We start from the raw sequence: 65,149 nt of genomic DNA, 5'->3' as shown, positions 1-65,149 counted from the left end.
AGGACCCTGAAAGATCAGTCAAACTTTGGTTTACAAATGGTTCCAGCAATGTCTCTTAGTCTGGATTTTGCAACCGTTAAGGTAGTAAGCCATGCTATTCTGCCCAACAGATGAGAGGCAACCCACGGTATTCTCAATTTTTCACATTCAAATGCATATGCCACACATCCATTCATTTTAAATCTTAGTACTATATTCATTTCATCTTTACTTGATTTCAGGTGCATGATATTCATAATGTTTTATCATATATCGTGATAATGTTTATTGAGCTTCACCTGTCTCAGTGTAAATCTTTTGTATTTGTTGTCATTCCAGCGATTATAGAATTTCCCACTCTCAAAAAAAAAAAGAGAGAGAGAGAAAACAGTCCATCTCTATCCTCGTGAATGTTCATAGCATATCAACTTTTGGGGAATAGTAATTTTCAGAGAATATTTTTAGAACAATGAAGCGATGAATACCAATCCATTGCTGAACATTTTGATATCATCCATAAGAGGGGCAATGCATGGGATACTAAACAATTTGGTGGAGGGTGTAAGCTCTCCTGATTATATCTGTCCATTCTATGCGAGTTTTGTTCCTGGCCCATTCACCAAATTTAAAGCTTAAGGCCTGAGTGGTTATCTGAGCAAACACATGCTCACGACTGCTCTGTTGCATCTGTGAAATCCCCAAGCACTAAGTGTTACAGCTAATCTCAAGGAGGTCTTACTGTGTGAATGGTTTCAATAAGCCCTGTGCATGGCTTACCAATCTGTTGTTTCCTTACCTGTAGTCCATTTGACTATTGGATGGGGGTGTCATGTGAGAGTCATATCCTGTTCATCACTTGCTGCTCTACGCGGCACATATCCTGAATTTTCTGCATTATCATACAGCCTCCACCAGCATCCATCACAGCTGCATGTTCACCTGTATGCTCACCCGTGACATCACCAGCCGAAGCCTAGCATAACGCCTTCATTTGCCATACTTCACTATACCATCTCTCACAGTACAATAGTCACTTCATTTAAACACCACTCCCTGTTTGCATGTCATTTACAAACTTTCATTTAGGCTAATTTTGAGTGGATATATATATACACTCAAGTGTGAATTGGTGGATGTTCTTCACCAACTGGTCCTCTAGGGAAGCTTACTATGCCCTTATCATGTGATCCTGGGCCTTTTGAGTAGTGGTTGTTCAAATACTTTTCAAGATAACTCAGATGTATTAGTGATGTTTAGTGCACGTCTGGGTCCTGCTAAACCAGTGACCATATTTTCAATCCCTCTGCTCATTGGTTGATGTTGAATGATGGCTCTGCTGTCATAAACAGAATATATTGCAGGCTTTGTGAAAGTCTCAGAATCTGATAAGGCGACCTCAATGCAAATTGTTGAACTTAACAAATCAAAAACCCAATTGAATACAGCAATCTTGTTGTGACATTCCTTTTCTTTCACATCAATCTTTGTATTCATACCTGTACATTCTTTGCAAATTTTTTTTTTTTTTTTTACTGTCACCTGAGCACTCTAATCATCCCACCTTCACAACATTTCACTGTGGAACTTCCACATTATATGCACATCCTGTATACCTGCTACAAGCCTTCATGTCAATGTCACCTTCACAATTATCCAAGTTTGCCTCATCCTAACCTTGCATTTACATAGTACAAGCACGGGTTGCCTATCCTCCCTTCATTGTCTTTCACAACAACCTCCCCTGTATACTCACATACCCCTGCTGAGCTGTTATATACAGCACCTTAGGAATCCTCCGCATTATCTCTCTACCATTTCCTAGTTACCTAATTATACCATGTATATAATCAGCATATCTCACTTGCATTGTATAAATGCCATATACATATATTATATATATGCATATATATATACATATATGTATACACGTATATGCATGTATGTACATATAGGTATATAAGCATATATCATTTTTCAGTTGTTTACATTATAAGCCATAAACTCATGACATATAAGCATCTCATTTTGTATCTTTTAAAATCAAGGTGATACTCTCTTCTACTTTTATACTAACTAAAGTGTTTTTGCAGGAAATATGTGGAAAATGCCATTATTTGGGATTTATATTTTCAATCTTAAGCGTTGTAATAGCTAGATTCAAATGAGAATTTACATTTGCTGCTTTAGGTAGAATGGATGAGCATTGTAAATATCATTGAATTACTTGTTGTTCTTGCATTTTTTTTTCTTTTTCTTTATTTCTCAAATTCTCACAATGGTGAAACACGAATGGCACGTGCACCATTTCATAAAAGGTAAGTCAATTCTAAGTTGATGATTTACACCAACGGCCATAGTCGGGGTGTAAACAAGACTTAGTATTCTTATCTTTTATGAAATAACACTGGATCCACACTGGACCCTCTTTCAAAAATCATCATATTCTTCAAATATTTCACCTTTTATCAGAGTTTAACTTAGAAATAATTCAATATATATACCAATGGCCATAGTCAGGGTATGTTGAGAGTTAATTCCATTTTAAACTCTATAAAAGCACAAAAATATGTTTCATTCTTCACCTGAGCTTTAATATAGATTATTATATAATACATTCAATGACCATAGTCAAGGATGTATTATATCTTCAATCTTATTTCAATTCATGTAAAGAATGAAATACAATTTTCAAAATCTAATTTCAAAATTTAAATTCATTCATCATTTAGGGTAGAATTGCATCATATTTTCAAAAATTTCCTTTTCGAAATTCCAAGTGATTATCCCTCTTCATTTCTCAGATCAAATCTTATTCAAATCCAATTCTATTTTATTTCAATACTCAAAAATTCAATTTCAAAGCCCAATTCGACTTTGAAATTCCAAAATCATTTTATATTCAAAACTTCAAATCAAAATTCAAAGTTCAATTTAACTTTGAAGTTATCTTCTGATTTCAAAATCAAATTCATTCCCCTTATCTTCAACCAAGATTTGAGTTTGAATCTCGAGTTTAAATTTGGGTTTCTAAAAAAACCCAGATCCACCTTTAAAGGACCTATTTGGACTTCTCAAAACCCAAATCCAAAAACAAATCCTAATCTCAACTTGGATCCAGATTTCCAAGTATAAATTCCATTCCACTTTGGATCTCCCATCACGGATCCAAATTCCATTTAGGATCCAAAACTTTATTCCACTTTTGGATCTCCAATCACAAATCCAAAAATTCATTTAGGATCCAAATCCTCATTCTACCATTGGATCTCAGATTCGGATCCAAATTCCAATTCTTAGGATCCAGAATCGAACCCTACTTTGGGTCTCAGATTCAGATCCAAATTCCAAATTCTTAGGATCCAGAACCCAATTATACATTGGATCTCAGACTTCAGATCCAAATCCATTCTAGGATCCAGAATCCAATTCTACTTTGGACCTCAGATCCAATTCTGTCTTAGGATCCAGAGTTCAGCTCTATCTTGGATCTCAGATTTTAGATTCAAATACCATCTTGGATTCCAAATCTTGAGTCCAATTCCATTTAAAATTCTGAATCCAAATCCCACTGTAATTCCAATTCTTAACCAATTCCATTTCATTCCAGATTTCAAATCAAATTCCCACTTCAGATCCTAAAGCCTTTGAACTCTATTCAGAATCCCGATCTTGGATTCAGATTTCATCTTGAAATCCAACTTTCAAATCAAATTCCATCTCTTAATGTTATTCAGATTTCCCAAATTCCATCTTTTCTTCTGATTCAATTCCATGTCTATTTTTTTATTCAAAGTCCATGACTTTGAAAATTTCATTTCTTCTCTTTTTATCTCAAAACTTCAAAATCACTTTCCAAAATCCAGATTTATTTTCCCGAGCTCTTGATTATTCTAAAAACTTAGAACTTTAATCTTAAGCTCTAAGTTAGAGAACATTTCTTCACTTTATCTGATTCACTTGGAAATTCTTCAAAATATTGTCAAAAAGAGCATATATCTTTGCATTTTGCACAAAGCATGATTCATTGTGCATTTTAGACTTAGGATAAATACTTAGATAATTTCTTAGCAAAGCAAAAGGCATTAATTCGACCCTTAGTTCGATTACCCCTGGTAAAGGCGCCAGGAACGGTCGAACCTCGTACCGACGAGCGGATCCCGTCTCCCAGTTTTCCCGCAAATATTTCAAAAATGGAGGCGAGTTATTTCAAATATTTTTAAATTAAGGTCAAGTGAGACCCGCAAAAGAGCTCCTCTTCTCTTCCCTTCTTTCTTTTCTCTTTCTCTCTCTTTCTTTCCGTTCTCTTATCTTTTCTCCCTTCAAAAAGGAGGAAAATAAGAGGTTGGAAAGGAAAAGAGAAGGAAGAGAGAGAATATCATGAGAGGAAAAATTTTGCAATGATCACAACAATGTTCATGAATTAGGCAATTTCAAGAATTGTGACATGAGATTGTCTATATAATATGTTTTGACCTGCATATCAGTGAGAGTATGGCTCCAAAATCATATTTAATATGCTGCAACAGTGCAAAATCCTAGGTGTGGCTGCAACATTTTCTCAAATCAGAAATGGGGAAGATAAGAGGAGAAGACGTTGTTGATGGTTCTCAAACCCAAAAACACCTCAGAGGGAGAGGGGCTCCGGTGAGGGTGGCACCGACGGGTGTCATTGGGGTGTCCTCGAACTAGCGAAAAGAAGCAAATGTCGATGAGCTTATTGCTCGCCGGTGGGTCTCGGTGGTGGCTTGAAAAGAAACTAGAGGGGAGGAACGAGATATTGATCATGCTTCAGGTTGATGGTCTATGCATTAGCGAAACAAACAACATTGTTGGGTGGAGGCTCTGGTGGCCTAACGTCCGGTTGGGGCAGTGTCGTCCTCGTGAAGGAGGCAAAGCCAAAGTGTGTGAAGAGAAGAGGAATAGGGTTGTTCATGATTTTGGGGATATTTGGTTTGAAATGAAAAGAAAAGGGAAAATGAGAGCATCTTGCTGGGGTTTGAGAAGAAAAGGAGAAGAGGGTAGAGGGGGTCGGGGGGCTAGTGGGCCCCACCCAACTCAACCTTCACAAAGCCTTGTGTGCAAAACATCTTGAGTCCGGATTGGTGTGTTTCCCACTCAAAACCGCATAACACAAGACACCCACAACAAAAAAACACAAAACAATAATTATTACAAAAACAAGAAATTTAGTTTTTGAAATAATAACAAGAATAAAATAAGTATTCAAATAAATATTGAAATCATAAGAAACAATTGTCATTATTATTAAATTGGGTCAACCCATTTGGGTACGAACCCACTTGAATCTCATGTCCATATTAAAAATCCATTTGCATTTAAAATCTTTGAAATATGTTTAGATCCTCTAAAATACCTATTAAATTATTTATTTTGACAATATTTAAAATAACCAATATATATATATATATATCAAAATTAAATGGTCGATTAACTATTATGTGACCAAAATACACTTCTTTAGAATTTCTTCCAAAACACCAGCAAAATGCATCTAGTTAAATTCCAAAACACTTAGATGAGTTTGTGACTTACTAAAACAAATGATTTTCATGATAATTTAAATATTTTAATCATATTTTGTCTAAAATAGTTTTAAAAATACCAATTTTACCCTTGTTAGCTAGAAATGAGTAATTGAACATTTAAAATACTCATGATTGACATTTAAAAGATAGAAACATATTTCTAACTCGAAGATAAAACTAATTTTTTATTTATTTATAATATTAAAAAATGTATAGGTTTTATATTATCCCTCTTGGGAGTCTCTTTTAAGTAGCTTCCTTTAGGTGGGGTTGTAACAAATGCCCTTAAATGGTTATTTTGTATAGGAAATAAATTGGAATACTATATACAAATGACCAACAAAGAATTTTCATGCAACTTCACCTTCATTTATCTAAGATTTTGAGCCGATTATAATGTCATTTGTATGCGGTTTATTTTACCATATGATTGAACATCCTTGGAAAGTAAGTCATTAGAATCGAAGCTTCATGTCATACTCATCTTAACCTGTAACTCCCCAAATTATTTACTCTAAAATTTTTGGTAATTTTTGTTTTGAAACATAGCGAAATATTTTATTAACCCTTTGGTCAAACTGTTTGGGGGCGAGTTACAACTGATAACAAAGAATTCTATGCCATTTCAACACCATTCAATATTAATCAATTAAAATAAGGATCTAGCATGGTTACATAAATAGTAAATTAAATTATATGCTACAAGTTTATCAAAGATCCACATAACAACAAAAATGTTTGATCTCATCGCTCTGCTCACAACGATGACCATACACTCTGTCAATCACTTGCATCCAAAGAAAAATAGAAAAGTAAAAGTGTCAGACTACAACAAGTCTGAGTAAGCAACACACAATAATAGGAATATACATCATGTTACGTGTAATTGACATAATCATTGCTCAGATTTGAAGTAAACGGCATAAAAATTCATGACATATAAAATTTTTATATAAATTAAGAATTACTCTAATAGGCATACTAGAAGAAGCATTCTTTCTGTTAGCTAGCCATTTCTCATATTTATATTTCTGAATTAAATGACAACACTCAAGATATATAATTTTACCATACGGATGCGATCTAGATCCATGGTTTTATAGAAATAGACTCTTGGATCATCCGATTACGATGTGTAAGAAGGATCTTTTAAGGCTTAAAAACCAATGGCTCGGAATTTTTGTAAATATGGAAGCATAAAAATCATATTTTTTTATCCGATTATGAAGATCCAATATTTGATTGCAAGCAAATCGATCATGCTGAATGCATCTATGGGGTTAGATTTGCAAAAAAACCTATAAAAAACATGGTTCATACTAGTTTACATATTTCAACTTTCTTTGATCCAGGGTAACTAAAATATATAAACCATTCAAATATGTAAACAAGAATGCACCACAATTTTCATAGGCTTTTTCTTCTAAAATTTTATACTTCTGCAATCTAGATGCATGGTTTTATTGAAACACTCTTGGATTATCCGATTATGATGTATAAGATGATTCTTTTAAGGCTTAAAAGTTAATGGCTCAAAATTTCCATAAATATGCAAGCATAAAGAATCACATTTCTTGATCCGATTACGATGATATAGTATTCTATTATAAGAAAATGGACCACACCGAATGCATATGCAAGGTTAGATTTGCAAAAAAAATCCATGAAAATCTTGGTTCATACCAGTTTACACATTCCAAATTCCTTTGAATCGGGATAACTAAAATATGTAAATTGGTCAAATATGTAAACTGGCACGCATCGAGATTTTCATAGATCTTTTTTTTCTAAAATTTAATTGTACAGATGCGATCTAGATGCACGGTTTTATAGAAGCAAACTCTTGGGTTATCCGATTATGATGTATAAGAAGGATCTTTTAAGGCTTGAAAATCAATGGTTAAGAAATAATCAACATATTGACAATGATAATTATTGTCATTAATAGATTATAGATAATCAATATTTTGATGTCATAAATAATGAGCTTATTAATGATGAATGTTTGCAAAAATTGTTAAATGTCGCATGAGTTGATGCAAAATTCATTTTCTTCATGAGAATTCCACAAGCATTAAGTGTGTTGTTTCCTTTCTTAAAGCATTTTCTACAAAATTTGTTAAGATTTTTGCATGTTGTTGACTTATAGCGATTCATAATTCTGTTATAGCATGCAAAATTCTCTTTTAGTATATATATAAGTGAACTGCGCAAACCAGTGGTCCCCAAACCATATTTGTTCAGAGAGAAGTTTTATGTTGCAGGACTATTTTCCTTTCTATTTTTTCATAGAGAAGTTTTCAACTGCTTCAACAATCGAAGATACTTGTAGGATTTGAAGAAGTTACTTCATTAGCCAACCCTATAATATGTGAATTACAAAAATTTCCTAGGAGAGTAAAGATATTAATTAATCAGTTACAACACCAAGAGGTATGCTTTTATTAAGTGCATAGTTTGTTTAGTTTATTTATAACTTCTTTGACATTGTTTGGTGCAAGAACTAGAATTGTATCGGCATCAAAGATACTCGAGGTACATGTCTTATTTAAGTATTGTTTGTCATCTTTTGTGTTTGACTTTCCAATTTTCTTAAACTTGCTAGCGATCAGTTAAATTCATCTTCCTCTTCCATCTTTTTGTTAAACTTGTAATTTTTATGAGTCAAATATTAAATAAAATATAGGTTTACATAAATAAAACATCCGTAATAGGAAAACATACATAATACATCCACAACAACAACCAAATAAAAACACTATAAAACCATTAATTGCTCATATCTACAAAAAAAAGGTTTAGAAACAAGGAGAATTGTAGGAATGGACTGAAAAAACTAACAAAAAAAGTTAATCAACATCGTTATGGAGCAAAAAAACTAATCGAGAAAGTCGATCAGCAATGGAATGGAGTGAAAAAACTTTCACAGGAATCGCAGCAAGGGTACATTAAAAAGGGTTTGAATTCTAGAGGGAAAGGGTTATCGTTATTTCCACATACAAATGAAAAAATAAAAAAAAATGAACGCAAACCCTATATATATATATATATATATATATATATATATATAGGTAAATTCACATGCTAAAATGGAATCTTGTATCTCTTAAAGTCAGCTGCATGCGAAAGTCCATCAATTCTGCAAACTTTTTATGATTTTTGTATTGAAAGTATACTTTTGCAACTACTAACATGAAACTCCTGAAAAAAATTTGCATGTAAGGGATTTTCGCAAGGATTGTCGTGATTTTAGTACTATATATGTGAAAATCGTGAGGGATTTTCGCAAGGATTGTCAAAAGTTTTGCATAAGATATCTTGCAAAATTAGTAAGTTCCATAGAAACATTGTATGAATTTTATTTTTACTAATATTTGTTGTACAGTATGGTCATTTTCTATTTAAAATCATTCTTAGTTACTCAATAAAATAAATTATGCTAATTATTTATAATTTATGGATGACTATGTAAGGACCCACAAATTTTTAGGTATTTTTAATATTTTTCTTCATATGAAAATGTTGATTCTACCTGTTGCTTGTATATCTAGAGTATAGGATACTAAGTTAGTAGGACCAATTAAATTTGATTAGTCATTTTAGAATTTTGAAAAAATATAACCTTGAAATAGAATTTTGATATTAAAATGGATTTAAAGAAATTCGGTTGATTGTAATTCAATAAAAATAGACATTTAGAAATTGGGATTCATTCAAGATCTAAAGAAAATCGGATGATTTTTCAATAACAAATAGATTTTCCAAATTTGGATTCACTCTAAGATGTGAAGCAATTCAAATGATTTTGATTTAATAACAATTAGATTTTTGAAATTTGGATTCACTCTAAGATTTGAAGCAATACGGATGATTGTGATTTAATAAAAATAGTTTTGGATTCACTCAATGATAATAGATTTGAAAATTTTGGATGAACTATGATTCTTTCAAGATAGAATAAACCTTGAAAAATTGATGAATATAGAAGAGTAATTTCTTAGAAAATAACTACTCAAATTCCAAGCTCCCTCAATAAAAAGAAACTAAGAATTAGATCTTGAGGAAATGTTAAAAATATTCTACCAAAGGATTTCTTTTCAAAGCTTGGGTCTTATGCAATTTTTAAAAATAGTTCAATGTAAAACCTATACACTTTATGAGTAAGTTGTTCAAAGGGGTGATACTATAAAAAAGTTTACATCCGATATCCAATTTAAAATGATTCCAATCATTATGTGATTCACGAATATCGTTGCCTTAGGAAGGGCTAGATAGCCAAACATGACTTGAAAATAATTCACAAGAATATACATATAAAAGGGGCAACCAAAACTCTATGAAGCTCACGACAAGGGCTAGGCGACAATACAATAAAATTACGTATGAGAATCATGTACATGTACTCGTAAATGTGTCAAATGTGCATTGACTTAGACTAACAAACTTATGCTTGAAGTACAATACATACTTGTTTACGCATAGGCCAAATGTCATATTGATGTATACAACACTCATGTGATAGTGTGTCATATTGCATACAAAATGAAAGGTTAGACAAAAAAAGTACATATGAAAAATACATGCATAAGTCGCATATGTTGCATATAGGTCAGTGACATTGAGACTTTCATATATAATGTCTTTGTAAAATAAAATATTGTTGCACCCAACTTAGCATGTTAATTAAGGCATGATGAACATTTCATGTGTGTGGAATGAACTGACTGCAAAAAGGCATTAACTGCTTTGTTGAGTGTTGGGTGGCTACACTCCGTGAGAAGAAGTCTCACTACTTTACTAACTCCTACATATTTAAATATGATATTTACGTCATCACTAGCAAGGTGTTTTTCAAAGGGGCACGTAATTTGGGGTGGGCATAGACCTTGTCATGACATACTGCCCTACGGGAAGTATGGGGCTATTGAACCTTAACACCTCATATGACATAAGAGTATGACTACTAAAATTACCCATAATGAAGATGGAGTTGCTCACGTCACCCAATCACATACTAGTTCACCTAAGAGAGGGTAAATGGTACAACCTCAAGTGACATAGTTAGTTTGATTTATTTGAGACTATGAGCATGTTATTCTTAGTATTATTTTTGAGATTATGATCATATGATTCTTATTGTTATTTCATTATTATAAACGTACTATTGAGTTTGCTATCAAGCTTATGAACATGTCATTTCATATTTTTACCATGCTAGTCTCATCGATATCACATATCAGAGAACATGATAGATATTTCATTTCTTATCATAATGCATAATGCTTAAGTTTGCTTACCAGCTCAAAAGAGTTTGACCCCGTTGTGTTTGACCCCGTTGTTATGGGGTGCAGGTGACAAACAATGATGCGGTGCGAGAGCTTGATGCGCGGCGGGACCCTAATCCAAACCTTCGTAACCACGTTCCTGTTCTTGGAACTAGCTATCAGATGTCTCATTTTAATAGGATATTTTATTAAACCTTTGGGATTGTATAAACTTTGATTTATTTATAATGCATAGAATTGTCTTTACTCTTTATGGTTTGTGATGAAATTATATTTCGAACATATCTCTTATCTCTGTAACCCGCCAGAATTGTCCAACTTTTCAAAACCCAAACTATTTCTATTGTGCTATTTCAAAAAAAAAAATGGGGTTAAAATTCTATATTTTAAGTTCAAAACTTTGGGGCGTTACAGACTATGTTAGTTTAAAATCAATAATTTTTATTGTCTGCTATATCGATTTTTTTTTTAATTTTAAAATTAACATAGTTGATGATTGATTATCGTCGGTATATGCAATATAGTTGACAATAAAAATCTTTGGCTATATCTAATTTTTGTTTTTTTATTTTGAAACTAACATAGTCGACAATAAAAATCATTGGCTATTTTTCTTATATCGATGATAATTTATCATTGGCTATGTTAGTTTAAAAAAAAAATGATATAACCAACAAAAAAATTTGCCAGCTATTTATCTTATAGCAATGATAATTTATTGTCGGCTATTTTAGTTTCAAAATTAAAGAAATGGACAGCCAATAATAGAAATTATCAGCTATATTACTAATATTGACGATAAAGTATCATTATCTATGTTAGTTTAAAACCAATGATAAATATCATCGGCTATATAATTTTACACTGATGATAATTGTCGTCTGCTATTGATTAAAATCGCTGATAATTATTGTTGGTTATTGATTAAAATCGACAATAATTATCGTCATCTTGTAATTGGTGATGATTAATTGGCATCATAATTATAAAAGATTTTTGGCAAAGATTAATTATCATCGTAATTTAAAATCGACAATAATATGGTCGACAATATCTCTTCCAGACCAACTTCTGCATCTTTCTATTCATATTATCGATGGGGTAAGAGTGGCGATAAAATATCGTCGACAATAGATGTTTTCACTACGACATTATATATCGTCGAGATTAAATTACTATTGACAATAATAATTTATCATTGTCTTTTTAGTCGGTAATGACCTGCTTTCTTGTAGTGATAGAACTAGGTTGGTTGTGAAGTCTCCATCATTTTAGTGCATCCACCATAGTCTGTCCTCCTGCTCGAGAGTTGTACCCCTGCCAACAAACTCAATATATAGACCCTCTTGTTGATGGCTGGTGCACGCATTGTGACCCCAGGCAATAGTGATTTGTCATTGGAGTGAAGTTGACCAAAAACTCCCAACCACGCCCCCATTTCCCCTGCTAATCATGAATAAATTAGGGAACCCCTCCATGAGAGACACCTCCTAAACCCACACGTCCCTCCAAAAACTAGTCTCTTGCACCTATCACCTACTTCCACTCTTGTACTAAAAAACAATCTGAAACACTTTTAACAATCCTTTCCAGAAGCCGGAACCAGGCCTCCGCAACCCTAAATATCAGGCCAGTACATTACCGTATAACAAGGGAAGTGCGAGAACTAATGACAATGATGAGTGAGAATGTCGTTGGGGGTGGGCTGTTGCATTTGCAGGCACAGATTTTGTGTTTTATGGATGACTTTGAATGTTGTATTATCTGCAATTGCAAACGGAAAGTATATAAATATAATTAATATGCATTTTGCCTTTCTTCTAAAAAAAGGACCTCGTAGATGGATTGGAATCACCTTTTGATCATGTTTTTCCTTACAAAAATCATGATTTTTTTTTAAATAAAAGGATTTGACAATTTTACCAAATACAGGATCCGCTCTCGTGAAGAGGCGTAAAACGTAAGCCAATTTGGTCAAGTTCCGATTAAAAAGGAGCGCCGGAGGAGGGAGGAAAAACCAGTGGTCTTTATCAAACACGGACGCACAGCACCCTTTTCAATAAGAGACAGAGAGAGACGTATGAAGCTTGGAGCAATATGGTCAGCTACCAAATACAGGACGGCCAGCTCGTCAGAAAATTCAGCGGTGGGATCAACCGTACGGAAAATATAGTCTAACATTCAAACAAGGAATAAACCTTACGAAAGGTAAGGATGACTATCAAGCCAAATCTATAAATACCCACTACCAATGGCTTGATATAAGTGTAAGTGAACATCTTCAAACAAAGAGAGAGAGAGAGATGGCAGACATTTGCGAAGGTAAGACTTGATCAAGACCATATATTATTCATGTCACATAGTTGTATAAAGGGGCTGATCATGAGAAGTTGAGGCCTTAGGCGAAGCCTTCAAATGAGGCCCTAATTTTTCTTTTATTATACATAAAAATTCTATTATTAAAGGGGTTGCACCTTTAATTTTTTTTTCTTAAATTCATGATAGTTTTCATATTTACTAATTGGGTTTATATATATTCATCATGCTACACCAACAAAAAACATAAAATACTGAATTCTCTTCCAGGTTAATAGTCTTCACCCCCATAAACAAAAGCCAACAATCTTCCTATCACAAATAAAAGATTAAAGAATAGTCTTGTATTGCATCAAAATGCAAAGGTTAGGTCTGCAAATTGTACGTTACTCATATCATGGAGGTGACATGGTGATCTTCATTTTGTTCTTGGTTCGGGAATTCGGTAATGATGCGTATCAGGGCAACTATATATGGCTACCCTTTTCTAGCTGGTGTAAACCTCTCCATTACCGGACCAAATACTTTGCTAAGTACTTGGCCCCCTGTATCAGGCCTCTCACCCCCTTGTCCCAAGCAATGTGGCTGAATCAAACTTGAACATGGACCTGAATCAAAATGTGTTGAGTCTGGATCTAATTCTTACACCCGATTAAAGAACCTGTCTATTGAAAACCCGACCTGATTCAACTCTACTCGATGCATACCCAAACTCGTTAACTTATACGGATCTACAATTTCCAGTCATACCCAAATCCAAATTATATTGGGTTGGGTTTGGTCAAAGTTTTGACTTGACCCAAACCAGACCCTGAGTCACACACTAATCGGATTGAACATGCAAGGCATGTAATAAGACTTGGTTGAGGTTGACCAATGCGTAGATTAGCTGCAAGACCTTCACCAATTTCTGCCACAACTTAGGTGAATGTGGACATGGATCAAATTGAACACTGGATTCTGATCTTACTATAAAAATATATTTCACGGCACGCACGAATATGATATAAATGCTTGGTTTTATAGAAACATACTCTTAGATCTGATTACTATGTATAAGAAGGATCTTTTAAGGCTTGAAAATCAATGGCTCAGAATTTTCATAAATATTAAAAAACAGCACATTAGTTGTGGTTGCTACAGTCGCTAATACTCTGATTTGGCAAAAAAAAAAAATTCTGCCGCTGATTTGCTGGTATGAACTAGGCATTTTTGTGCTTTTTTTGCAAATCTAATCATTTAATTCATTAGGCGTGGTTTATTTGCTAAGAATCGATTGTTTGATCATCATAATCAGATCAAGATATGTGATTTTTTATGCTTGAATATTTACGAAAATTCTAAGCCATTGATTTTTAAGCCTTAAATGATCCTTCTTATGCATCGTAATCAGGTGATCCAAGACTCTTTCTATAAAACCAAGCATCTAGATCACATCCTTATGGTAAAATTTTAGAAAATTATAAAAAAAAAACTACGAAAATCTGGGTTCATAAAAGCAAACATGTTTTTGCTGTTAAATATATTCTAGTTACCCATATATATATATATATATATATATATATATATATATATATATATATATATATATATATATATATATATATATATATATATATATATATATATATATATATACACACACACACACTTGCTTTACATATAGATCTAAGCTCCAAACATAAAATCTAGCTGATGAATCTTGTTTAGTATATTTTATTTATTATTTTGTTGTATTAAAGTTGACTCAAATATCATGGTTTATACCATTTTTAAAACACCCTTATTTTCATGAATTGTGAGCTGTTGATTTTCACTGTCTCAGAAATGAAACCTTAAGGTGTATTAAACATGATAAAAAAAAATTTATACTAAATAAATCAAATGAACACATATGTATGATTAGATTTACCATTTGGTGGTTAGATCTATACAAACAAAAGGGTGTACTACCCTATAGTATCATGGTATATATATATATATATATATATATATATATATATATATATATCAATTAGAGGCAGTTGCCTACTCCCATCTGTGTCTATCTCCAGCTTTATTAAACTTCTGATAGGCTTTTTGATGTTTTTCTCAATTCTAACTGTGTAGCTGTGTACTACATACTTGATATTATAGGAATGGACTCTTAGATTGACTGACTCCAACATGTGGAAAGAATTTGATAAGGTTTGAAAATCAAGGGTCTGCAATTTTGATAAATATTTAAGCTGAAAAATTTACATTTTTCCATCAAAAAAACATTATGCAAGTCTCATTTTTTACCAAACCGTCCATGCTGAGCACATTTTCAGGGTTAAATGTGAAAACACCTCGAAAACCCCCATTCCTTCGCAATAGTGTCCTAATTTTGCTAAGCACCTACTGTTGTCATGGGTGGCCAAGAGTGTATATATATATATACACACATCGTGGGTTAAACAAGGCTTTAGCAATGCTTCAAACTCGCTGCTAAATCTTTTTTTTTTTTGAGCTTGAGACGTGTGCATAAGTCCATTTCTGTGTACCTGAAAAGTAGGTAGGCAAAGCTAACACCTCTCTCTCTCTCTCTCTCTCTCTCTCTATATATATATATATATATATATATATAGGGGTCCAATATTGGTGCTATTAAAGTCACGGTACTATAAAGTATAAATCACCTTCTCCTCATATTTTATATCTTATTTTGTTTTATTTATTTATTTATTTTAAATTGAACCTTATAATTGTGATCTACATGATATTTTAACTATAAAATGAGTTTTAGATCATGTGATTGTGATGTAGAAACAAGTCTTTCAAGGGCTTCAAAAATCTACACCTCACATTGCGTTAAAATTTGATGACTCAAAAAATCATATGTTAAACCAAAATCGCATAATCCAAGGTTTGATTCTTAGAAAACAAACCATGCCATACACATCCATGTAGTCAGATTGAGTCAATTAAGCTTCAATCTATAATTTGCAGCTCATTAATTTTATGACTTTAATAGCACCAAATATTAACTTATGAGTTAATCTACCATTAAACTATTTAGGTTTCACATTAGATAGATTTAACCTTATGAAAATGATTAAAACATCCTTAAAGTAATGGCATTTTTAAAAAAAATGCAAGGTTATTTTGTTTAGCATTATAAGTCTTTTGAACTTTGAGAGAATTCAAAAGTCAAACACCTTTTTCGAAAAAATAATTTTATGAAGTTATCAAAGCTACCATTTTAACCTCAAAAAAAACATTTTCAAAATTATTATTTTTAGTGTGTTTTAGTTATTTTCAAAAGGTTGAATCCATCTAATGTTAAACCTAACTTATTTAATGATAGATTAACTTTTTATTTATATATTAACTTTGTTTATTTGTTATTTGATACTAATGAAGATATAAAACTATTGAGCTAAAAATCATTGCCCACAACAACAGAATATGAACTCTACTCAAAGTGATGACATGTCTTCTTTTGGTGATGAGGAACCCTCACAGAGAACGGGTCACTTAAAGGGTTTGCCCATTACAAGGTAAACCCTGAGTGGGGTACAAACACCCAAAGTCCTCGTGGAACCAACCAATTCTGTAAAGAGGCCAATGAGGCTTGGGCCTCAGGGCCCATGGGCTCAAAAAAATTTTAGGGGCCCATTGTTTAGGTAGTTTATATAAATATTTTATACATTTTTATTTAATATAATATAAATATTTAGAATATTATATTTGTTTAATGTTAATGCAAATTTTATTGTTATTTTGATTCTTAAAACAAAAATCAGAGGCGCTACCCCGGACTATTAATAGGGGGCTATTTTTTTCCTCCGCCTCCGGCCCCATAAAACACAGGTACGGCTCTGCTAAGGATGATGGGTTCATCATTTTCTTTCGGGCTGAGTGGCACCCAGGCGGGTGTAAAGTGCTGCCATATTGTCATGACAGACAACACATAACTTAGAGGTTAGAGCAGGTGACCTTCGTAACCATCATTCATTGTTTAAACAGTGATGTCCACCAAAAGGTGTTGATACGATCATAAATCAAAGATGAAGGCCACGGACGGTGGAGATTTTACAAGACAAAAAAAAAATTATGTTTTGATATACCAAATCTGACATAAGTAACTTAGGTAGGGGTGTCAACAGGTCGGGTTTGGTTGGGACCCAGGACGAACCAGATTTTCTGATATGGTATCGGGTTCAGACCCGGGTCTAATCAGGTCTACTATAAGAGATACCATACTCAAACCCGATAAGAACTACATGAATCAGATCCGGTAAAATAATATCTTTTATTATTTTTTCATTAAAAAATTCAGGGTCTTAATCAAAACTCGGGTTGGGCTGGGGTATGGTATAAAATTTTACAAATTATACCCGGATCCATGTATTAATCGGAATTTTGGGTCCAGACCTGGGTTTTAATCGGATCTTCTTATTTGTCACCATACCTGGATTTTATAGGGTTTGGTCCAGGTAAACCCGACCCGTTGACACCCCTAAACTTAAGAGATGAGTGGATTGGGAGAGAAAAAGAGAATAGATTTTCAACCTTTGTACCATCCCATCTTTTGACACCTGACGTGATTGCCTCTTAATCCAAATCAGATATGCCAGAACCAATGCCCAAGTCCAAGATATTGGATCTATATCATGGTCTTTTCTTAGGATATAGAGGCAGCCTAACTGTGCCTACATCTGCATTTCTTTTTTTTTTTTATTGAAAGCGGGAGAGTCGAAATGTTTCGATAAAAACAAAAACAGCGTGCATAAACACTAAAACAGACCAAAAAGCAAGATGACAAAAGTAGGTGAGCTGTTATATATCTTAATTATAACGCAATGTCATAAGTGTCACCCCCTACGTAAGCTGACGCTTGGCGATTCCCTGTGAGGTCGAGGGGTAATCCCTTGGAGTTTTATGCTAACATGGACAGAGACCCTAAGGCTAAGTCTCTACAGCTGGAGAGGTTTAAAAAATTAAAAAAAAAATGTTATTCTAGAAGCCTACAAGCAGGGGTGGCAAAATCTGACCCGACCTGCCAACCGGCTTCTTAGCTGGGTTAAGGTTTGGCTTAAACGGGTTCTTGTTGTAAATGGGTTGACCCGCCTAACCCGTTTATTAAACAGGTTGTGTTTGTGTTAGCGGTATGCCAACCTGTTTGACCTGTTTAATAAACGGGTTAGGCGAGCGGGTCAACCCGTTTACACTAACCCGTCAATCCGCAACCCGTATCTAACCCTAACTCCTGTTTGACCAATAGTCCAAACCAAACCAAATCGTAAATAAAAATGTCTATGTTATCGAGTCAACCTATTTAATAAACGTGTAATCGTGTCGTGTCGACCCGACTCGTTTATTAAACGGGTTAATCCTGTCGTGTCGGGTTACCCGTTTAATAAATGAGTCATGTTTGTGTTTGCCACATCCGACCCTTTTAATAAACGGGTCGTGTTCGTGTTGAGGTATTCTAACCCGCCAACCTGCCGACCCTACCCAATTGCCACCCCTACCCACAAGGGCTTCATCTGGTAGAGGAAACTTGTAAATATACGTGAAAAGTTTCAATCCCATGGGTGGCGTCACTTGCTGCGTTTCTTCGAGTAAAAACAAAAAAAAAAAAGTATCACTCTAGAAAACACAAGAGGACCAAGTACAGGCAAAGATGGCATTTAGTTCCATCCTTGAAATTGCAGAGCAAGTTTGGAAAGCCTGCAATTATGGAGTTAGTACGATGCTGTTGAATCCAATGGGTATGCTACCATGCTGAATCAAAAGCCTCAAACTCATGTCCTTTCAAAGACGAACCACCTAAGTGAAAGTCATAAAAGCAGGTCGGCCAGGTTGACTAAAATCTGACCCCGTATATTTTCTTAGAAATTAATGGCACGTTTAATAAAGATCAACTCTTGGACCGTATCTTTTTCAAGGTAAAATCCACTACGTTTTGAAGTGTGAAATTTTGGTATATTATATTGGCTGTTGATTGTTCAACCTCTATATTGAGAAAACATGATCAGATCGTTTCAATCAATAAAAGAATTAAAATAAAATAAAATGGTGTTTTCACTCATGGGTTAATTTTAGATATATCATTTGCTACTTTCATAAGTAAGGAACCCTAGTTGGAACTCATAGAGGGAGACTGTTTTGACCAAATCTGACTTAACATGGTAAAAATAGGAAGAATAGAGACTTGGATTATAGTTTTTAGATGTAAAAAATATGTATTTTTGGGGTTTGAAAAGTTGGTACATTCAGGGCCATTGATTTTTCAACCCTCATAAAATCTAACAAAACATTATTCAAAGTTTGATATATATAGATTACATATGGAGTGTCAGTTATGAAAAAAATTGAAAAACAATAAAAGTATTACATTTTTTCACCAATACCAATATATATATATATATATATATATATATATGTATATATATATATATATCCCCTAACAGTAGACGAACATTTAGTCCACTGTTGGGTCACGTGTTAAATGAAAAAAGTATTTTTAGCGGTAATCACAACTACCGCTAAAAACACTTTTTGCCTAGGGACCATCGCTAATTCTCCTTTTTTGCTCAAAATCATCTTGCAGGGGTGCGTCCAATGTCGTTCAACGATAACCCATCAAGTGTTACGGGTTATATATATAAAATGTAACATTGAACTCTATATAAGTAACGACCAAAATCCGGACCTATTGAGTTTGGGTTCTAAAAAGAAATTACCAAAACAACCTCAAAACTAAGCCATAAGTTTTTTTTTTTACATGTTATAACAAAGTCTAAATAACTGTCAAGTCCATTCATCTAACATTAATACTAACCATTCATGTTCATCAAAACTAAAGTGTTCATATTACATGTCCAAAATAAAAAATGCAGAAATAAAGACAAAGTACTCTCAAGTACTTCAAGATCACTAATAGCATAGTCTTTCACTAGTAGCAGAGTCCACAAACCACATTCTATTGTTTGCAGTGCTTCTGGATCCTATAATTGTAACAAAGCGGGGGTGAGTCTAAAACTCAGTAACGTTCTATTTATAAATATAAAACACATGACCATTACAAATATAGTAAGCTCTAAGCTCTATGCGTCTTGATTCCAATGCACTAAACCTCACCTGATTCTGAGTTCAGAGGTGAAGAGTTATGCCCATTTTACTAAAGTAGGCAAAAACTAAGGAAAATGGTTATTTTACCTCTCAAACGGGTCTGGATCCAGATAACAAGATTGGAAAGGATCCAATTGGACCTCCACATTTGATTCTCAATTTTGGATCAGATCTGACCTGGATCGATCTGCATCCTACAAATAAAATCCAAAACAGGTATATGTATAATTTTTTGTTATTCTTGACAACCTAAACTATGTTCTAATGGTTAGGGGTACTTCCTTGTGAGTGAGAGGTTGGGAGTTCAAATCCTAACCCCATCCTCTCATACCCTTTTTCTCTTTTTGGATTCACTGAACCTAACCTAGACCAAGCTTGGTTTGGGTTCAATCAAAACTAAACCTAATTGGATTCAATCCCTGATTTTCTCTCTAATTAAATAGACTGGATCCAGATTCAGTATGGTCTAGTTTGGATCCAAATTGTATCTGAGATAGAGATCCACTTTTTACCTGTTTAATTAAACTTGATCTAGATGCAGTTTGGAACCAATTGAATCAGACCCAACTCAATTTGGGTTTGGTACCAAATGGACCTCAACCCTAATCTAGTCTAGGTTTGGTCCAAACTAGATCCATACTTAATTCAGTGTAGGTTTGGTCCCAACTAGACCCAAACCTAGATCCTGTCTATTTGGACCGATTTGTGAGAGGAAACTGAGACAATCATTGTCTTAGTTTTCCATATATGTTTGTATATATATATGTATATATATATATATATTATATATTTTATTTATTTATTTTACCAGACTTGGTTTGGTTTCACACAGACCGAGTCAGTTTGTTCAAAGATGATGGACTGAGATAGAAAGTGTATGTTCTCTATCTTACCCTATCTTGGCAAAACTTGGTCTGGTTTCACCCAGACTAAGTCGGTCTGGTTTCACCCAGACCAAGTTGGTCTGTTTGCGGATCGAAACAGAGATCCACTACTCTGTGTCTTGTCTGAATTTTGACCAGACTCGGTCTGGTGTTTGTCGATCGAGACAGAGAGCATACTCAGTCTGGTTTTTCCCAAACCGAGTCAATCTGTCTACTAACCGTGAGATAGAGAGCAACCGCTCTTTGTCTCGCTCTACACTTAACCAGACTCGGTCTGGGTGGACCCAAACCGAGTTGATCTGTTTGTGGGCTAAGATAGACTACGAGTGGTATCTGTCTTTCCCCATGCTTGTCCAAACTCAGTTTGGTTTCATCCATATCGAGTCTGTCTATATATAGACCGAGACTTTAATGTCTCTAAAAAATCTAACATTTTTAAAACTTTTCACAAAACTCAAAATTTTGAAAAAATTTAAAAATTTTAAATTGTTACAAAGTTTTACATGACTCTCAAGGGTAATTTGTGAACGAGTTTATCTATGGCCACATTCCAACAATTCCAGACACTGGATGACCCTTCTAAATGCAAGCTCGAGTGTATATTAGCATCTTAGTATCAAATACAATACATAATCAACCTTAGACACAACCTGATTGAAATTATTACTCTAGAGACAATCTCATATAAAAAAATGAAAGATGAAATGTATTTAAGGTATAAGACAATTGAAGAGTTATGTAAAAATTAGATATTTGAAATCATACGCGCAATTGTTGTATAAAAGAAAAGACAACATTCATAAGGATTCTCATTTCAAAATATTTACAAGTTCTTAAAAGCATAGATACAGAATCACAAGGTTTAATTATTTACAAGTTTATCAAAATCAAAATGTCTAGATCCCTCAAGGATTGTAGTAGGTAAGAGTGGTGCCTCCAAGTGTGCAGCAATCCGTCCTTCGCTCAATCCTCCAAGATAATATCTGAAATATTGTAGGGTATTAACCATATGCCCATAGGAAACCCAAACAAAATTTGAAGAATACAAATAAAGTTTGTAATGGTACAACAAAAGTGTGATTATCATTATTTATAAAATGAGGTTCGAGGAAATTCACAACAATAATCATTTACATAACATTCAATCATACATTTCCATGAGATTTATCCATTCATTCATTCACATCCCTGACATTCATCAATTCATATAAATGAATAATACGTAAACAGTTCATGCATAATTTTATAATAGAATTTAGTCAATATCCCATTTGACCATGTCTAGTGTGAAACACCACACTTATTTTTTTGAACAAGTCAGGACATCAGAGTCATCCACAAACATAACATATGCTTCTAAAGAGTTGCATATGTCACATAGGTCGAAGTCTCATTCAATCATTTTAGCGTATCAGTATATATGTGCTTTTCAAGTGAATAAGACATAGCAGTCTATAAAAATATAAGCATTCACCTTCATTTCTCAAAAAGAGTATACATAAGTCCAACTCATGACTATAATATGCATTCTTACATTTATCAAATCATCATGTTCATTCTTAGGATATTTAATGCATTCTTGCATTTAGATCACATATAGAGAATAGGCCCTAACTTGACCTTTCTCATGTGTCTCACACACACAAGCACCTCTTGTGCAAACTATCAAAACGGTGACTTAAAACAACAGGTCAACTACATGACCTTAAACATGTCTTTTATATTTACATATAAATTCATATGCAACGACATATGTAAACACTAACGAACTCTATATATCTACATCTATATGTTTAGGCACAGAATTGCAGTGATTCTAAAAATTTAATGTATTGTTTCTTTTTATCATTAAGACTCATCTAGTATAAAAGCGGGTATAGTCACCCAAAAACAACTATAGAAGTATTTATTATTCTATCTATTTTATTTTTTCTCTTATGACTTAATTGGGTCTATCTCAAGTTGTCAATCCTATAATGCAGTGATTGAAAGATAGACACAGAGTCCTTCTACCGACCTATTTTTGCATATGTCGCTCAAGCTAGAATAAAATGAAACATATTTTCTTACTCTGTAGAGTTTTTGGCCCTATCCTATGGATCCCTCGAGTAGGCCTGTCTTGTATACTTCTGTGGGGCAAGAGATGAGGCACACGTAGTCCTCCAACTCTCAAATTACACCATGGATTCCAAAGCTAAAATTGCACAAATCCCAATAAAATCCTAATTTTAAAAAAATGACTAACGAAAAAAAATCCAAAAAAAAAGAGGAAGAGGGGAAGAAGAAGGAAATACACTAGAAGAACTCACCTACGCATAAATGAGGTGGAGAGAAAAGCAAATCCCAAGGCTGCTGGCATGAATCCCAAGGTGGGAGTTGGCTATGGAGAAGAGATGGGGTTTCATAAAAACCCAAAATGAAAAAAGAAGAACATAGAGTGTCTTCTTTGGGGAGAAAAGAAAAAGGTTATGGGGATTGGGGTGCCCTAGTGGGCTCCACCCAGTCCCCATAATGCGCTAAACCCAAAGGGATCCATATTGGATCCGGTTTGGACCCAAAACAGAAGAAAACCCAAGAAAAAATTGATTTCAAAAATAAAAACTAAAGTTACAATAACTAGCAACTAATATATTTATACAAATATTGCTTTAAAGTTCCAATTAGAATTAAATATAATTTTATTTAGTTATTTAAAACCCATAAAATCTCAATTTGGGTCGATCCGTTTGGATTTGAACCCACTTGTAAAACAAGTTCCAATGAAAATCTTAATTTTGTTTTAAAGCTTCAAAATATATTTAGGGCTTATAAAATCCTTCAAATATATTTAATTTAACAATAATTTGTTAAGTATTTTGATGAAATAAAAAAAAGCTATTTGGGTAAAATAACCAAAATACCCCTTCATTAAAAATTAAGATTTTAATTGAATAAATTTCTATAGTTAGCTCAAAACACTTTGAAAACACCTTGATAAGTCATAACTCACTAAAATATATAGTTTTAGCTATCAGTTTAATATTTTAAATATGTAATTGTTTGAAATAATTTAAAAAGCTGTAATATTTTTATTTTATTTTTTAAATTTTTTATGTCAGATTTTACTAGGGCTGAAAAACCAATGGCCTACAATTTACTAAGTTTTTAAACCTCAAAAATATATATTTTTACATAAAAAACAAGCGTACAAAAGTCGATTCCTACTGTTTGACCATGCTGAATACATCTTCGAGCTCAAATTTGGTCAGAATAATCACGAGTTGAGATCAAAGGAGCTAAGTGTGATATAACCAATCACATGACAGCATTTCATGTGTGTCCCATAGCCGCTCCCTTCACAACTCGCTCCCCATGGGTTCCAAATAGGGAAGGGGTCCTTACCACGACCCGAGGATAGCAAATGCTATTCTCATAGTGAGCTAGCAATGAATACCGGACAAGCTTGGGACAAAGCAAGTTATATGTCCCCCCCCCCCCCCCGAACAGGGCCGGTACTGAGATCTCATGTTCGGGGGTTCCAAATAGCGCCACGTATAAGATCCAGACCGGCATGGATCCCGATGTCTGTCTGCATCATACTGCATCGTAATTTGGTGTCGCAACAAAGACTTAAGTACCCTTTACCACCATTTGCTTCCTCTTCCTCGAACAGACATAAATGCCCTCCTTCTACAAAACTGAATCGTCGGTTCGTGAAAAGGACAAAACTGCCCTCCATCGTTATCGCGCCAAAACGTTCCGCAGAGTTTGCGTATGTAGCAAGCGTTATGTTGTAGGATTCAAATAGTTCAAAACAAGGCGGAAAGTTCTAAGCACTCTACCGGAGATTCTTTGCTTTCATCTGGAGTCGTCGGAGCATCCTTTCCCTTTGTTCCAGAGCATCTGTTTCCGTCTTACGTGCAACCGCAACATAATAACCACCTTCAGTTGCGTATTAGTTGTTACCATTGCTTACTTTACAGTTGGAATATCCAAATTCCCATCGTTTCGGTGAGTTTCGTGTAAGGTTTCTTTCTTCAATCTGAAGATTGCTTCTTATACAACGATTTGTTTCTTATGAACCCAAATATTCCGACGATTTCTAATCATGATGATCGTGTAATGTGTTATGCAGGTTAGCAATGTTTGCGCCTCATCAGATTAGAGATACCCCGTCGTTCTATGGGTTGTCTATTAGAGAAGTGATCCGCCAGTCTCATCTATCTAAGGTTTTTGAAAGATACCAAAATATACTTAAGATTGAGAACGATGAAGACAGGGAAAAAGCCTTGGAATCGTATTATGCAGAGGATTATTCATCAGATATCGAGGCTGCGGACCAAATGAAGAACTCTGAATTACGAAAGATGCAGAACAAGGATTACGAATTGAAGGCAAAGGCAAAAAATATTGATGATAATATAAATAGAAGGAAGAGGATTAACGCACGGGAGAGGGAAAAGAGGAAGAAGAATGTGGAGGAGTTTCAAAGTTATGTCAGCTATTTAGTGGATGAAACTGCTGCACAATGTAAGAGGAGAGACTTGGAGCGCAGTGCAATGCTTAACAAGGCATGACTACTGAAGAAGGAGGAGTTGAGGCAAAGGCAAATGAATAAGGAGGAAGAGAAGGAACAGAATATTCCTCAGTATGAGGAAGAAAAGGAAAGGCGAATGAGGGAGAAGGAGTTTGAGGAAGCTAAAGAAATGCAAAGGCAGGAGAAGGAGAATGAGGAAAAGAAGGAAAGGCAACGGAAGGAGAAGGAGAAGGAAGAAGAAAAGGAAAGAGAAAGGAAGAAGCAGGAGGAAGAATTCCAGGATAGAAGGAAACAAGAACTGGAAGAGAAAGAAAGGCGGCGGAAGGAGAAGGAGGAGGAAGAAAAGGAAAGGGAAAGGAAGAAGCAGGAGGAGGAAGTGCAAGAAAGGTTAAGGAAGAAGCAGGAGGAAGAAGCGAAAATGGAGAGAGAAAGGAAGCAGAAGGATGAGGAGAAAAAGCAGAGAGAAAGGAAGGAGAAGGAGGAGGAGGCGAAAAAAGAGAGAGAAAGGATGCAGAAGGAAAAGAGAGAGAGAGAAATGAAGCAGAAGGAGGAGGAGAAAAGGGAGAGAGAAAGGAAGGAGAAGGAGGAGGAGAATAGGGAGAGAGAAAAAAAGCAGGAGGAGGATAATAGGGAGAGAGAAAGGAAGCAGAGGAAGGAAGAGGAGAAAAGGGAGAGAGAAAGGAAGGAGAAGAAGGAGGAGGAGAATAGGGAGAGAAAAAGGAAGCAGAAAAAGGAGGAGAAAAGCGAGAGAGAAATGAAGGAGAAGGAGGATGAGAAAAGGAAGGATAGAGAAAGGATGGAGAAGGAGGGCGAGAAAAGGAAGGCGAGAGAAAGGCATGCGATGGTGGAGCCGGTAAAGATGGAGATTAAAAGGCAATTGGAGGCAGTGGACCCACCAGAAAGTCCCAGGTTGGATGGAGAACAGGAGAAAATAGCGACCAAGGTAAATATATTTGTTCTGTCTGTGAAGATTTAATAACATGTTTAGCGATTTTGGTATAGCGATTATTGTGTCAACCCGCTTTGATTGACATTCGAACAATACACTCAAATCACTACGCTGCGATGCCACATATCGCTAATCAACGATAACCACAAATCGCCATACAGTGATGTCATCAATCGACTTCCTGCAGAAGCAAAAAATCGCTATCTATCGATTTAAGCAAATCCAACCATGGACCACAAGTCGTCAGTGACAAATGACTATAAACTCAAAAACAAATCTGGCATTGTGGAGATCAGGGCATACAAAGAGGCATGACAACTAAATTAATAGCCCACACGAGATTCCTGTGTCCCATACCTATCTGTCGAATGCATCAGAGCCTGACATGAAAGAGAAAATATTAGACACTGAATTAAGTTTCACAAGAAATGCATACCTCCTCGCAACATTGATTACATACCAAAAGACTTGTAAAACTGTAGCGATCGTTGCCGGAAATCTGGTCGGGAGGAATGTAGGTTTGAACGTTTGGTGGTACTTCTGCATGGTATTGCTGCATGATGGACATTACGCGAATTAGCTATTTAACAAGCTTCACGCAATGGGAAACAATATAATGTTTTACATACCTGTTCATTCCAAGGGCCTTGTTGTTTTTTATTACAGGTAGGTTGTTTCTTAGTCCTCTTCTTGCCAACCAATTCTACTGCACCCTTTGCCCTCCGACGACTGCGATCAGAGGCAGGTTTTCTTTTGATACCCTTCGCTTCATGAATATGTCCATCATAATCAACAACGTTCACTACTGACTTGTTGAAGATAATGTTTACGCTTCGGTGCAACTTCTCGAGAGTGTCAAGCGAAACATGATTTTGACCTACGCTTTTCGATCCCATTATCTTCGGTTGGTATTCATTCGCTGCGACGGACTTAATGTGAATTAACTCCACGTTTTCAAGTAACTCCGTTGCAACTTTTCTCACACATGCATAGCCTTCTTCACTTCTCGATGCCAAATCAGCAACATGCATGAATGACCTACACAGTTGTTGGTAACGGGAGGCTATGTGGCACTTCTCGTCAACACCAGATTTACTCGCATTGTCCATAACGAGCATTTCAATCTTCGCGCGTCTGATCCATCTTCGCATTACGTAAGACTCAGGTATTTCTTATATCTTCTCTTGATTGAGTGCCTTTAATGCATGACAACATAGAATGCCTTTGAATTCATACATTTTGCACGAACATTCTACCCTTTCGTTGTCAACATTGTACGTGACATGTGCTTCTTGCCTTTCCTGATGCTTTTCGCCCTGACAAAAAATATGGTATTTGTGCATATTCTCAGTTTGCACGAGTCCTTCTATTTTGCAATTGAAGACATGCAACACCTCTTTCTTGATCCATTCAAATACAGTTAGTGTATACAGAGCTGCAGGTCGCATCAATATTTTCATACCAAAAGTTTGAGGTCGTGTATTGAAGCATTTCACGTCTTGTTCAAGCTCATTCTGTCTTAGACCGTCTACAAATAATTCATATTGTTCCATGAAACGAAACATTGTTAAACATGAATACAGAGTTTTCTTCAAGGTGGCATGCATAGATTCGACTATTTGTGTGCTTATCATACCTGCACAAAAGTATTGTCTTCCATATGCCAATGCCCACTTCTCTTTTTCTGCATATAAATTTTGTAACCACAGACAGTCAGTAAGGTCGTATGTCTTAATCATTTTGTCCCAATCTGACTTAAAAGTGACCTCGTCTACGCTATGAAGTACACAGCTTATAAACTTTTTGTCAAACCCTGTATTCTGATTAAATATGTGTCTTATGTTCTTTGCTGCATTTTGAAAGATATGCCGCAAACATAGGCGATGATGTGCATCTGGCCACACATGAAGCACTGCAGCCGCAATTGCGTGATCACCATCTGTAAGTACGGTTTCAGGATGCTTCCCGTTCATTGCCTGTGTAAATACTCTGAACAACCACTCAAAGCTTTCCTTGGTCTGGTCATACACAAAAGCACCGCCTAATATACAACTCTGAGCGTGATGGTTCACTCCCACAAACTGCGCAAATGACCACTGTTCAGTATTAATCTTTATTGTAGTATCAAACACAAGCACATCATTGAAGCACTTATAATCTACTCTAGACTTTGAATCTGCCCAAAACATATTCACAGCATATTCATCTTCGTCCACTTGCATTGCAATAAAGAAACCATGTTCATTGCTTGATTTATTCTGTAAGTAGCGAACCAAACAACATATTTCTCTGTTCTTCATGTTATCTGTCTTTTTCCTTCTCAAGTGGTTTCTTAGATCCAAAGGTGTGAATGTCACATTTTCGCGACCACCATCTATGTGGGTAAACAAATTGTATGTCTTCCTTGGTGCAATGTCGGCGCTATCGGCTATTTCAGCCATTGCAGCATGCGCTACAGTTACTTTACGATGTGACCTTAGCATAGCAGTCATAAATGATGCAGATAAATCATGATTATGATCATTGATTAAAGTACGCATGATAAATTTCTCATTCAGATGTCTTCTCAAAACCAATCTCGCCTGACATCCACATCTTGATTCTGGCATGCTCCTTGTTGGATTTCCCATTGATTTCTTCCAACCTTGCTTGGAACAGACATATGTTTTTCTAACCAAGACACCCTGTGCATTTTTTAACCAAGAAAACCTTCTCACACTGAAGCCAACTTTTAAGGCATAATCATTGTAAAATTTATATGCATCTTCCTTGTTATTAAACTGCATTCCTTCTACAGGAACATAGTCACGTGTAATTCCATGTACATTCCCAGTTCCTACGGTTTTATTAAGTGTACTAACATCAAAATCTACCTCATTATTGAATTGCATTTCTTCTCCTGGAACATTCAAGTCAAGTGTACTTCCGTGTACATTCCCGGGGCCTACACTTTTATTATGTGCACTGTCATGGTAGTCTACCTCATTATTGAATTGCATTTCTTCTCCTGAAACATTCAAGTCAAGTGTACTTCCGTGTACATTCTCGGGGCCTACACTTTTATTATGTGCACTGTCATGGTAGTCTACCTCATCATTGAATTGCATTTCTTCCACTGGAACATTCAAGTCAAGAGTGGGTCTAATGCCTGCACCCTTCTTTTCATGTGCATTGTTAGTGCAGATGTTCAATTCTTCAGTTGCGTCATAAGTATAGATATTCAATTCTCCAGATCTTTCGATTGATTCAGCTACATCGTCTTTATTACAACTTGATGATAAGCTCAACATTGTTTTAAGCAATATATCAATTTGTGTTTGCAGAAAAATAGCAAACAAATCGATATTAACTAACAAAACGTGAGTCTGTTACTAATACAGCGGTTTGAGATACAATGCATACGATGAATGAATGTAGGATACCTGATGGGGTAGAGGCCCTTCATAGCATCTGCAAACAAGCATTCTTGTCAATAGGTCCCAGCGTCTTACAAATATCGATAAGTTTCCAACCTTCGTAAGAACAAGATCTACCTGCAATAACCAAACAATGCCTTAATGGCACACAAGACGACATGCCTTCTTCATCGATCGCATGATGAGATGAAAAGCTACTCACGCTGCCTTAATGGCACTGGTTGGAATGTTTGTGCATCATTGCTTTCTTCGATAATGCCTAACAACAACGACAAATAAAAGAAGACAGTGGAATGTTTTGTAAGCAATATATCAATTTGCGTTAGCAAGCGGCATAGGTTTACTACGATTTAATCAGGATGCATATAACAACGGATACCACTAGGGTTAAGCAAGTCAAAGCAACGATTTAATGCATGAAAGTATCAAAGCAAGTGCAGTTTGATGTTTGCTTATATTGAGCATCGACTTATCGCTTACCATGCCAATAAAATACACATGGCGTACATGTGTGTTGACGATAACGCTCTCATAATATCCACGAGGCTCTAAAGCGAGTTCAATAGAAGTCGCTGAGAGAGCAACGATATGCATGCGAAAATCGCCCCGCCATGCGTGTAACGATGTGTTTCTGCATCCACATGTTTTCAAAGTCTGTGTACAAATATCTTACAAATACATATTATATGAAATATAATATCTTACAAAACGATATGTATGTATAGCGATTTGTAAGATATTGAAAATCGATACGGCAGTTCAGCATAATAACTTACAACTCGACGATACAAAACCATACTATCTAAAAGGTCGATAAATATATCGCACAATAAATTACAAATCGATAAGGAAGAACTTGAGCATAAAAGCAAACAAATCGATATTAACTAACAAAAATGTATCTCACAAAAATGGGAGTTTGTTACTAATACAGCGGTTTGAGATACAATGCATACGATGAATGAATGTAGGATACCTGATGGGGTAGAGGGCCTTCCTAGCATCTGCAAACAAGCATTCTTGTCAATAGGTCTCAGCGTCTTACAAATATCATATGTATAGCGATTTGTAAGATATTGAAAATCGATACGGCAGTTCAGCATAATAACTTACAACTCGACGATACAAAACCATACTATCTAAAAGGTCGATGAATATATCGCACAATAAATTACAAATCGATAAGGAAGAACTTGAGCATAATAGCAAACAAATCGATATTAACTAACAAAAATGTATCTCACAAAAACGGGAGTCTGTTACTAATACAGCGGTTTGAGATACAATGCATACGATGAATGAATGTAGGATACCTGATGGGGTAGAGGCCCTTCCTAGCATCTGCAAACAAACATTCTTGTCAATAGAACCCAGCGTCTTACAAATATCGTATGTATAGCGATTTGTAAGATATTGAAAATCGATACGGCAGTTCAGCATAATAACTTACAACTCGACGATACAAAACCATACTATCTAAAAGGTCGATAAATATATCGCACAATAAATTACAAATCGATAAGGAAGAACTTGAGCATAATAGCAAACAAATCGATATTAACTAACAAAAATGTATCTCACAAAAACGGGAGTCTGTTACTAATACAGCAGTTTGAGATACAATGCATACGATGAATGAATGTAGGATACCTGATGGGGTAGAGGCCCTTCCTAGCATCTGCAAACAAGCATTCTTGTCAATAGGTCTCAGCGTCTTACAAATATCGATAAGTTTTCAACCTTCGTAAGAACAATTTCTACCTGCAATAACCAAACAATGCCTTAATGGCACACAAGACGACATGCCTTCTTCATCGGTCGCATGATGAGATGAAAAGCTACTCACGCTGCCTTAATGGCACTGGAAGGAATTTTTGTGAATCATTGCTTTCTACCATGATGCCTAACGACAGCAAAAATGAAGAGAAGACACTGGAATGTTTTGTAACGCAAGGCAGGCACGAGAAGGCGACAATGTGTTGTACAACAGGATAAAAAACAAGGCGGAAAGCTCGACTGGAGACGAAGGCAAAGTTTTGGTTGATAATGGGTGCAACTGTTACAGCAGATGGTGCAGGAATTTAATGAATAGAGAACGTCTCCACTTTAAATGGTTAACATCAAACTTTCTGGATGGAGGACTTTTTTGTCTTTTTATCGACCCGTCGTTTCACAACTTTTGAATAGAGGATATTTTTGTCATTTCCTCGAACCGTCATTTCAGGGCAAGAAAAGCAAGGGTGATTAAGTCTTTGTAACAGCACCAGAGTCCGATGCAAAGTTATGTCAACATACACGGGAATACGATCCCCATGTGCATGAATACGTGGTGGCGCTCATTCGATCCCCCGAACACAGACGTGGGATTCAGTGAATCATCGAGGGCGAACATACACCACCCTCTCAGCTTGGGATGCTTCTTAGTTCTTACTTTTTCTTTATCACCCAATAGACTAGTGACAAGAAGGTGATTGGTCCAAGCACGATAGAAACATATCTGGGCCCACAACGTTCATTCAGCCTAGTACCTTTCGAACTTTCACATGTTTGACCAAGGTTTCATACGTCACCACGTTCACAATACAAACTCTACGTGAGCTAATGCGTTTCATGGTCCCACCACACCCCTCTCTCTCTCTATAAATATGCATACCTAGAGAGCTATAGTTTATCATTCAGAAAAAGAACCACACTTATCTTAGAAAGAAAGCCATGGAAGAAGCTCCTGCAGCCTTCCTTCTCCTCTTAGCTTCTACCCTCCTTTTGGTTTATATCGTTAGATTACTCCTAGGCAGCACTACTCCACCCAAAAATCTTCATCATCCTCGCACATCTACGGCCCCAAATCATACCCAGTAATCGGATCCACTCCTTCTCTCTATGCTAACTTAGACCGGCTGCCTGTGTACATCACCCAGCTTATTCGTGACTCGCCCACCCACACCGTCCTCATCCACCGTCCGTTAGGCTCCAAATTGATCATAACCGCCAATCCCTCCAACGTCGAACACATCCTCAAGACCCGATTCCATGCCTACCCCAAGGGCCCCAACTTTCATGATACCCTTTATGACCTACTTGGCAATGGCATCTTTAATGTTGATGGAAATACTTGGAAGTTCCAAAGGAAGATAGCGAGCTATGAGTTCAACACTCGATCGCTACGCAAATTTGTGGACACCGCCGTGAAATCAGAGATCTCTGGCCGCCTCCTCCCTCTCCTTGACTCTGCCGCTGCCGAGAAATCCGTCTTGGATCTCCAGGACGTGCTTCAACGGTTCGGGTTCGATAACATCTGCAAATTAGCTTTCGGGTACGATCCCGGTTGTGTTAATCTTACACTACCTCCCTCCCAGTTCACCTCAGCATTCAATGTTGCTGTAAGGATCGCAGGCGATCGGCCCCGGGCCTTCATTCCAGCAGTTTGGAAAATCAAACGTGCACTCAGAATCGGGACCGAGCGGCAACTCCGAGAAGCCGTCCGCATTATTGATGAGCACGCTAGAAATCTCATTCGCGGTCGAAGACGGCAACCGATACCTGCACCAGAAGATTCAGATCTTCTATCAAGATTTATGAGCAAAGATGATGCTGATGAGGAGTTTCTCAAGGATATAGTGATAAGCTTCATACTTGCTGGCATGGACACAACTTCGGCCGCACTGACATGGTTCTTCTGGCTCGTTTCCAACCACAAGCATGTGGAAGAAGAGATTCTGAAGGAGATCTCCAGTACCGAAAGAGAAGCAGTTGGTTTCGATGATATAAAAGAAATGATCTATCTACATGCAGCAATCTGTGAGAGCATGAGACTTTATCCGCCAGTACCAAATGATAGCAAGTATGCGGCAGAAGATGATGTCTTGCCGGACGGGACAGTGGTGCCGAAGGGGGCGAGGGTGATGTACCATTCTTATGCGATGGGAAGAATGGAATCATTATGGGGGAAGGATTGGGAGGAATTCCGGCCGGAGAGGTGGTTGAAAGAGGATGGAGTGGAAGGGAAGTGGAGGTTTATTTCTGAAGATCCATATAAGTATCCGGTGTTCCAGGCCGGGCCAAGGGTGTGCTTGGGGAAGGATATGGCCTTCATTCAAATGAAGAGCATTGCTGCCACCGTACTCCGACGCTTTAAGGTTGTACCAGCGCTGCCAGACTTTGACCCAGTGTTGCAAATCAGATTGACCTCCAAGATGGAGGGCGGTTTCCCGGTGAAGATTCAACAGAGGGAGGCATGATAGCAACTCTCTCTCTCTCTCTCTCTCTCTCTCTCTCTCTCTCTCTCTCTCTCTCTCTTTCTTCATTTTGGTTGCGTCTTTGAGCTCTTTTGTTTGTGTATTTGTCTGTCTTTGCTTATAAATAGAGTCTATTGGGCTCCCATTAAATAATAAATTCCTTGTAGCAGCCTCTCTCATAAAATTTGTGCAGAGAGATCAGGTGATCTGTCAAACCACTTTTGCAAAGTGATCAGTCATCCTCGAACATATATAAAGCGTTACCTTATACATTCTATCCCAGCCATTCAATTAATTAATGGCTGAATGGTTTTGCTGGATGGTTAGAAGTGAATGTACGATGAAACCCATTCTATCTCAAATGATGGGATCTTTTTCAGGCATCCTTCCCTTTTAATGTTACACTTCGGTCTCTTGTGGGAAGCAGATCAGCGTTTTTGCTAATGCCGACATCGTGGCCGTCTGTTTGCATTTTGGATGAATGCCACGTGGTTTTGTTGACTTTTCAGCTTTTTAAAATGCAAATCGGATGGCCACGATGTCGGCATGAGCAAAAAACGCTCATGTTCAGCATCACCTGATCTGCTTCCTCTCTTGTGCAGGTTGTAGAGCCCACGAAAATACGTGCTGACATCATCATTGGTGGTCATAATAGTGTGACCATTGATCACCATGATAGACGACGAGGATTTCAGATCACTTTGTCAAAGTGATTTGACAAATCACCTGATTTGCTAACTAAGTAAAGGCATACTTATTAATAGAAGCCCTCACTCGCATGGACCAGCAGCGGCCCCGCCAGGCGCCCGCACACTAAGGCTGCAACACATATAAAGCACCGTGGAACCACGCACATGCACGGTACGAGCAATTAGCCGCACACATGCGCAAGGTGCCAACTCACTCGCCCAGCCAGCTGGGCCAACCAAGGGGACCACCTCAGCCACCCACTTGACTCACTTGTGGCCCATGTGATTACAATACCACCTCTGGTTTTCCTGTTTTGGTTGCTACTTACCCCTATAAATCCTAAATGGCCCCATTTGTAAAGACAACATTGAATCTAGACTCTAGAGAAAATGAATTGTGAAAAGGTTCTTCTTCTGGTCTACTTTGAGATCACAGGGTCTAGAGCAGTAGGTGTAGCTCTTTTCGCCAGTTAAGTCGATCATCCCGATCGGATTAACTGAAATTGGCTGCACTTGCCTGTCGACCACCAGCACTTGCAGATTGGCGCCCATTCAATGAGTTGGGCTCATTTTCGGCATCTACAAGGCCACTTCGGATGTTGTAGACCATGGAGAGGTTCCTTAGCATGGATTGATCATAAATTATTCAAGATAGCTCTTGTCGAAAAATTCAGGCTTAACCAGAGGGCAATCCGAGCTTGATTCTTGTCGATTATAGCTCATCAATTAAAAGTAATTGCATATTTCGATTCTTTGGTTTGATGAGATCTAACAAATCAAGTATTTATACGATGAAAATGATTGAGAATGCATGTCGGAATGTTAAGTTGAAGTTCAGGTTGTCACCAGAGTCGATCTAGCTTTTGGCCGGACTTTGGACATGATTTTTCGGTGATCCATAGGTGCATTTTCAATGATATTTTATGTTTCTTCGGCAAACTATACCCTCGTGGTTGTAAGGTCATGTGGCCATAAGCTGATTATTGGGAGGTCATCTCAATAGTCACTTTCTCTCAAAGGTTAAAATAGTTCATACATGTAGCAATTAAATTATAAATAAATTAAATATAAAATAATCAAATAATAAGACATGCTTAAAATAAGTTACATATGTGAAACACCAAGAGATATGTCTATTGGCGATGAAGGGATTTCTCCCAAGGATGTGTTCCAAGCTTGAACCCCTTACATAATGCAGTGTGTTGATGTATGAGATTCATAAAAAAAACACAAATCTTCAGTTCGCTGAGTCAAAAGAGAATTACTACAGTTCAAGAAGGGTTGAAAAGCGAGGAGCTTCTTGGCAATTTTGAGCACAACAACACATGCTTTGGCCAATAAAATCTGCACTTTTGCACTTATAGATTCCTACGTTGGTATTATAGCAATGTTCAACATATCCCTATCAATGATCGTGTGTGCCAAAGTGCCACCTCATGCATCACTGAAAGAAAAGAAAAGAAAAAAAAATTAAACAAAGAAATAAGTGTTTGAGGTTAGTATAAGTTTTTTTGTGTTCATACACAGGGCAATCGGCTGAACCAAATACCAATTGCAAAAAAACCTAAAACTCGCATAAAAAATTTTAATTTATGTACCCGATTTTGTTTCTTTGAGTGACCGAAGATAGTTCTTGAGAAAGGGTTGTAATCTTTTTAGGAGAGTTTAATTGAGCCCAAATTTCTTGTAAACAAAAATAAAAATAGATTTTTGGGGCATTGCTGAAAATTAGTTGTTGCTAGAAAATTGATTGTCTCTAGAATCGTCGACAGTTGGCGACAAAGATAAAACCTCTGAAGCATTTTTCTCAGTTGCTGGAAACCACTGCTTGAACCATGGTGGTCGGTCATCCGAAAAGAGGGAAAACCCTTATTTGCGTCACCGGTTGAATAGTGCTCCTCGCACTAGAAAATCTGAATGAGCCATAGGCGGCTCGATTTTTGCCCAATAACGTTTGGCTGACACTGAGATTGAATGCGCCCTAACCAAATTAGTGGGCTCCTCCATTCTGTCGAGTCATTGCCAAAAAAAATTTCAGTGATGGAGCTGGCTGAAGGACGCTTAGAGACATGAGGATGCTCCGACGAGTCATTATCGTGTAGGTGGATGCTCCATTGTCGTGCAGGTGACTCATCTTCTCTGGCAAGTCATTACCAAAAAACCGCAGATAGCGGTGACCGTTCTTTCAAACGATAAAGGGGCCAAAGGTTAGGGTTTGGAAGAAAAGGGCTCAAATCCTCTTCTTCCGATTTTTTCTTTTCTTTAAAAAAAAAAATTTTATGTTTAAGTCCAATAATTCTTGTTAATTCCATTAAGGAGCCTATCAAAATTTTGCACAAAAGGTTTTTTTTTTTTTGAAATTCCAGAAAGGGGCTTATTCATTGTTTTCGAAATAAGCCTATGCTTATCACTTTTTATTGAAATAGACTTTCTGTCTTTTGAATTTACAAACAGAGGGCTGAAACTTTCTGTTTAACCAAAAAGTTTCAGTTTGAGGTTTCTGCTTTATTTTTTTTCTTAGAGAGGCTTCTGCTTTTTGAAGTTACAGAAAAGTGGTTTTCCTTTTCTGATAAACTTAGATAATTCCAGACAGTATTCTGCTTTACTGAATATTTACATAAAGGAGACTGATCTTTTCTAAAATTGCAAAAAAAAAGAGTTAGAACTTTCTATTTAACTTAAAAAGTTGCAGAATTAGGTTTCTATGTTTTCACTTACACAAAACCTCTTTTTTTCTGAAATTACAAAAAGGTGGTCTTGAATTTCTTAAAACCACCAAGTACTTATTTTTGTCAATAATGCTTACAAATTTAGCATTTTTTTTGTATTTCTTCCATATTTAAAAACCCTATTGCATGCTAAACTAGTTTAGAAGAATTGAAACTAGTTATATTCACAAATATTAGTCAAAATAGTTTTTATTAATTCTAATATTTGTTCATAATTAGGAAAATGGCAAACTGAATAGTCATATGAGTTATCTAAAATTGAAAAACTCAATGAAATGAATTTTGGAATGTGGATGTAACACCTCTAAATTTTTAACCATAAGTATTGTTCAAATATTAAAATTTTGAGACCAAATTTTTTTATAAGTATAAGTAAATTAGATCTTATAATGCAGAAATAATTTTAAAAAATGGTTAAAACTTTAAGTGAGTTACACTAAAGATAACAATCAAATCAAAATGTGCAAACCACGTACAATATAAGACTGAAATATAAAGAATTTTAATTTTATTTTAAATCTATGTATAAAAACAATAGTTCAGTTTCTATATGATCAAGTACTAAAAACGAAAAGATCATGTCTACCAAGATCGTGAGGTAAGAGTGGACCATCGAGGATGCAGCTCAATCAGTCCTTCACTCCAACTACTTATTATACTTTACCTGCATTATCTGTCCACCATAAACGAGGTTAGTCTCGCTAAAGTCTAGTAAAGCAACCCAAACTCAAACTTAAAGAAAACATATCAAGCATTTAAAGGTAAAGACATGATATATTATTCATCAATCATCAAGTGACAAACAAGAAAACAAAGTCCTATAAGTAATCCATTTTAAGCATTCGAACTTAAAGCATTTCATCACTTAATATTCTATTCAACCTTAACTCACATAATAAAGTATAATCTATATGCATTCAAGTCATACAAGTCATCACACACACATATATATATAAGACATTCAGATAATTGTATCATTTTCATATACATTCATAATTGTTATAAACAATAAGTCAAATCGCATTTGACCATTCCAATATGAAATACACACACATACCTTCTAAATAATTTAGTTAGATATTCATGATACACATCAATCATGATACATAAGTGTAATATATTTACTCGGACAATCATAATGCAATTATTTGTAATGAACCTATATAGGTGTGATGTACCATTCACTTAATAAGTCAAAACTAGTCATTTGTATATGTGATGTGTTATTCACTTATACGCTAACATAAGCGTTATAATTATAACCCTGTATCAAGATCTAAAATCAATAAGGATTTGATTCGCACATCTGATTTCAATATATAATCATGCTACAATAGAAAAGTCAAATTTATAGATTCATAACTGGCTATCTCAATTTACTCCGAAGATTATCATAATTCATTATAACAGTTCATTTAATCATATAAATATTTACAAAATCCATGTCGGATCACCTTGTCTGAAAAATGTATAACCTCACAAGGAGTTACCACCCTAGACGGATGGTCTGTCAGGTCTTGGACAATGCACTTCCTCATAAGAATATATTGTCTTTGTAGGCTACCCACTCTTGGATAATGCATTTCCTCATAGAGACTTACCGCTCTAGCCGGATTACCTTATTTGGTCAGCCACACCCTCACAGAGAATCCTTTGAGAATAGTTCTTTAATGAGTATCATATCCAGTGAAAACTATTATGATACATGCATCAATACAATTGACCACTCTGAGTGTCGATAACCATCAACATAGGCATAAGCCTGTATACAATCAATATACATCACATAATACATCATTTTATATGGCACTTAAATCATAAAATCACACATTTAACCAATAAGGTTTCATGAATCATAGTTCACTATTGAACTTAAATATTTATCGCATGCATTCATAATTTTATATCACATGGCATTTAAATCATATCATATAGAAGCATATTATCTTGCGCATCATATCTTCACTACAAAGAATATTGCATTTCTTAAATTGAACCTCAAAACATGCATAAACAAAACATGAGTTCTATGCATGCATACACGAATATGCATATTTTATAAAACAAAGCAACTAAATCTCAATATATGTAACTCCTACATAGTTTGAGCTATGCATACAGGTTTCAAGTCATATATGCATTGTTTCACCACATGAATCAATATGCAAAGCAAGCATTTTATGTATAATGTGTCTCATATATATATATATATATATATATATATATATATATATATATATATATATATATATATATATATATATATATATATATATATATATATATATATATATATATATAATTCACACAGATCATGGTTCATTCATGAGAGCACGGAACGTATCAGTCTATGCATAACGGTATTTGCATAATCCTATTATGAACATGATTTTATCACTCATGCTTTCGTGCATAATTATACAATTATTATTTCACACTAACATTCAATGTGGTCATATCAAACACATCAATTTATACAACATTCATTCACACAAACGCATGCTTAAATATGTACCTGTAACAAACACATTTCATATTCTTCTATCTAAAATCATGACGAGCATGATCTTCAAACTACGACAAAAAAATCAATTTTATTCTTGTATATTCAAATCATGCTCAGCATGATCTCCGAACTACAATCACAACAGTCCTAGATATCTACAACTAAGTGGTGTATGTGATCAGAAAAGTGTTGCATACAATAAAAATAAATTTATTGGGTGATGCATTTTTTACCACGTACTTACCATGGGCATTTACCCGATTTGTATTTCACATTTCTTTGCATTCAATGCACATTGGCTTATAGTTTTTTTGCGACTTAGCATAAATATCACATTTTTAGTATATCTTGCACTCAAATCAGTTAAACATATAGGCAACTATATCACTCCTAAATATCCATAACTATGTGCGGTGTGTGTGCATAACTTGTATTTGCAATTCAACAAAGTATTTAGCATAACAACATCATGGTTACGCAATTAGTGCCTAAACATGCTCTCTACAAGTTCAGTTAAGGAAACTTGTCTTAATAATATGAAGAACAATAAATCAAAATGCAAAAGATCGACGAGTTTTGAAGTCCGCAAAGATTGCTACCCAAGCAATAGAACGAACCCTCTGTATGCGATCGCAAATGCTAAAAACTCAAAAAATGTCAATTATACCAAGATTAGCCAAAAATAACAAATTACGCTATAAACCATTATCAAGAGCCACATAACACACAAATACACTCTAATAATTTACAAACTCTATCAAAATATATTTAAATAAAATATTATAAATACAAATTATGCCCTGATTGGCTAGAAATAAACATGTAATATATCAATAAATAAAATTCAAAAGCAACAAACACATTTCTAATTTGGAGATAAAAATGAGTTCTTTATTTATTAATAATCCTTAAAAATTATGGGTTTTACATCCTACCCTCCTTAAAAAAAATCATCCTCGAAATTTATACAATCATTCAAACAGGTAGGAGTATTCATCAGGTCATTTGTCTTTTTTATCCAAACCATCTGGCGAAGAAAAGATCACACAATAAATATGAGTCTTAAGCATATTTCTAAGTTAATATAAACAATATTTTAAACATCACACATTATACAAGTTTTTTATATTTAATATTGACACATTTCATATATGTGTATCAACAAAATTTAGAAACGGATACCTTACCTGTGATGGTCAACTTACTAGCATCTTGTAGCCACTATTACCAAACTGCTCTGATATCATTTTTAATGCCTCTAAAATTTTAACCTTAATTATCGTTCAAATATTGAAATTTTGAGACCAATTTTTTTATAAGTATAAGTAAATCAGATTTTATAATGCGAAAACAATTTTAAAAAATGGTTAAAACTTTGGGCGGGGTTACACTAAAGATAACAATCAAATCAAAATATACGGGATATACACATTTTAAATCATGTATAATATAAAACTAAAATATAAAGTGTTTTAATTTTATTTCAAATCAGAGTATAAAAACAATAGTTCAGTCTTTACATGATCAAGTACTTAAAACGAAAAGATCATGTCTACCAAGATCGCAAGGTAAGAGTAGAACCTCGAGGATGCAACTTGACCAGTCCTTCACTCCAACTACTCATCATACTTTACCTGCATTACCTATCCCCCATAACATGGGGTCAGACTCGCTAAAGTATGGTAAAGCAACCCAAACTCAAACTTAAAGAAAATATATCAAGCATTTAAAGGTAAAGACATGATATATTATTCATCAATCATCAAGTAACAGACAAGAGAACAATGTCCTATGAGTCATTCATTTTAAGCATTCAAAGATAAAGCATTTAAAAACATTTCATCACTTAATGTTTTATTCAACCTTAACTCATGTGATAAAGCATAATCTATAGGAATTCAAGTCAGACAAATCATCGCATAAATATATATGCATCTAAGTCATTCAAATCATTGCATCATTTTCATATGCATTCATAATTATTATAAATAATAAGTCAAATCATATATGATCATTCTAGTGTGAAACACACACACATACTTTTTAAGTAATTTAGTTAAATATTCATGATACACATTAATCATGATACATAATTGTATTATATTACGTGTTTTAAAGTATGCCCATTATTACTACTATACCTAAAGATTTGGTGTTGATATTAAACTGAATGTCATTAATTTATATTTTGAATATATGTCAAAAGCATGAGGATTGTTTGCATGGATTTGAATAATGTTGTACAATATTTATAAGCGTTATGCGAAATTATGGTTGACGCGAACAATGCATGATATCATGTTATATTGCTTTCGAATACCCTCTCTCTTATGTCTGATTTCTTTCATGGATATTTTAATTGATGAACGGTAATATCATTAGAATGTATGATTTAATATTGTGTAATTACTTGTGATCTGGTGTATATGTTCTATGCTTTCATGAGTTTGACCCTTTAAAATTTCAAGTATTGAGTAGTTGTGATGATACGATGGCAGGATGCGACGGCGGAGACTCGAACTAGACTTCTATGCATTTAAAGCTTTTCTAGGACTTGTTTAAGAAAATGGTTTGGATGTCTAAAAACTATCAAATGAGTTTTCATGATATTGGTACTGTCAGTTTTATGTCTAAACTGCATGGGTTTAAAAATGGATATGACTATCTTTTCCTGATATGATTTGAAATTTGATTCATAAATTTAGATTTATTATGGTGGGCCTGGATCCAAGTCCTAATGGAAAGTGGATCCAACCCTATGTTATCGGTTAGCGCCTGTAATATACCCAAGGTTTTGCTAACTTGTATTAATTAAAAGATTTTTACTCTGCAATCATTTTGGTTTTAAAAAGACCAATTGCAAAATTTTAAATTTTTCATAAACTTTTTCAAGTTAGAAATTTTGAGGCATTACAAAAATAATACATCCACAAAACTCCTCAACAAAATTGCATTTAAGGTTGTAAAATTCTAAAAAGATTATGAAATTATGAACAATTTGCAAAACTCATGACAAGTTTCGTAATGCACGTTGTAAAAATCCTTGCTTGTGTTGCAAAAGTTTTTATCTTGTGAAATTTAGAACAATTATCACACTGGTATTATGAAATTCCTTTTTATTGCAAAATTACCTACGAATACTATAAAAGAGAAGTTAAGGTTTCACATAAACTAGGTTTTTTATGGTACCCAACCAATGAAAAATTATGGTCATTTTCTCATGGCCAAGCATTAGTGGTGCTTCATCGACAGTGGAAAGATCAATGGTGAGAAGATTGATGAAAAATCATTGATGATGAGAAGATCGGCAATGCTTCTAATAAGAGAATCTTATGGTATATACGTGAGATAGAAAATGAAATCCACAGTCGGCGTTCGATCGCGTGGTATGGGTGAGATATGCAGCATTCTTAAGGTCATCCACTCTAATAAACTGTGATAGCTACATAGATGTGTTTTTGCTCTATCAACACAAAGTCAATGTATCTCACATTTAGTGTTCGATCACGTGGTATGGGTGGGATACTTTGTCTTCTCCCAATTAAAGATATAGTAAGAACCAACATTCTTATGAAATGGAATGAATGCAATGTATGAGCGACTTCGTTTTATGAAAGAATGAATGAAATATATGAGTGACTTCATTTTGTGAAAAAATGAATGAATGCAATGTATCAACAACTTCATTTTTTTTAAGTGCATGTTTTGTTTCTCAATCCCTTTTTTGTATCATGATGCACTATTTTCATAAACCCCAAATTTTGGCCTCCTCCAGCAATTTTTTTGGCAACTCTCCTGCAAAAGGAATTTTGATATTTTACAAGAAAAAGGATTTTTGCAATACTGGCATGATGGGATTAAAAAATATCGCAATACCAGAGCCAAATTCATTTTTGATTTTAATAAAGAAAACTGAAACCCGCATATACCTTATGAAATTTCTTTCTAATAAACAAATCAATCACCTGTTACATAGACAACACATCAAATAAAAAACAAGATCAAACAGCTTCATTCTCTGTTACATACATAATTTATTCTCCTTTCATATAAATAATTCATTCTACTCAAAAAAAAAGAATCAAACAACTTCATTCCATGTTATATATATATATATATATATATATATATATATATATATACACACACACACACACAATTCATTCTCCTCTAAAAACAAAAGTCGAACTTTAACTTTTATTGTCGCAAGTGCAATGGTCGTCTTTATCAGCTTTCATCCATAAGCTTAAGTGCATCCTCTAGCTTGGACTCTTCATTATCGCAAACTAGCCTAGAAATTAACATTAAACTGAATGCATACTTGAACAAAAGAAGTATAATATTAAAAAAATATTATGTAAACTAAAATGAAGCATCTCATAGACTACTTTGCAAATGAATCAAATACTTACGCATTACTTCATAATCATGTTTCTGCCCATTGTGTTTAAGCTCATGACATACATTGCACTTGTATGGCACCACCTCCTTATGTTTTGTTCTTCATCTTTTTACATTAGGTCACCTTGCTTTCTTAATTGGCACTGGTGGTAAGACAAGAATAAGGGTCAGAAGAGTGATGTATTATTGACCATCGGATGAAATGGATAAATACTATATATAGCTTGATATGATTCAACTGTATAGAACTTGTCATAGTAATCATCTAGGACATTGCCCTAATACAAAATACATTTGATGGCATGCTCGCAAGCATATGTGAATAACATATGAAATCCACTTTGAATGCACTTTTCCTGCAATAAATTTTGTTTGATCTGCCATATATATGTTTGCTTTAATACCTCTTCACTTTAAAGAATATTGGACCGTGCATATTTGTGCATTGGATCTTTTAAGGGCAATCTACCATAGTGTGTGGGTTATTTCTTGCATATATGATAGTGAATTTGTTATTATAGCTCTTTATAAATTTTGTTTTAAGGTTATTCCTAACCACATAATCTCTCAAAAACTTGTGACACTGCTCAAGATTAGTAAACCTTTTGCCGCAAGCAATTTCTTGATCGCTTGACTCTATTGATAGGTACCGAAATTGTTTGCATTGGTTAAGATTTTTGTTGTACAACTTATCATACAAGAAGCCTCTGCATCAATTATTTTCAATTTCTCTTTACTAGATAAGAATTTGTTTATTGAGAACCAAGGGTTTGACTTCTCAAATATCATTAGCACATCGTTCCCACCCACCAGTACTTGTTTTAAATCATCACTAATTTGGTCATCTCCTATCATTTTTTAGTCTGACTCAATCGACACGGTATACTCAGAATCATCGCTATCATTTGATTCTGCATTGTGCCCATCATTGTTGCTAGTGCAAAATGACTAATCATCTACACAAAGTAAATCAAAATTCATCATATATATGGCCCTCTTTGCTTCAAAAAATGCAACATTCCTGAAATCCCAACTTTCAAGAATAACAAAAAAAAATAACACCTCCAGTTCAAGCATAAATTAGAAAGAGTTTCAACCTTTACCTAGATTTGTTATCTACATTGAAAGGTTGGGTGTCATACAATGTCCTACAGTGAAGATCGTCGACACTAGTTTGTCCATATGGTTTCACATCGCTTACAGTGATCCTCTCATCATTAACTATTGAGAATGGTGGGTTGTTTGTCAGATGAGTGAACTCAATAGCTGGTGGCTGAGATAGATGCATATTATCCACAAGATTTTCATCATTTCATTCTTGTACATGACTTCCGACCATCACTTGATATTTAACAATGCATCCTCCAACTTGTTTGACTTCGTAGACATTGTCAATTCATGTAGTTTTACTAGCAATTAAGTAAATATTGCCCCTATATAACGTTGATTGAACATCATTATCATCTAGGAGATGTATCCATATATCTTCACTATCTAATTTTGGAGTGCACTTATATTGAAAGATCATTAACTCTTTCATATATTCATTTTTATGAGACATTAATTCTATAAAATCATTATAGTTGTTATTTTTAAAGACCATTATAGATCTCCAAATGGGTTGCTCAGTGCTACACTAATTTATAAATATCATTTCAGCAGTTATCATAACTTCATACACCAACCACACAATGTATCATTCGATTAACAATTCTAAAAACCAACAACCCATAATAAACCACAATACCCCCACACAACCAACTCATATTCAATGCTTGTGCATAGTCAACCCTAGCCCCAATCAAACAAAGATAAATATTGATAAACCATCGCATATTGACAAGCAACAGACAAAAATAAGTAACTATATGCGCATTTATATGGGATGAAAACCCAAAAAAACTTGAGGAAACTAACAGGAAAATTTATGAGGGATTTTTGCAAAGTCGTTGTCCGCTGAAATATTTGACTGAATGTCATTAGAATGTTACCAAAAGATTGCCGAAAGGATTGGGGACTACCAGTTGGGGATCACAAGAACGATAAGTGTTGCAAAAATAGGGCATTCAAATGAAAAAAAGGAGTTGTAAAACCAAACATCATTTATATGTGACAAAATTTCGCAATAAAAAGTAATTTCACAATTCAGGTGTGATTCAAATAAGAGATTTCACAATATCTAACTTTCACAAATATTTTAGAATTTCATAATACTTCATGTGATACTCGCCAACAATTTTGCAATTATCGAACTTTTCACAAATTTTATGTGTCTTGTAGGTTTTTGCGTGAAACTCGTGACAAGTTTAGCAGATTGTTTGGATTTTTGCATTCATTTTTAGAATTTTGCAACCTCATATGTAATTTTGTTGACGAGTTTTGTAGGTGTATTATTTTAGGGTCATGACATGCAAAAATAAAAAATTTGCACCTATGAGGGGTAAAAAAGAAAAGAGAAATTGAGAATCTGTGATATTGTTCATTTGGCAAATTCGATAAATTGTGGAGCATTTTAGAAAATGCATTATTTTTGTCATATAATACAGTCATTTTTCGAATTTTTATTTAGTAAAAACAGTCCTATTAATAAAAAAGGACTCCTATTTTTAGGTCGAATAGAGAACAGATTTAAGGTACTCTCTCGAACAAGTGGATGCTGCGTAACTCCCCCTTCCCACAAAGGAGTGGATGTGTGGCATTTAGTGATTTAGTGGAATACCCAGCAAGGTATCGTCTCTGTTGAATGCCATGGTTTGATGGTTAAGTTGGACCTCTTATAATTGGAGGGAGGATCAAGTGCAATGTGATTGCACGCTTTTAGAACGCTGTCGCACCACCAGCATCTGGTCACCCGTTGTATCTCCCAAATACACCCTGTCAGCTGTGGGACCTACAACAGATGGGGGGTAATAAGGTGCAGCAGTTGAGTGTGCCATCACATTGCACCTTATTTCAATTTTGAATCTCATGTGAATCATCTTCCCTTACTTTGCAAAGCAGGTTATATGTTCCCCCCCGTGAACAGGGCAGTTAGCTACATCTCATGCTCGGGGGTCCCAAAGAGCACCACGTATGTAAGCATGTGTGTCTCGTATCCCCATGTTTGTCAGCATTAATTAGCATTGGAGTTTGATGCAATTGCAAAGACTTAAGTACCCTCTCCTCCATTGGTGCCAAAAAAAATGACGATTCTTGAAAAGGAGTGGTTGTAAAGACTTAAGTGCCCCGAAGATGATTATTTAAGACCCAGTCTCTGCACTGCAGGATTATCTGAGAAAGAAATCTCCCCTGGAAGAAGCCATGAACATCAACCCTCTCACACTCTCTCTCCCTTCTATTTCTGCTTCTATTCATATCCAACAGAAGATCTTACATTGCTCCATCAAGCACCGACTCACCTGCACATTGACTGTTGTGGAGCCTGATTCAGAGTTTTTACCCTTACAGGAGGAGGGTTTGGGGGTTCATCCCAGCGTGGGTAGCATCATTCAACTAAATGAGTTGTAGATCCTGATTCAGAGTTTTTACCCTTATAGGAGAGGGGTCTGGGGGCTCCTCCCAACGTGGGTAGCATCATTCAACTTGAAGAGTTGTGGAGTCTGATTCAAAGTTTTTACCCTTACAGAAAAGGGGGGTCTGAGGGCTCCTCCCAGCGTGGGTAGCATCATTCAACTTGATGAGTTGTGGAGTCTGATTCAAAGTTTTTACCCATTCATATTTTAAGGCAATAGATCTCATGTTTGAACATCCACGCATGTGCAGTTTGCTTTCATCATGTTCAGTTGCTTTCTAGATTATACTTTGAATTCTGGTGCATTTTAGATCTATCGATTTGTATGTAACCAGAGCTCATTTTAATCTGAATTTTTTACTACAACTTCATGCATATGTCTTCATGCTCTTCACTAAAAATCAGATCATTCTGAGTTTGTTTGACCCACTTTAAAAATCAAGATTCAAAACCTATTATTTTGCACCGTCAGGATTTTAGCAGAATCAGGACCAACTTGCGGGAGTGATTTCTCCCTAACCAGAGATGATCTTTCCAATCCGTAAAAAGGGTTGTTTTTTAAATTGAATCTAGTTTGTTCATACCAAATTTCAGCGATTTCTATGGTGTTTTCATACCTGTTTTTGGTCCAAAACCATAACCCTGTCACCCTGTGTCATTTTAACGGCTCAGATTTTGATCCATTTTGTTTGAATTTTATTTTCCTAATGGAAGATCATTTTTCAATTTTGTAAAACGGGTTCTCTTCTTTTATGTGTCTAGTTCATTCTTGTAAATTTTCAAAAAATTTCATGGTCAATTACTATTTTATTTTGATTAAATACCAGAACCTTGTATCCAGATTTTATAAATGTTCTGATTTTGGCCCCCATATCATGACTGTTGTAGCACTTCTTCAACAAATCGTTATTTGATTGGCAATATTCTTCAGCAAATTGTTGTTATGATTTTTTTGAGTCTCTAATGAGTCCCTACTATGATTTATAGTATTTTTGGGTCTCCAACGAGCCTCACAATGATTTATAGTGTTGTCCGGTCTTTTGACTATGATTTATAGTGCTTTGGGGTCTCCAACGAGCCCCACAACGATTTGTAGTATTTTTCAGTCTTTTAACTATAATTTATAGTGTTTTCGGATCTCTAACGAGACTCACAGCGATTTATAGTGTTACTGGACCTCGCTATAGCGATTTGTAGTGTTTCTCGCTAAACACTACAGCGATTTGTGATACAAATCGCTATCTGAATCAGGACCAACTTTTGAGGGCTATATCTCCCTAACCAGAGATCGGATTTCAAATCCGTAAAAAATGGTGTCTTTGTTATGAAGTCTAGTTTATTACTATAAATTTTCAGCGATTTCTATGGTCATTTAATACCCCATTTGGATCTAAAACCAGACCCCTATCACTCTACCTTATTTGAGTGACATAGGTTTTTATTTCATTTTGTAAGAGTCATATCTCCCCAACGGAAGATCATTTTTCAAATCCGTAAAAAAAGTTTTCTTCCCTTATGTGTCTAGGTTATATCTGGAAAGTTTTATAACTTTTTATGCTCATTTGATATTTCAAATCTGTTAAAAACCGAGACATTGTTATAAAACATTATAAAACTTAAAAAGTTTGAAACTTCCTCTATGTGTCTCGGTTTTTAACAGGTTTGAAATATCAAATGAGCATAAAAAGTTATAAAGCTTTCTATATATAAACTAGACACATAGAGAAAGAAAACCCTTTTTACGGATTTGGAAAATGATCTTTCGTTGGGGAGATATGACTCTTACAAAATGAAATAAAAACCTGTCACTCAAATAAGGCAGACTGATAGGGGTCTGGTTTTAGATCCAAATGGGGTATCAAATGACCATAGAAATCGCTGAAAATTTACAGGAATAAACTAGACTTCATAACAAAGACACCACTTTTTACGGATTTGAAATCCGATCTCTGGTTAGAGAGATATGACCCTGACAAGTTGGTCCTGATTCGGATAGCGATTTGTATCACAAATCGCTGTAGTGTTTAGCGAGAAACACTACAAATCGCTATAGCGAGGTCTAGCAACACTATAAATCATTGTGGGTCTCGTTAGAGACCTAAAAACACTATAAATCATAGTTAAAATACCGAAAAACACTACAAATCATTGTGGGGCTCGTTGGAGACCCCAAAACAATATAAATCATAGTTAAAAGACCGGACAATACTATAAATCATTGTGAGGCTCGTTGGAGACCCAAAAATACTACAAATCATAGTAGAGACTCATTAGAAACTCAAAAAAATTATAACAAAAATTTGCTGAAGAATATTGTCAATCAAATAACGATTTGTTGAAGAAGTGCTACAACAGTCATGATATGAGGGCCAAAATCAGAACATTTATAAAATCTGGATACAAGGTTCTGGTATTTAATCAAAATAAAATAATAATTGACCATGAAAAATTCTGAAAATTTACAGGGATGAACTAGACACATAAACGAAGAGAACTTGTTTTACAAAATTGAAAAATAATCTCCCATTAGGAAAATAAAATTCAAACAAAATGGATCAAAATCTGAGTCGTTAAAATGACACAGGGTGATAGGGTTATGGTTTTTGACCCGAAACTGGTATGAAAACACTATAAAAATTGCTGAAATTTGGTATGAACAAACTAGATTCAATTTAAAAAACAACCCTTTTTACGGATTGGAAAGATCATCTCTGGTTAGGGAGAAATCACTCCCGCAAGTTGGTCCTAATTATGCTAAAATCCTGATGGTGCAAAATAACAGGTTTTGAATCTTGATTTTTAAAGTAGATCAAACAAACTCAGAATGATCTGATTTTTGGTGGAGAGCATGAAGACATATGCATGAAGTTGCAGTAAAAAATTCAGATTAAAATGAGCTCTGATTACATATAAATCGATAGATCTAAAATGCACCATAATTCAAAGTATAATCTAGAAAGCAACTGAACATGATGAAAGCAAACTGCACATGCGTGGATGTTCAAAAATGAGATCTAATGCCTTAAAATATGAATGGGTAAAAACTTTGAATCAGACTCCACAACTCTTCAAGTTGAATGATGCTACTCATGCTGGGAGGAACCCCCAAACCCCCCTCCTATAAGGCAAAAACTCTAAATCAGGCTTCACAACTCATCAAGTTAAACGATGCTACAGTTAGTGTGCAGGGCAAAAACTCTTGTAAGGGTAAAAACTCTGAATCAGGATCTACAACTCATTTAGTTGAATGATGATACCCACGCTGGGAGGAGCCCCCAAACCCTCCTCTTGTAAGGGTAAAAACTCTGAATCAGGCTCTACAAGAGTCATGTACAGGTCAGTCGGTGCTTGATGGAGTAATGTAGAATCTTCTGCTGGATGTGCACAGAAGCAGAAAGAGAAGGGAGAGAGAGAGTGAGAGGGTTGATGTTCATGGCCTCCTCCAGGGGAGATTTCTTTCTCGGATAATCCTGCAGTGCAAAGACTGGGTCTTAAATAATCATCTTTGGGGCACTTAAGTCTTTTCAAGAATCCTCCCTTGATTTCTTCTCTAGAGAGAGAGGGGGTTTTACAGTGTTTTACGGATAAAGAAGAAGATAAAGACTTTGAATAGTCAACATCATCCTCGACTTTCTGGATGGAGGACATGTTTGTCCTTTTTTTGAACTGTTTGTTTTTTCTTTTTTGAATGAAAGACATTTTTGTCATTTTCTCAAACCATCACTTTATGAGAAGAATAGCAAGAAAGGGTACTTAAGTCTTTGCAACAACACCAGAGTCCGATGCAAAGTTATGTCAACATACACGGGAATACGAGCCCCATGTGTTTGTATATGTGGTGCTCATTCAAAGCCCCGAACACAGACGTGGGATTCAGTGAATCATCGGGGGGGAACATACACCACCCTCTCCTTACTTTGAGGATGGAAACTTCATCTTTACGAGGTCTGAGCTTGCCGAGCTCCCCATTTCACGACAATTGCTGGTGGGACCCCATAGCTTCAGAACGGCCGAACCTTCTCAAATTCCAAGGAGCAGCATTCACAAGTGGGAAATAACATTCACAGTTGAAAAAGTGTTGTGATCGTGATTCGCATTCTCCGGATCTGGAGAAACTAAAATTTTGACAGGGCATTTTAAAACGTGCCCCAGTGATAAGGCTAAGAATATGCACAGTTTTTACAGGTATAAGAATTTTCGTTGAATTTCTCTGCCCTTTACCCTATGAACACGATTCTCAACTGGTTCAAAATGTATGATAGTTATGATATATCCTTATACGATAACACAGTCTTGTCATTAATTCTCCATGTAATGAGTATTCTAGCACTCCAACTCACCTCATGAATTTCTATTGCTTGTACTTCACAAGATACTATTTTCTAAATTATTACCAACTTCATGAACTTTAATGTTTCCACCACATTTCATGAACTTGGTCACCTTCCTTGTAGCTACAAACAATAGAAATTCATCTGGTCATGCATTCCTCTCTTGGAGCCTCACAGGGAAACCACCCATCATCTTCGATGTAATGTTCGCATCATAAACTGGTTCGAAGCCCGACATCGGTACCACCTTGAACCGTCGCAACACACCAGCAGCAATGCTCTTCATCTGAACAAATGCCATCTCCTTCCCCAAGCACACCCTCGGCCCCGCTTGGAAAACTGGATACTTATACGGATCCTCTGCCACAAACCTCCACCTCCCATCTGCACCATCCTTCTGCAGCCACCTCTCTGGCCGGAAGTCCTCCGGATCGTTTCCCCATAAGGATTCCATCCTTCCCATGGCGTAGGGATGGTAGCCAACGGTTGTTCCTTTCGGCACCACAGTCCCGTCTGGCCAAATATCATCCTGTGTCCCGTACTTGGTATCGGACGGTACCGGCGGATAGAGTCTCATGCTCTCGCAGATTGCTGCATGCAGATAGTTCATCTCTTTCACCTCCTCGAAACCAACCACTTCTCCTCCAAAGCTGGAGATCTCCTTTAGGATCTCACATTCCACGCGTTGGTCGCAGGAAATTAGCCAGAAGAACCAAGTTAATGCAGCCGAAGTCGTGTCTCTGCCTGCAAGTATGAAGCTGACCACCATGTCCCTTATGAAGCCCTCATCGGCTCCGGCGACATCTATAAATCTCATAAGGAGATCAGAATTCTCTATCAAGACATCTTGTTGTTGTTGTTGTTGCTTTCTTTCACGAATGAGACTTCTGGTGAAGTCATCAATTACTCGAAGAGCATCACTGAGTTGCTTCTCAGACCCAATTCTGAGTGCACGTTTTAGCTTCCATACAACCGGAGAGCCAGTCACAAACCGTTCACTGAGCAGCCGGACAGCATCATCGAAGGCAGTAACGAAGTCGGACTGCGGAAGGGCAGGGTTGAGGCAGCCAGGGTCCCAACCGAAGGCGATCCTGCATATGTTATCGAATGCGAACCGCTGAAGCACGTCCTGCAGATCCATGACGGTTTTTCTGGCAGCTGCGGAAGCAAAGAGCGGGAGGAGGCGGCCAGATATCTCCGACTTCACTGCGGTGTCAACGAATTTGCGGAGGGACCGTGTGTTGAACTCGTGGCTCGCCATCTTCCGTTGGATCTTCCATGATTCTCCGTCGGTGTTGAAGATGCCGTTGCCAAGGAGGTCGTAGAGAGTGGAGTAGAAGACGGGGCCTTTAGGGTAGGCATGGAATCGGGTCCTGAGGATGTGCTCGACATTGGAGGGGTTGCCGGTGACAATGTGATCAGAGCCAAATGGAACGCGGATTAGGATAGTGTGGGTAGGAGAAGAGAGGATGAGGTCCGACATGTATTGGGTGATACGGTGGGAGTTAGCAGCAATGGAGAGGAAAGAACCGATTATGGGGTATGATTTAGGTCCATGTATGTGTGGTGATGAAGGCTTGGATGGTGGTGTGCCCGTGATGAATTTCCTGATGAGAATAATGAGTAAGAGAATGGCAACTATAGCATGCAGGAAGAATAAGAGTGCTCCTTCCATTGTTCTTGGACTTCAACTAAACTGGCATCTTATTTCCTGTGACCATTTATAGTTGATTTCATGTGTGTCCCCGCGCCTGTGAGAGAGAGAGAGAGGAATTTGGATTAACTCATGCCTTTGTCAACCCTGTCGCTGCTTGCTTTTTGTGCTTATGCATGAGCTAAGTTAACTCATCCCGTATGCCATCCCTGTCGTCATATCCAATCTTGGATTCTTATTTATTGGCCGCTTGCTTTTTGTGATTATGCTTGAGCCACGTTTTGCCCTTGGATAGGACCTGGATCCTGCCCTTATCTGAATCTAAATTTTGTGAGACATGGTTAGGTAACCACAAAAAACACAGAAAATATCTTTCGCGTGCAGATATTTTGTCTGTGTAAACACAAACACAGAAAATCCCTGCATCCGATGGATAAGATCGCTACAGGGGCAATGAAGATCAGGTGACCTAAGGTTGAATACGAATCCATATATATGAGATACTGGATCTAATTAAAGAAGACCCAAACCAAGTTTTTTAATGTAAAATGTGCAAACGCGTCGAATTAAATAAGCTGAAAATAGATTCAATATAAAATACTGATTTCAATCCAAGTCAAATATGCAAATAAAATTTTAGATCATGCTTCAATGATCCATGTCCAAATTAAAATGAAGTGTCAGATTCAGATTAGAGTTCTAACCAAACCTGATTAGATCTATTCGACATTTAGAGATGATATATATATATACATATTAGGCCTCATTTCTGGTTCTGCCTCATAGTTTTTAAGTATTTTATGACAGATCTGAAGATATCAGATGCGTTTAACATGCTGAATTTAGGCCGGCAGGTTATATGTTCTCCCCAAGAACATGCACTGTAGCTACAGTGTGTGTTTCTGGGTCTCCACTGAGCACCACGTGGCACTCAGTGGGGTGTACGGGGGAGCCGTACACCGTCGTACATCCTGCAGGTTGATGTGTGGCAGTGTACGGCTCTCCCATACACCCCACTGAGCGCCACGCGGTGCTCAAGGAACACGCATTTTAGCTACAATGCATGTTTTGGGGTGCACACGCAACACCATCTTTGAATTTAGTGAGAATCGACTCTTGGATCATGTTTTTTTTATTGAAAAACATGTTTTTATGAGCTGAAAAAAATTGGTACCTTCATTGCCATTGATTTTGGATAACTGGAAAAACCTGTATAAAGGTCGGATTCTGGTGATCGGAAAGCCCTTTCCGGTTCTCACTAAACAAAACATATAGATCACATCTATGGTGTTAGATGTGGAAAAAAAATACTAAAAAAATGTGATTTTGACGGATCAGAATAGGGCAGAAGGAAGTGGGCAGAACCAGCGCATTACTATATATATATAGCACCTAATCTTTAGCATCAACCTTGTCTCTTCTTAGTGGTTTGTTGCGTTTTCAAGTCCCCTTCTTGTTGCATTACCAGCATCTTCATCCATGTATGTTGCTAAAAATGTTGCTGCAGCACATTAGACTCCATGGTTTCTTTAGTTTCAGGTCTTCCATGAGATAACTGCATATTACACAGACAATTAGCTTTTTTTGCGTTTTCTCTTTCTTAATTATTTCCTGCCTTAATTTGAAAAAGAAATACTATGCCAATAAATTGACTGTTTTCTTTCAAAAAAAAAAATTGAAAACGATACTTTTGTTCAGTTCTATGGCTGAACATACTGATAATGATTTTGAATCATGTAAAAGATGGTGCTTCTCTTGGCCTTCTGCTATAGAACGACTCCTTGCCACCCTCTTTCATATCTGTAATGATTCTTCCAACATTTGACAAGGTCCTTTAGCTATAAGGGCAAAATATTGCTTCTATGCATGCATGTAGAAGAATCCCAAAAGCATTTTTTACAAGGGTAAAGTAGTACTTATAAGACAATAGCTGGTTCATCTAATATTGAACTATGAATAGCAGCTGTGATTGGACTCCTATAGTAAAGATAAATAAGTAATTTTAATCAATCATGGAAATTTTTCTGTTTAGAGTTCAATTGCTACAAGGGTGAATTAGTAAGTTGAAAACATGAGTAAGTGCTGACCTAACGATAAACTAACGGCAGTTCATGAATGGGGGCGTTTGAGTAATAGTGATAAACTTTTGGTGGTAAATAGAAAAGCCCGAAAAGTTTGCTGTGCACATGACTTAGACCCAAAATTTTGGTGGGTATTTGAAAATTTTCCTTTTTTAAATACAGACTAGAGGGTGGGTCTCCTTTTGGAAATTTCCCTTTAGTCTTTTAATTAGACGTGAACCCACAACCATGTGACAAATGTACACAAAAATGTTAAATGAACCAACCATCGTTACTAATCTTTTCTTCAAATAATGTCACTTTTTGTAACTGTAGTACAATTAAGGCCAAATAAGCAAGTTTAACTAGAAAAAGTGGCATAGGCAGTCATTTGAGCAATTTATTGTAAATATCAGCACCTATCTTAAAGTATTTAAACAAGGAGTGGTTAAACATAATTTTGTCATAGGTTAAGCATCTATATGTAAATTCTCCTATTTATTTTTAGGGAGATGAGCAATAGGGCTGGTAAACTAACCAAGCAGCTCATGGTTCGGCTCATCACAAATTTGTTCGTGATCGGTTCATAAAGCTGGTGAGTTGAGCCATGAGCAGTTCGTTTAGCTTAAATGAGTTGAGCCTGAACACAGGGTGTTCGGCTTAGCTTGGCTTGGGAGAGCCTCTCTCTCTCTCTCTCTCTCTCTCTCTCTCTCTCTATATATATATATATATATATATATATATATATATATATATATATATATATATATATATATATATTCCATGTACAAATAACATAGAAAGTATTTACCTGAGCCAGCTCATGTTTGGCTTTTCTCATTCAGGAACGAGCTAAGCTCGAGCTTGGCTCGGCTAATCACGAACACAAGGTGAGCCACAAGCTCAATCCACTAGTAAACGAGCTGAGCCCGAACATGGCATGTTGCATGCTTCGTTTGGCAACTTTTTGTTTCCATTAATTGCGGCTGGGAAACAAGTTGGAGAGTCAAGCCAAGTTCAAGCTCATAATGAGCCTAAATTAAATGAGCCAAGTTTGAGTTGACTTGTTTACAAAAAAAATCTTTTTAGAGCTGGAAGAAATAGCATTACCAAAAAATGCATTGTTTTAGAGCTTAAAGTAATAAGATTTTACAATTAAACCTACCTTTTGCAAACATAATAGTTTTTTTTTCTTAATTAAGAAAATTTCATTAATCACTAAAGCAGTATCATTGGCATACCAAACGATGTGGTATCAGTTGGAAGCAGAAAACAGAGTAACAGTAAACAGTTTTGCAATTGGCATATTAAGGTTGAGGCTTTGATGCTGAGACGCCTCCGATCCAACTCAAGTCCTTGTAAGGCCACTTCAACACAAACGTTCATAAAGGACATGTTTTGTTTGCAAGAACAAGGACCGAATCACTGACGAATATGTTTCAACCATAAAACTCTCCGCTAAACTAAACGAATTTCCATTTTGGCTGAAGGTTGCTAATGTTCCGGACCGCCATGTTTTTCACCATTTTGCTCTGATGTATATACCTCTTTGGCACTCTAGAGTGCCCCACAAGGCCTTACGACCTAAGAACCCCGTGTATTAGGACCCTCTCTTCCCTTCTTGATGTACTTTGCTTTCAAGTATCTATAAAGAAGCTTTTTGCATCTCTCTCTCTTTGTGCTTGTGCATACGCGTACTCTTGCTTCCGCTCGTGCGCGTGTGTTGTGCGTTGCTTGTGCGCTTAAAAGGTCTGCCTTCAGTGTGTGTGATTGTCGAAGCTATGTCACGGGGGCCTTCGCTTCCCAGCCTGTGACAAGTTGGTACCAGAGCCTTGTCGACATTGAGAGTGACAATGGTGCCGAAGAAGATTGCCATGACTCCTTCAAGCAGTATGGTTCCTGCTGAAGAGGACTTCATGGCCGATGATCGGGTGTCAGCCATCTCGCGCGATGTGGCGGAGCTGACTGGGTCAGTAACCAACATAGAGAAGTTGGTTAATGGAACTTGTGTCGCTTTCAGAGATCTCAATGCAGAGATCAAGACAGCAGTAGAGGGAGTGGAAGACTCGGTGGAAAGTCTTGCCACTAAACTTAACTACTCGGTGGAGGACTTTTCCACCAGATTTGATGATTTGTTGGGTCGATTCAACATCATAGCTGCTGAATTGGATGTTGTTCAACGAAAGAATGAACAGTTAGAGCGGCAGTTGAGAACTGTCCCGGCTGGCGGTGTTGCGACATATGTGGAGAGACCACGGTACAGGCTACCTGAGCCCGCAAAGTATAAAGGCACACGGGACTCAAAGGATCTCGAGAATTTTATCTATGAGATGGACCAATTTCTAGAAGCTGCGAGGATAGAAGAGGACGCAGATAGGTTGTGCACCGCAATAATGTACTTTGCGGATGAAGCGACCCTTTGGTGGAGACGTCGCTTAGGTGATGTTCGACGGGGATTGGTTGCTATAGCCTCATGGGAAGACCTCCAGAAGGAAATGCGAGACTACTTTCTACCTAAAAATCAAGAGAAATTGACCCGCAAAAGGTTATTGGCATTGAAACAGACAGGGTCAGTACATGACTATGTCAAGGCATTCTCTTCGATAATGTTGGAAGTGGAGAGAATGGATGATGAGGATCGGTTGTTTTACTTTGGCAACGGGTTGCAAGGATGGGCAAACCAAAAACTTATCCGGCATGACCCCGCAACACTAGCTGAGGCACTTGCGGTTGCAGAGAAACTTGCCGAGCTGGATAGGAATGACTCTGCATTTCAAGGTAGACAGCAGGGAAATGATCGCAACAACCGAAGGGACAATCGAAGAAATGACCTAGGACAAAATGCTGGTCGGGGAAACCAGCAGAATCACGGCCGTCAAGATGGCCAAAATAATAATCAGAATTGGGATAACTTTCAAGGGGGTAATTATCGTCGTCGTGACTGCTGCATCTGCCATGAGGATCATTGGCAGGATACATGTCCCAATAGAAACCGCGGTCAAGGGAATGGAGATAACCGCGCACCCCAAGTTGCGAATGCTGTTCAGGGTGAGGAAGAGGATCAACTTGCAGAGGCGCCAACAGCTGGCACAATGTGGATGATGAATGCAGTAAAGGTCACAACCAGTGTGGAACCGACGGTATGCAAAGAACTGATGTATTTGGAACTTTTGCTCAACGGAAGACTTACCGAGGCATTGGTAGACACGGGTGCCACACACAATTTCATCTCGCGTGAAGAAGCAGAACGGTTGGGATTACAATGGGAACAAAGAGAGAGCCGCATGAAAGCGGTTAATTCAGAGGCTAAAGCCATCTATGGTGTCGCTCGGGATGTACCAGTGCGGATCCACAACTGGTCAGGAAGGATCGCGTTATCAGTCGCACCCATGGATGATTTTAAAGTCATCCTTGGGATGGAATTCTTGAGAAGCAACAGGGTAGTGCCGATGCCCCACCTCAACGTTGTCAGCTTTGAGAGTGAGAGTCAGCTCTGCATGGTTAGTGCGATGACAGGAAAGCATTGTGAGTGTTTGGTGTCTCCGCTCTAGTTGAAGAGAGGCATGAAAAGTGGTAACGAGACTTTTCTTGTCACAATCCGTGCTACAGATGAGGTAGAAAAAGTCGCGGATGTCCCAGAGGCCTTAGCGCCGGTATTAAAGGATTTCGGTGATGTTATGCCCGCCGAAATGCCGAAGAAGCTACCTCTGAGGCGTGAGGTAGATCATCAGATTGAATTAATACCGGGTGCACGGCCACCCGCAATGGCTCCTTATCGCATGGCAATTTCTGAGCTGCAGAAATTACGCAGACAATTGGATGATATGCTCAAAGCAGGAATCATCCAACCATCCAAAACTCCTTTTAGAGCATTCGTGCTCTTTTAAGCAAAGCACGATGGGTCGAAGCGGTCGTGCGTCAACTATAGGGCACTGAACAAAATGACGGTGAAGAACAAGTACTCGCTTCCTTTGATCGCAGACTTGTTTGATCAACTTGGAAAGGCGAAGGTCTTCTCTAAGTTGGATTTGAGATCGGGCTACTGGCAAGTGAGAGTTGCAGAAGGGGATGAGGCAAAGACTACTTGTGTAACGCGATATGGGGCGTTCGAATTCCTTGTCATGCCTTTTGGCTTGACGAATGCGCCCACTACCTTTTCGACCCTAATGAATAAGATCTTCTACCCGCACCTCGACAAGTTTGTCATCGTCTATTTGGATGACGTAGTGGTGTATAGCGACTCGATGGAGCAGCATGTTCAACACCTTCATATTGTGTTTCAGACTTTGAAGGACCACAAATTGTATGTCAAGCGAGAGAAGTGCCTATTCGGTCAGAAGGAAGTCCATTTTATGGGGCATATTGTGGGAGGCGGCACTCTCAAAATGGAAAACAAGAAAATTGAAGCTATTCAAGCATGGGAGCCGCCCTCTAAGGTTCCCGAGTTGCGCTCTTTCTTGGGGCTTGCAAATTATTACTGACGCTTCATCAAGGGATACTCGCAGATTGCGGCTGCGCACACAGATCTGTTGAAGAAAGACAGACCATGGCTATGGTCTGATGCATGCCAGAAGGCTTTTGATGGGTTAAAACATGTCTTGACAGAGGAGCCAGTGCTGAAGTTGCCTGACTGTCGGCAACCTTTTGAAGTGCAGACCGATGCGTCTGACTTTGCTATTGGCGGAGTGTTGCTCCAAGAAGGACATCTCATCGCATTTGAAAGCAGGAAGTTTAACGACACTGAACGTCGATACACGGTGCACGAGCGCGAGATGTTGGCGGTCGTGCATTGTCTCCGCACATGGAGACACTATCTCTTGGGATCACAATTCGTTGTGCGCACTGACAATGTTGCGACAAGCTACTTCCAAACTCAGAAGAAGCTGAGTCCAAGACAAGCACGTTGGCAGGATTTCTTGGCAGAATTCGATATGGTCCTTGAGTATAAACCAGGCAGGACCAATGTTGTGGCCGACGCCTTGAGTCGAAAGGCGGAACTTGAAACTTTGCTCACCTGGGATGACAGTGTGAGCCAACCGACGAGTGATCTTCTTGAACAAGTGCGTGAAGCTTCAAAAAGTGACCCAATAGCTCAACAATTGATCACATTGGTGAAAGAAGGAAAGACGCGGAGATTCTGGCTAGAGGATGGTTTGCTCCGCGCCGCGGGCGATCGTCTATATATTCCGTGACAGGATACCTTGAGGAGGCGCTTGATGCATGAGTGCCATGATACTACTTGGGTGGGTCACCCAGGACAACAGAGGACCTTGGCATTGTTGGAACGTGTATTCTACTGGCCGCAGATGCGCGATGACGTAGATGCCTATGTGTGGACTTGCTTGATTTGTCAACAAGACAAGCCCATCAATCAGAGACCCGGTGGACTACTGGAGCCCCTACCTGTGCCTAGTCGCCCGTGGGAGTGCATAACCATGGACTTCATTGTAAGCTTGCTGAAAGCACAAGGTTGCAGTTCGATTTATGTGGTTGTGGATAGGTTCTCGAAGTATGCTATCTTCGTGCCTGCCCCTGCCACCTGCTCAGCCGTGGATACTGCAAAGTTATTCGTGCGGAACATAATTAAGCATTGGGGAATTCCAGAGAGCATCGTCAGTGATCGTGATGCACGCTTCACTGGCAAGTTTTGGCGAGAAGTGTTTCGCTTAATGGGGATGAACTTGCATTTCAGCACAAGTTTCCACCCCCAAACCGACGGACAGACAGAGAGAATAAATGGCATGCTGGAGGAATACCTGCGGCACTTTGTCAGTGCCAACCAAAGGAATTGGGTTGATTTACTTGATGCGGCTCAATTCTGCTACAACCTTCAAAAAAGTGAGTCATCCGACCATAGTCCATTTGAAGTCGCAACTGGACAACAGCCGCAGACTCCACACTCCCTTGCTGCGCGAGGACGTGGAAAAGCACCTTATGCATACCAGATTGTCAGGAACTGGCAAGATCAGACAGAGTTGGCGAAGGCATATCTAAACAAGGCAACCAAGCGCATGAAGAAATGGGCATATAAGAAGCGTCGCTCAGCAGAATTTCGAGTTGGAAAGAAAGTGTTGGCCAAGCTCTTTCCTGACCGCACAGCTATCTTTCGGGGCCACCACCAAGGCCTTATTCGCAAGTATGATGGCCCCTTCACCATCATCAAACGTGTGGGAAACTTGGCGTACCGGCTGGACTTCCCAGCAAACTTTCAAGTGCACCCGGTATTTCATATATGCAACCTGAAGCCATTCGACGAAGATGAAGGGGATCCTCAACGGAGCATGCCTCAACGTGCTCCGATCCCGCAGTGAGCACCTTCAACAGTTAGTGTACCAGGCAGAGATCCAGATATCATCCTCAACCATTCCAACAACTATCTAGGGGAAGTCAAAAAGTACTTAGTGCAGTGGAAAGGATTGCCAGAATGTGAAGCCACCTGGGAGAAAGCCAGCAGCATGTTTCAGCATCGACAGCTTGTAGAAGGCTACCATGAACAATTGGCGTCGAGGACGGCGCCAACTTAGGCGGGGGAGTGTGTTCCGGACCGCCATGTTTTTCACCTTTTTGCTCTGATGTATATACCTCTTTGGCACTCTAGAGTGCCCCACAAGGCCTTACGGCCTAAGAACCCCGTGTATTTGTACCCTCTCTTTCCCTCTTGATGTACTTTGCTTTCAAGTATCTATAAAGAAGCTTTTTGCATCTCTCTCTCTTTGTGCTTGTGCATATCGTACTCTTGCTTCCGCTCGTGCGCGTGTGTTGTGCGTTGCTTGTGCGCTTAAAAGGCCTGCCTTCGATGTGTGTGATTGCCGAAACTACGTCACGGGGGCCTTCGCTTCCCAGTCCGTGACAGCTAATAGCCTTGGCGAATCACTGACGAATACGTTTCAACCATAAAACTCTCTGCTAAACTAAACGAATTTCCATTTTGGCTGAAGGTTGCTAATAGCCTTGGCGATGAGAAGGTCTCTAAGTGGTGTATTGAGGTCAAGCACGGGGTTCTTATCAACCCAAGCAAGCTAAAATAGAAGTTGGGTGTAGAGGCAACTCTTGAAAAGTTGGTTTATCGTCTCCATCGCCGCCAAGCAAAGAGGGCATTGACATGCTAAATGGAATCCCCACTTTTCAAGTTTTTATTGGTTAAAATTTCATCCAAGATGATCAACCAACCTGTAAATGAAGGTATGGTAGGAAGCCCCTTTCCCCATAGAGCATTATATATGTGGCAGCCAATTCACCGAAGATAGTGACGCATATCTATAGCAATCAACGGTACGAGGGATGTTCTTTGTCGCTGACTTCCACTAAATCTGATGAGCCTGAGAGACAAAGAATGGATAGCTTCTCTATCAATAGCAATCATTCGTATTATCACGGGCTAAATTTCAAGGCCAAATTTTTTTCCTTTCAACCCAAGGAACGCCCGTGCTCCACTAGGCCTTGCGGTCTAGTCAACCCACTTTGTCATTGGCATAGAATTTTTTGCAAACCCGCGATGCACCAAACTGCTCAGTCTGGCCAGCCTAATGGCTAAAGGCTGCACACAAACACTTTTTCATGTGTTGAATCATTTCATTGGCCCTGCACACCACCTCGTGTGTAGCTACCTAGCGAAAGTTGATCAAGTGCATCGTCAAATACATATTCTATCTAGTCCATGCCACTTAATGCATAATCGTCACATACCAACTATCACTTTTGAAAAGGGTACAAACTTGTCTTAGCCTTGCGTGCCATGGAGTGTATTCTCACTCCATGCACACACTACAGCCAAACCTCGTCACTGAAGAAATAAGACCTTGTGGCCTCCAGTCCGAAGACCAGTTGATGATTAAACACTATAGGGAAGAGCACCATCCAGACTCATTCGGAGGCGCCTAGGCATTCACTCGCCTAGTTCCGAGTCACCATACTCGGTTGGAATCATCTAAGGTGATTCTTGAGAGAATTACCCCTAACCCACACGTACCTTCATGCATCTAAACGCTACGCGTGGAAAACTCTTACAAGTTGAGAGGTTCTTAACCAAATCTCCAAAGGCAACATCCTCTAATCCGCTGGCACTGCTTAACCAACCAACGCTCCATGTCTGTGCCATCATACATCGATGCACTAATGACAATATTGTTGCCTATCACGTGTCATGCTACCACTGCACGTCACCGATCAAGTCAACACATACCACGCGTTCCTACACTCGTATTTTCCACTTAGTAGAAATTTGCACTTTACCTACCCCATTCTAAAGGCTCAGTCTAGAACATTCTTTCCCACCCAAACCATTATTGTCCTCAACAATGTCGGTGCGAGTAAGAACACAGTTTTAACTGATATGTTAGTTTTCCTTTGTACTTATTTTTGGTTTACTTCTTTTCTTCACCCTACTCAACTTGTTTTGATTTTCATCCACTATCACCGCAACTTTTAACACGCCAAGTCATATTCCTTAACGTACCTCCAATCACTTAAACAATGGTCTTTCACTCCATTAACATCGAGCATTCTTTGCTCGTGGGACCCCAGTGTAGTCTCATACACAAGCGGATCATTCTCGTCGGCACAACAAACTTATCATCTTCATGCTCATGGTTGGGTCATCAAGGGAAATTCTAAGCCCATCATAGTCCTAGCAGAAAAGAATGACAACCAACACATGTTGCAGGGATATAAACTCCCTTAAGGCACCAACTTGCAGTTTTTCAATGGTCCAAACTAGTCCTCAAGTGGAGAATGCTTACATGTGTATCACTCCAAAGCGGACCTTCAAGGAAACTTCCTTGGCTCTCATCCAGTAAAGGGGCAACATGACTCAACGTTGCAACTCTCATTTAAAGTCAGTACGTTACAACTCTCATCCAGAGCCAGCAAAACATTTCTGCAGGAACCAAACCGATGAGCCATGGACAACTTTTTCTACATGCATAATCCATAGAAGAACTGCCAACTCAAGAGAGCAAAACAATAAGCATTCTACTCAAGATGGGCACTCCGCTAACCCACAATCTTGAAAGAGAATATAGAAGTTTAGTTGAGTCTCCCAT

The 65,149-nt window shown here is 37.2% G+C and overlaps 2 pseudogenes across 1 annotated transcript; one reads left to right on the top strand and one right to left on the bottom strand.

The window, feature by feature from the left end:
• Window positions 1-4,681: 4,681 nt before the first annotated feature.
• Window positions 4,682-34,230, top strand: LOC149831549 (cytochrome P450 94A2 pseudogene; annotated as a pseudogene).
• An 18,128-nt stretch (window positions 34,231-52,358) lies between these two features.
• Window positions 52,359-54,191, bottom strand: LOC149831548 (cytochrome P450 94A2 pseudogene; annotated as a pseudogene). The gene has a single exon (XR_016433029.1). The product of XR_016433029.1 is annotated as a cytochrome P450 94A2 pseudogene (transcript).
• Window positions 54,192-65,149: the final 10,958 nt, after the last annotated feature.

Source organism: Nuphar pumila, chromosome 7 (genome assembly GCF_984573655.1).
Source record: "Nuphar pumila chromosome 7, dmNupPumi1.hap1.1, whole genome shotgun sequence".
Taxonomy (NCBI): Eukaryota; Viridiplantae; Streptophyta; class Magnoliopsida; order Nymphaeales; family Nymphaeaceae; genus Nuphar; species Nuphar pumila.
The sequence above is the reverse complement of the archived record's forward strand: the minus strand, read 5'-3'. Positions and strand labels throughout refer to the sequence as shown.